The 72,089-nt window shown below is 47.1% G+C and overlaps 1 protein-coding gene and 1 pseudogene across 1 annotated transcript; one reads left to right on the top strand and one right to left on the bottom strand.

Annotated features, from left to right (window-relative positions):
- Positions 1 to 32,914: 32,914 nt before the first annotated feature.
- Positions 32,915 to 35,981, top strand: LOC146754496 (protein MANBAL-like). The gene is made up of 2 exons (XM_085527467.1): positions 32,915 to 33,084; positions 35,874 to 35,981. Exons 1-2 carry the CDS (start codon positions 32,935 to 32,937, stop codon positions 35,979 to 35,981), a joined length of 258 nt encoding a protein of 85 aa, XP_085383593.1. The 5' UTR covers positions 32,915 to 32,934.
- A 9,397-nt stretch (positions 35,982 to 45,378) lies between these two features.
- Positions 45,379 to 62,875, bottom strand: LOC146754495 (uncharacterized; annotated as a pseudogene).
- Between the last annotated feature and the right edge of the window lie 9,214 nt (positions 62,876 to 72,089).

Raw genomic sequence — 72,089 nt, 5'->3', positions numbered from 1 at the left:
TCCCCAGCCCCATAAGTGGGTCCCCAGCCCCATAAGTGTGACCTATAACGGCATCCCCAGCCCCAGAAGTGCCTCCCCAGCCCCATAAGTGTGACCCATGTGTGACCCCATAGGGGACAGTGGGGACCCCAGCCCCATAAGTGTGACCCATAAGTGGGTCCCCAGCCGCATAAGTGTGACCCCATAGGGGCCAATGGGGACCACAGCCCCATAAGTGGGAACACAGATCCATAATTGGGTCCCCATCCCCATAAGTGTGACCTATAACTACATCCCCAGCCCCATAAGTGTGACCCCAAGCCGCATAAGTGGGTCCCCAGCCCCATAAGTGTGACCCATAAGTGAGGCTCCAGCTCCATAAGTGTGACTCATAACTACATCCCCAGCCCCATAACTGAGTACCCAGCCCCATAAGTGGGTCCCCAGCCCCATAAGTGTGATCCATAAGTGTGATCCCATAGGGGCCAAATGGGACCCCAGCCCCATAAGTGGTTCCCCAGCCCCATAAGTGCCTCCCCAGCCCCATAACTGCGTCCCCAGCCCCATAAGTGTGACCCATAAGTGAGGCTCCAGCCACATAAGTGTGACCCATAACTACATCCCCAGCCCTATAACTGAGTTCCTAGCCCCATAAGTGTGACCCATAACTGTGTTCCCAGCCCCATAGGTGTGACCCATAAGTGCATCTCCAGCCCCATAATTGCGTCCCCAGCCCCCTAAGTGTGACCCCATAGGGGCCAATGGAGACCCCAGCCCCATAAGTGTTACCCATAACTGAGTCCCCAGCCCCATAAGTGCATCCCCAGCCCCATAAGTGTGACCCATAAGTGTGACCCCATAGGGGCCAATGGAGACCCCAGCCCCATAAGTGTGTCCCATAACTGTGTCCCCAGCCCCATAAGTGTGACCCATAAGTGAGACTCCAGCCCCATAAGTGTGAACCCAACCCCATAACTGTGTTCCGAAGTGCCTCCCCAGCCCCATAAGTGCGTCCCCAGCCCCATAACTGCATCCCCAGCCCCATAACTGCATCCCCAATCCCATAACTGCCTCTCCAGCCCCATAAGTGGGAACACAGACCCATAACTGAGTCCCCATCCCCATAACTGCATCCCCAGCCCCATAAGTGCATCCCCAGCCCCGTAAATGTGACCCAAAAAACCTGGAGATGCCCAATAACTATAACCCCAGCCCCATAAGTGCATCCCCAGCCCCATAACTGAGTCCCCAGCCCCATAAGTGTGACCCCAGACCCATAAGTGCGTCCTCAGCCCCATAACTACAACCCCAGCCCCATAAGTGTGACCCCAGCCCCATAACTGTAACCCCAGCCCCATAAGTGTGACCCATAACTACATCCCCAGCCCCATAAGTGGGAACACAGCCCCATAAGTGTGACCTATAACTGCATCCCCAGCCCCATAAGTGCCTCCTCAGCCCCATAAGTTTGACTCCAGCCCCATAAGTGTGACCCATAAGTGAGGCTCCAGCCCCATAAGTGTGACCCATAACTACATCCCCAGCCCCATAACTGAGTCCCCAGCCCCATAAGTGGGTCCCCATAAGTGTGACCCATAAGTGTGACCCCATAGGGGCCAATGGGGACCCCAGCCCCATAAGTGGGAACACAGATCCATAAGTGGGTCCCTAGCCCCATAAGTATGACCCAAAACCCACAACTATAGACTTTGAGAGGTCCCTAGCCCCATAAGTGCATCCCCAGACCCATAAGTGTGACCCATAGGGGCCAATGGAGACCCCAGCCCCATAAGTGAGTCCCATAACTGTGTCCCCAGCCCCATAAGTGTGTCCCCAGCCCCATAAGTGTGACCCATAAGTGAGGCTCCAGCCCCATAAGTGTGAACCCAACCCCATAACTGTGTTCCTAAGTGCCTCCCCAGCCCCATAAGTGGGACCCATAACAGAGTCCCCAGCCCCATAAGTGGGAACACAGCCCCATAACTGCATCCCCAGCCCCATAAGTGGGTCCCCAGCCCCATAACTGAGTCCCCAGCCCCATAACTGCATCCCCAGCCCCATAAGTGTGTCCTCAGCCCCATCACTACAACCCCAGCCCCATAACTGCATCCCCAGCCCCATAACTGTAACCCCAGCCCCATAAGTGTTACTCATAACTACATCCCCAGCCCCATAAGTGGGAACACAGCCCCATAACTGTGTCCCTAGCCCCATAAGTGCATCCCCAGCCCCATAAGTGAGACCCCAAACCCCATAACTGCATCTCCAGCCCCATAATTGTATCCCCAGCCCCACAACTGCGACCCCAATGGGGACCTTATGGGGGTCCCTGGTTGACATACCTGTACCCAGCCCCATAAGTGTGACCCATATGTGGTTCCTCAGCCCCATAAGTTCATCCCCAGACCCATAAGTGTGTCCCCAGCCCCATAAGTGTGACCCATAACTGTGTCCCCAGCCCCATAAGTGGTTCTCCAGCCCCATAAGTGGTTCCCCAGCCCCATAAGTGTGACCTCATAGGGGCCAGTGGGGACCCCAGCCCCATAAGTGGGAACACAGCCCCATAAGTGGGACCCATAAGTGGGACCCCATAGGGGCAAATGGGGACCCCAGCACCATAACTGTGACCGTGGCCCCATAACTGAGACCCTGAAGACTTCAAGATGTCCCCAGCCCCATAAGTGTGACCCATAAGTGTGGGGATACAAGAAAAGCTGTTCAGAGCAGCAGCTGTGGAGCAAGATAAACAGCATGAGAACCAAGGACACCTCTGCAAGGAGAAGAAGAGTCTCACAGCTCTGATTGGTTATGTGCCTGCATGGACAGTTGAAAAGTGTTTTGTAGAATGCTTTGTTGACATGTAAGATGTTTGGGAAAGTTGTAAGGGCGGATGGGAAAGTTAGAAAATAACAACTTGTGAAGGTATATAAGGGATGTGAGAACTTGTAATAAACGATTTGGATCGTTCACATCTGAGTCTGTGCCGAGACGCTGCAAATGGCGCCCACAACGTGGAGCAAATCAACCCGCGGCTGAGCGAGCCCGGTCCGGCAGCATCGCCCGACTGAACTTCGGAGAGACTATTTCGCGCGCACCCGCACCGTTCTGCAGGACAGAAGGTGAGCAGTCGGGAACTATGGGGAGCTCACTAACGAGGGAGCAGAAAGTAAATCTCGAAGTATTGCGGTCAGTGTTACCGTATCAGGATAAGACTGTGTCTACTTCAGCATTAGCTACTCTTCTTAAATGGATAAGCAAAAATGTCCCTGAATTTCCAAAAACTGAGTTCTCTCTCGATGGAGAACTTTGGGACAAAATCGGCTCAAAACTCTACAAGGCTTCTCTCGCTAAAGACAGAACGGCTGCTAAGCTGTTGCCCGTTTGGAGCCGGATAATGGAAGGGATTAAGCAATCACGACGGGAAAGAATTTATTCCGACCATTCCCTGCCGCCCTCCGTCCCAACCCCGCCGCTGCCTCTCGCTGCGGGAAGCGGCCCGTGCCCGGATCCAACTTGCGGCTCTGACCCCTCCCGATTCGGGGAGATGAAAAGCCGCAACCGCCCCCCCTCGCGCTCCTGCCGTTCGCTCCTCCCCCGACGTTCGCCGCGTTGCCGCCCTCTACGGCGCCCCCGCCCTTCGCTCCGCCTACGACGTTCGTCGCGCCGCTTCCGCCCCCCGCTCCGCCCACGTCGTGCGCTGCTGCGTCTGTGCAGCCCGCGTGTAACGTGGTTAAAGACACGGACGGATCGAAACCAGGGGATCGTTGTGACCCTGGTCCAGTAGATCCGGAAGGCGAATTGGGTGCATTGCCTCCTGATGATAATTTGAAGGGAGCAGGAACGACAAATTTCTCTACAGCGTACTGTGATGTCTTAGGGCAGTGCAGAAAAGAAGCAATATGGAAAATTGCATCTCACACTATCCAGCCACAAATCCTCAAAATAGTACCTCACATACGGACATTAAACAATCTGCAAAAGTTATTAGGAACCATCAATTGGTTGCGGCCACTTTTGGGAATTACTACTCAAGAGCTGCATCCTTTATTCAAACTACTGAAAGGAGACCCAGATCTAACTTCTAAAAGACAATTAACACCAGAAGCACAACAGTGCTTAGACTGTGTAATAACATCAGTGCAAAATCGATATAGCCATCGTGTTTGTTTATCACTTCCAGTACATCTCATAATAATATCCAACTTCTATCAGCCATATGGCTTGTTATGTCAATGGGATACCTCAAGAAAGGATCCTCTCGTTATCCTCGAATGGGTATTTTTACCTCATACATTTTCAAAAACTATTACATCACGAGTGGAAATGTTTGCTATGCTAATACAGCGAGGTCGACATCGTCTACAAATTCTACGAGCTCTTGACCCTGTATCATAGAATAGATACCTCTCTTACATCCAACTAATTGGGATTTTTGAAATATAACCATGCATCATTTTAGACAAAAGTGCACACTAATAGAACTAAACTTGATAGTTTATTTTGTTTTCCAAGCAGGTGTTCCACTTGGGCTCTATATCACGCACTGGCCATGCGGATATGGTGTACAACTGGAAGAAATCCTTCAGACCCTGAATGCAGGAGAGAATCTGTGATGGGTGAGAGAGGAAAGGTGCACCTTGAAGCAGGGGACGCCCTGCTGGCACTACCTGTCGCATCCACCACCAACATGGCTTGCTGTTTCTCAAGGGTCAAAAAGTAATAATGCCCCTAGCGATACTTTAGTACATTTGTCCTCTAAAATTGGTTCTATTTGACATGCTATTCCATTAAATTGTGCGATCATTAATCAATTATTAGCCCGGATAACTCAGTTGGTAGAGCATGGTTATGAACATCTTAAAAGCATTTACTGCACAAATTTTAGTGGTCATTAAAAATCAATATATCAGAGTATATCAAAATTGAAGACTTTTCCTGATCAGTTACAGATTAACACAACGGGACCCTCATGGATTTATTTTCAGGTTGCAGAAACTTAGGTTGCAGTACAAACATGTTTGTTCTTTTTAGTGGTTTTAACAGTAATGTTGTTATGTTGTATTTGACTTGTCTCTTTTTTCACTTTTAGAGTATTGTCAATCGAGGCCTTGATTGAGTTATAATGATTATGTTATTAATATAATTAGTGTTATTATTTTATAGTATGGTAGTAGCTTGTCAATAAACAAAAAAGGGGGAATTGTGGGGATACAAGAAAAGCTGTTCAGAGCAGCAGCTGTGGAGCAAGATAAACAGCATGAGGCCCCATCCATTCCTGCCCCACAACTTATGGGTCCCATAGGGTTCTGCTCTGGGTCCGTATGCTGTATTACCTGAGGCAGGAGGTGATCGGGGACCAGGCCGACAAGGTGCTGGCTGGAGCCATGGCCAGGTGAGTCCTCCTGCCCCATAACTAGGTCCTCCAGCCCCACAGCGAGGTCCTCCAGCCCCATAGATTCCCATATTAGGGTCCTGCAGCCCCATAGCGAGGTCCTCCAGCCCCATATTGTGGACCTCCAGCCCCATTGATTCACTCCCTTGCCCCTTATTAAGGTCATCCAGCCCCATAGATTCTCATATTAGGGTCCTCCATCCCCATATTGGGACCCCTGCCCCATATTGGGGTCCTCCAGCCCCATATTAAGGTCCTCCTGTCCCATAGCGAGGTCCTCCAGCCCCATAGATTGCCATATTAGTGTCCTCCAGCCCCATATTAAGGTCCTCCTGTCCCATAGCGAGGTCCTCCAGCCCCATAGATTGCCATATTAGTGTCCTCCAGCCCCATATTAAGGTCCTCCAGCTCCATAGATTCTCATATTAGGGTCCTCCAGCCCCACATTGAGACCTTTTAGCCCCATATTGGGGTTCTTCAGACTTATATTGGGGACCCCATACCCATATTGGAGTCCTCCTGCCCCATAGCGAGGTCCTCCAGCCCCATAGATCCTCATATTAGGGTCCTCCTGCCCCATATGAAGGTCCTCCAGCCCCATCGCGAGGTCCTCCAGCCCCATATTGGTGTCCCCAGCCCCATATTGGGGGTCTTCTAGACCCATTTAGACCCATTTTGGGGTCCTCCAGCCCCATATTAAGGTCCTCCAGCCCCATAGATTCCCACCCTCTGGTCCTCCAACCCCATATTAAGGTCCTCCAGCCCCATATTGGAGTCCTTTGGGGTCCTCCAGCCCCATAGATTCCCTCCCTCCGGTTTTCCAGCCCCACATTGGGGTCACTTGGGATCCCTCAGACCCAATATAGGGGTCTCTGATGTTCTCCAGCCCCATATGAAGGTCCTCCAGCCCCATAGATTGCCACTCTATGGTCTTCCAGCCCCATATTGAGGTCCTCCAGCCCCATAGATTCACTCCCTTGCCCCATATTAAGTTCCTCCTGCCCCATAGCGAGGTCCTCCAGCCCCATAGATTCCCACCCCCTGGTCCTCAAGCCCCATATCAAGGTCCTCCAGCCCCATAGTGAGGTCCTCCTGCCCTATATTAAGCTCCTCCAGCCCCATAGATTCCCACCCCAGCCTCATATTAAGCCCCTCCAGCCCCATATTAAGCCCCTCCAGTCCCATAGATGCCCCCCTGCCCCATATTAAGGTCCTCCAGCCCCACATTAAGCCCCTCCAGCCCCATAGATCCCCACTCCAGCCCCATAGATCCCCCCTGCCCCACACTGTGCCCCACACTGTGCCCCACAGCGCTGTGTCCATCTCGTTCCTGTTGCTGGATCAACTGGAGCCCCCCACGTCCTGGTGGGACACGGAGGCTGACAAGTCCCTCCTCATCGGGGTCTTCAAACACGGTATTTTTGGGCTGAAAAACGTCGATTTTGGGTCATCTTGGGGTCTTTAAATATGATATAAAATATGAGGTGGATTTTGGGCTGAAAAACGGGGGTTTTGGGGCTTTTTGTGGGCTTCAAATATGGTATTTAATATGGAGGGGGGCATGGATTTTGGGCTTAAGAACGGGGTTTTGGGGGCTTTTTTTGGGCTCAAAAATGGTGTTTTTGAGGACTTCAAACATGATATTTAATATGGGGGGGGGAGGGTGGATTTTGGGCTTAAAAATGGGGGTTTGGGGGCTTTTTGGGGCCTTCAAAAGGGGGTATTTAATATGAGGGGTGCAGTGGATTTGGGGCTTAAAAATGGGGTTTTTAGGGTCTTTAAAATGGGGTTTTTGGGGGATTTTTGTGGTCTTCAAATATGGTATTTAATATGGGGGAAGAGGTTGGATTTTGGGCTTAACTTATGGGCCAGACCCATAAGTGTGACCCATAAGTGGGGATCCAGACCCATAAGTGGGGGGACAGACCCATAAGTTGGGGGGCTGGACCCATAAATGGGGCCTAAGACCCCATAAGTTGGACCCCAAAACTTTGGAGATATCCCTAAACCCATAACAAGATCTTCAAACCTATAAGTGGGACCCCAGCCCCATAAGTGAAACCACAGACCCATAAGTGGAACCAGAGACCCATAAGTGTGACCCATAAGTGGGGGGCTGGACCCATAAGTGGGGGAACAGACCCATAAGTGGGGGGCCAGACCCATAAGTGGGACCCCAGACCCATAAGTGGGACCCCAGATCCATAAGAGTGACCCATAAGTGGGGGCCGGACCCATAAGTGGGAGTCCCAAACCAAAGGAGCTGGAGCAGGAGAGCAACATGGAGGGCAACGACGGGTATGTGAGGCCAGACCCATAAGTGGGACCCATAAGTTGGGGGGCTGGACCCATAAATGGGGCCTAAGACCCCATAAGTTGGACCCCAAAACTTTGGAGATATCCCTAAACCCATAACAAGATCTTCAAACCTATAAGTGGGACCCCAGCCCCATAAGTGAAACCACAGACCCATAAGTGGAACCAGAGACCCATAAGTGTGACCCATAAGTGGGGGGCTGGACCCATAAGTGGGGGAACAGACCCATAAGTGGGGGGCCAGACCCATAAGTGGGACCCCAGACCCATAAGTGGGACCCCAGATCCATAAGAGTGACCCATAAGTGGGGGCCGGACCCATAAGTGGGAGTCCCAACCCAAAGGAGCTGGAGCAGGAGAGCAACATGGAGGGCAACGACGGGTATGTGAGGCCAGACCCATAAGTGGGACCCATAAGTTGGGGGGCTGGACCCATAAGTGGGACCCATAAGTGGGGGGTCGGACCCATAAGTAGGACCCATAAGTGGGGGTCCAGACCCATAAGTGGGGGGCTGGACACATAAGTGGGGGGGGGGGGACCGGACCCATAAGTGGGGCCAGAGACCCATAAGTGGGATGGGTCAGTGGGGGGGGGCTTGGACCCATAAGTATGACCCATAAGTGGGGGGCTGCACCCATAAGTGGGACCCATAAGTGGTGGGAGATTGAACCCATAAGTGAGGCCCATAAGTTGGGGGGGGGATCGGACCCATAAGTGGGGGGCTGGACCCATAAGTGAGACTTGAGACCCATAAGTGGGACCCATAAGTGGGGGGACAGACCCATAAGTGGGACCACAGACCCATAAGTGGGGACCCAGACCCATAAGTGGGGACTCAGACCCATAAGTGTGGGGCTGGACTTATAAGTTGGGGGGCTGGACCCATAAGTGGGACGTAAAACCCCATAACTGTGTTCCTTAGTGTGACCCCAGCCCCATCAGTGGGGCTTCAGATCCATAACTGCATCTCCAGCCCCATAAGTGTGACCCCAATCCCATAATTGTGAACACAGACCCATATGTGGGACCCATAAGTGGGACTTAAAACCCCATAACTGTGTTCCTTAGTGTGACCCCAGCCCCATCAGTGGGGCTTCAGATCCATAACTGCATCTCCAGCCCCATAAGTGTGACCCCAATCCCATAATTGTGAACACAGACCCATATGTGGGACCCATAAGTGGGACCCCAGCTGCGCTCGTGCATCCGGTGCCGTCCTGCGGCACCCAGTCTTTGTTACAAGCATTGGAACGAGGCACAGGCTCTGTCAGTCTCATCTCCGTGTTGTTGTACCTCAGCGGTGTCTCCCGGTAATAGGAGATGAGGTCGTAAAGGCTGTCAAATATTTGGTTATTAATGAGAAAGTACTTATGTGGCTGCTGGCATCCTTCCACCATTGGATGCGACAGTGCTGCACCTCTCCATTGCTCCAGATGGACAGGACATAGTCTGTAGAGAGTGTTTTTTACAGCTAGTTAGCTGAGATGGGTCGTAAACACAGTGCAGCTAGACAAGCAGCCGTATCACCTGCAAGGGCAGTTAGAATAACAAGATGCCCTGGGATGGTGAGAAACTAGCCATGGTTTTGGGAACTCAGCAAGGGAGTAGCTTTCAGTTGATAACAACAAGCCGTTAAGATACTCGGGGATGGTATGTAATTGGGAACCAATGATGAGCTCCATTTTTGCAATATGTATGAGCTAATTATCCGTATTATAAATGTACACGCAGCCAAGGAATAAACAAGAATAGCTGATCATATGTCAATGACAGGTGTAGTCGTCTGCTTTTCTCCAACCGTTCTGCAACAATTGGTGACCCTCGACGTGGCCTACCAGGAAGGATCGCAGCGGTGAAGGTGTTCGGATCCTTAAGCAGCGGGGATAGCATGTGCCAGGAAAAGAAGGTGCAAGTGCTCTACGTGACCTTATAGAAGGGCCTAGCTGATACGAGCCGCCAACGTCCTTTAAGGCTGCAACAGCGTGCTGACAAACAGGTATGGGAAGGCAAGCGGTTTATGAATTATTTTCTTGCTTTTTTAAAAAAAAATGTCAGGTATTTTCTTGCTTTTTGAAAAGAAAGCGTCAGGTTAGGGGGATAGACTTGCAAAAGGAACTCCCCGAGTTATTAGCGTATGGGTATGCTAAAGGGTTATTTCAGAATCTGCATTTAGTGCATGATCTTGCTGAGTGGCGAAAATTTGGAGATGTAATTTTTCAGGGAATGATAGATGGGGAGAAAATGGCTAAGAAATGCGGGAAATGGTGGCGTATGGTTTATAATGATTTACTGCAATATCAGGCAGAAAAGGAAGTGGCAGAGCAAGCTAGTGCTGTGCAGGGGAGGAATAAGAATTATAATGAATGGTCAGATTGCCCGGTGCCCCGTGCTTTGTCCACCGTAAAGTTGCTGCCGGCCGCCGAGCCTACATTGCCAGTGGCTGCGGAGCCGAGTGCCCCGTCACCGCCTCCCGGCACGTCTGTATCAGACGAGCCGCCTGCATCGACCATGGCGCTACAGCCGGCCCCCTCGACCCCCCTTTGCAATGAGCCGCTCCCTGGGGCACAGAGTGCCCTGGCGGAGGCCATCGCGCGGGAGTGGGGGGGGGCTTGGGCTGCGCTGGCGTGGGCTTGTTTAGAGGCGGGAGACGGTGAGGTGTTGGAAGCGGTGCAAAAGGTGGTGCTGCCGGGGGGGCATTCGCCTGATCCTGCAGGCAGGACACAGGCTACTATCAGTGCCTTAGGTTGGAAGTTGTTGTCACAATTGCGGTCTACGGTCAGTCAGTTTGGAGTAAAAAGTGAGCCAGCGAGACAGATACTGGATTATATCTGGAATACTCAGGTTTTGTTGCCATCTGATTGTCGGGCTATAGCTAGGTTGATTTTTTCGCAGCACCAACAACTGCTATTTAATGCTTATTGGGAAGAGATGTGCCAACAGAGCGCTGCGATAGTTAGGCAGCCCAGAGATCCCTTGTATAATGTAACCGTTGAAGAACTTTTAGGGGTGGGTCCTTTCATCCGGACGGAGGCCCAGGCTTTATTAGGACCAGCTAAATGTAGGGAGTCAATGTATCTGGCCAGGCAGGCTATGGATAAGATCAAGGTGCCAGGTGGGCTACCGTCTTATATGGGAATCCAGCAGGGAAGAAATGAGGATTTTGGAGCATTTCTAGATAAGGTAGCTGGAGCCATAGAGAAGGCTCTATGGAGTACCAGAGTACATGAGGGAAATAATGCTAAAACATTGTGCACTTCAGAATTGTAATGCTACAGCTCGTGGCATTCTAAGTACTTTGAGGAGTAACTGGACAATAGAGGAGGCGTTAGACAGATTATCAAGTGTGCCCACAGGGGCTCAGGCTTTCATAGTTGAGGCTATTAAAGAGCTAGGGGCAGGATTAAAGGCACAGGCTGAGGCTTCTCAGAATCAAGTGTTAGCAGCTCTTGCACCCTTACAAGCGTCTGCGGTAACCAGTGCAGGCCCAAGCACCTCTTTTAAATGTTTCCGGTGCGGCGTTAAGGGACATTTGCGACGGAATTGCCAAGTCGCCGGTGTGTGGTGCCAGAACTGCCGCTCGGACAACCACAACACCGTCACCTGCCGTCGCCGGTCAAGAAACATCCAGCCCAGCGCAAGAAAGAACAGCGGCTGCGCTCCGATACAAGCAGCCGTTCCCAGCCAGCGGCCGCCTGCCCCCCGGACACGTCGCTCGCAGCGTTGTCGGTCTCTACGGCGCCCCCGCCGTCTGCTCCGCCCACGTCGTTCTCTGCGCCTCGCCATGCCGCCCCCCCCTTGTCGTGCGCGGCTCCGTCTGTGCAGCCCGCATGTAACGTGGTTAAAGACACGGATGGACCGAAACCAGGAGATCGTTGTGACCCCGGTCCTGTAGATCCAGAAAGAGAATCGGACGCATTTCCTCCTGATGATACTTTGAAGGGAGCAGGAATGACACATTTCCCTACAGCGTACTGTGATGTCTTAGAGCAATGCAGAAAAGAAACAATATTAAGGGGTGATGCTGACACGTTGCAAACTTTTCCTGCGTTGAATCAGGCCCCCCGTTGGGAATCCCTACCTTATGAGGCAGTGAAGGAGCTAAGGGAGTCAGTGAGAACATACAGAATTCAGTTAGCCTTTACATACAATCTTTTGGTTGCAAACAGTGACAGTTACGCTATGACCCCTCATGACTGGAAAATTGTGTTAAGAATGATCCTCTCTGCTATGCAGTACACCGTGTTTATGACTGAATACCGGCTACATAATTTGACTGATACCTCTTTGCCTCAAACTGGGACAAATCCATGTGGCACAGCACCTCTTCAACTGTGTCAGACAAATGTCACTCACGTTCCTGAATTTGGCTGTCTAAAATATGCACATATAACGATAGATACTCATTCTTCTTATGTATTTGCCACAGCACATACAGGTGAACGCAGTCATGACACCCGTAAACACTGGTTATCTGCTTATGCTGCTATGGGAATCCCACATACTACAAAAACAGATAATAGGCCTGCATATACTTCTAAGGCCACTCGAACTTTCCTCCAAGAAGGGAGTGTTAAACATACTACAGCCATTGCTCATTCTCCCACTGAACAAGCTGTCATTGATCACATTTATCAAACATTGAAATCTATTCTTATTATTAAACAAAAAAGGGGGAATATGGGAGACACACCACAAGAAATATTATGCAAGGTTTTGCTTGTTTTGCTTGTGCTCAATTTTTTGAATCGTGTTCATAGAGATACAGCTTATGTGGATCGTCATTTTGAGGCTTCCCCAGTGCTAAAGGAACAGCCTATGGTTAATGTTTGGAATATGGCCACAGGACTTTGGGACTGTCCCCTACCACTGACAACTTGGGGTCGTGAATATGCTCGTATTTCCACAGGGACTGGCCCTTCGTGGGTTCCAGCATGATATGTTCGGTCTCATCTGAAGGCAGAAAATAGCATCCAGCCTTTATAGTAATTGTAATGGTGTGTTTCTTACTTAGTGGTATTGCTTTGTAACTTGCTGTGTTATAGATGATATTAGTAATATTTTGACATAGTGTGTGATTTTCTGTTTTACCAATGCAGTCTCAAGAATTAGAGTTTAAGGCATTAGCTAGGATGTTGTGTGCTTCTTCTATTTTAGTAATAGATCAGATGTGTATTAAACAGGATTTGATCTAATCAATTCTAGAATCTACCGGAATAGCTCTTTCAAAGTTTTAGTACTGTTTGGTTATGATGTTATTAGCCTATTAATTAGCTTTTCTTAATTTGCAAAGACAAAACCTGGAAAGGAATCTCAGTCAAAGAGATGACCCTGTATCATAGAACGGATACCTCTTTTACATCCAATTAATTGGGATCTGAAAATATAACCATGCATCATTTTAGACAAAAGTGCACGCTAATAGAACTAAATTTGATAGTTTATTCTGTTTTCCAAGCAGGTGTTCCACTTGGGCTCTATATCACGCACTGGCCATGCGGATATGGTGTACAACTGGAAGAAATCCTTCAGACCCTGAATGCAGGAGAGAATCTGTGATGGGTGAGAGAGGAAAGGTGCACCTTGAAGCAGGGGACGCCCTGCTGGCACTACCTGTCGCATCCACCACCAACATGGCTTGCTGTTTCTCAAGGGTCAAAAAGTAATAATGCCCCTAGCAATACTTTAGTACATTTGTCCTCTAAAATTGGTTCTATTTGACATGCTATTCCATTAAATTGTGCGATCATTAATCAATTATTAGCCCGGATAACTCAGTTGGTAGAGCATGGTTATGAACATCTTAAAAGCATTTACTGCACAAATTTTAGTGGTCATTAAAAATCAATATATCAGAGTATATCAAAATTGAAGACTTTTCCTGATCAGTTACAGATTAACACAATGGGACCCTCATGGATTTATTTTCAGGTTGCAGAAACTTAGGTTGCAGTACAAACATGTTTGTTCTTTTTAGTAGGTTTAGCAATAATGTTGTTATGTTGTATTTGACTAGTTTTTTTTCTTTCATATTTAGAATATTGTCAATCGGGGCCTTGATTGAGTTATGATAGTTATGTTATTAATAGAAGTAGTGTTGTTATTCTATAGGCAGTATTGTAAGAAGAATTCTACGGAGCGTTAGTCATGGATCGAGATGCGAAGTTCACAGAACAGCAGCTACGAAGCAGGATTAAACTACATGAGAACTGTTTGAACAAATGAACTGAACTGCTTGTTAAATATGATTAGTCGGTCGGTAAACTGAGCCTTTTCAGCCTAAAGGAAAACGGGGGAAATGTAGAGAGTGTTTTTTACAGCTAGTTAGCTGAGATGGGTCGTAAACACAGTGCAGCTAGACAAGCAGCCGTATCACCTGCAAGGGCAGTTAGAATAACAAGATGCCCTGGGATGGTGAGAAACTAGCCATGGTTTTGGGAACTCAGCAAGGGAGTAGCTTTCAGTTGATAACAACAAGCCATTAAGATACTCGGGGATGGTATGTAATTGGGAACCAATGATGAGCTCCACTTTTGCAATATGTATGAGCTAATTATCCGTATTATAAATGTACACGCAGCCAAGGAATAAACAAGAATAGCTGATCGTATGTCAATGACAGGTGTGGTCGTCTGCTTTTCTCCCGCCGTTCTGCAACAATAGTCCCCAATGAATGTCCCGCTCTCCCTAACAAGGAATGAGCCATCGGGAGCCCTCATCACAGTGCAGTAAGGCGTCATCAGCTGCTCAGCAATGTGCCGCCCACTGCGCCCTGCTCCCATCCTGCCATGGAACCATTCCTGGGTCAGATGCAGATTGATGTTGGCGCTCATCTCCCTCTGCACAGGTCGTCTCCCCTGTCTGTTCCAGGCTGGAACGTCATAGAGTGGGTTCCACGCGTAGGTTATGGGGGCATCCATGATTTCAAAATCTGCGGTCTGCTCCTTCTGCTCCTCTTCCACGATTTGGCTATCCGCTGTATGCTCTTCTGTATTTGTCATTTGCTCCTTGCTCATACATGAACCCATGGTCTCTTGCCACTCACTCCAAGCCACCTCAGGTTTGGCGGGTCTTGCCAATGGTCTTTATAGTATCTGCTTACACTTATGCTAGGCGCACAAGCTAGACGTCCCGTGATCATGCCAAGATGGTCTGTCTGGCAGGAATTGATACAGTCTTTCGGTTTTTTTCCCTCCTTGTCTGCAGAACTGTTTGCACCTCTGAAGGTCTCCTGTTAGTCCGGGCAAGAATGTCTTCATTTTCTCCCAATAATATACACATTTAGGGAACTAGGGTAGGGGACTTGGACGGACTTGTTGATGGAGCTTGGAAATTGTATGGAGGGGGAATTGTAGTGGGGGAGTTATGAACGGTGCTAATTCCAGACATATGCTGAGTCCTCCCAGAGAGTGTTTGCTCAAAGAGGGCATTCATACAAGGATGGGATATCATTGAATCATAGAATCACCAAGGTTAGAAAAGACCTAAAAAATCATCCAGTCCACCTGTTCCTCATGGCTCTATTTTAGGGCCACTTCTCTTTCATGTTTTTGTGGATGACTTGCATGCAGGACTAGAAGATGTTCTGAGCAAGTTTGCTGATGATACCAGATGAGGAGGTGGTGTTGCCTCTACTGAGGGGCGAGAGGACTTTCAGAGAGATGTGGACAAGTCAGAGAACTGGGTACCAGTTGGTACTAAGCACCAAGTGCATAAAGTATAACAAAAACAAGTGCCTGATTGTGCACCTGGGTAGGGGCAACCCTGAACATACACACACTGACTGGATATGGAACACAGGAGAGCGGTCTGACTGAAAAGGATTGGGGGTCCTGGTCAACGTCAAATTGAACGTGAGTCAGCAGTGTGCCCAGGCAGCCAGGAAGGCCAACGGTCCCCTGGAGTGCATCAAGCAAGTATTGCCAATTGGGTGAGGGAAAGGATTGTCCCTGTGTGCTCTGCACTGCTGCAGCCTCACCTGGAGCTCTAGGTGCTCTTCTGGGCACTGCAGAACATAACGTGCATCAAACTATGGGAGAGTGTGCACAGGAGGGCACTGGAACTGAGAGATCTGAAGTTCAGAGTTTCACTGTGATTGACTGCTTGTTCAGACTGGGCCCTTCTCACATCCTACATCCTGCGATGAGACACAGGGCACATGTGGGATATGAACTTCACAGCATCCTTGCACCGCATGTAGAGCCTGGGATCTTCTGTCCCCTTGTCTTTCATTTAACATCATACAGACCTCCATCCCACTGCCCCAGGAAGGGTCCTGAGCCAACATGAGAGACAGGATCTCTCTACCACTGGTCTTGCAATCAGGGCTTGACCTGTCTGCTTTGTAAGGCAAAGGAGAGGTTTCTTAGCATGCCAGTGCCTTTCCCTGCCTATAGTCATGGCTTCCAATTATCTTCTCTAACAAGTCCCTAGGGAAGCTTGCTTGATAATGGCCCTCAGTGGGTCCATTAGTACTGCAAGATACTTCACTGTTACTTCTGACTTTGTCTTGCTGAGTACTTTGTGCAAACTTCTCTCTGCACTGGAGGTTGATGGACTCAGCATCAAATGCACCCTGGGGCCCATTATAACCGAAAGAGTCTCCTGTGCCTTATGCCATCTTGTTATCTTATTCAGGTTATCAGAACTTGTTCAGCAAAAAGGAGGGATATCTGGAGAGAGCTTAAAGAGAAAGAATCCATTATAAATTTACTGTTTATTTGTTTATAGTTGGGTTTAAAAAAGACATTAAAGCAGCACTGTGCAAATGATACCAATCCAGGATGTCTCAATGAGTTCTGTACTGTTACTGTGTTGACAAAGGTCCTTCTCAACCTCCCTACCCAATTTCTGCTCACAGTGGACCTATGGGACTTGCATCACTTTTCTTCACATCACTCTTCTCCTCTGCATTCATCCACTCAGTGTTAAAACTGCTTTGCACCAACTCCCACTGGCTTTCCTCAGAGAACCAGCTGCACATGGAAAAGGAAAGATTTCTCTTTTTTATCTGGCCAGCAAATGGAAGGAAAGGTGATACAATTGAATGAACAGTAAAACACAGTGATCAACTGCATGCCATGTTCAAGCTGCATCAAAATTTGTCTTTCCTATGGAATACTTTTAAAAGAAATTATTTAGACTGAGATAGGATAGGATAGATTGAATCACAGTGAAGTAGTTGACAACAGAGGCCATCAGACTCTGGGAGATGGAGCAAATTCCAGTAATCTCCCTGGGACATTTCAGCCAGGTAGTTGAGAGGTATCAACTTAAAATTGATCAGGACTTGTGAGTATTTCACACACTGAGACGGGTTAACACATTCTCATTGATTTCTATCTTTGTCTCCAACTCTGTTTTTCACTTTTACTGACATTAATGAACATCTTTCAGATTTCGTGCCTTAAAAAAAAAAAAAGAGAGACAGTGATTGAGAAAAAGAAAAAGTATAAGAAGAAAAAGAAAAAGAATAGATAGGAAGGGATAGATCAAATCACAGTGAAGGAGTTGACAACACATTCCATCAGACTTTGGGGAGATGGAACAAATTCCAGTAATCCCCCTGGAAGTCGGAAATCAGACAGATAATTGGGAGGTATCTGACTGAACAAAGAGCAAGGGATGGAGAAATCCGGAGGGCAGTGGGAGTAGTGTGTGCCCAAATGGCATCTGAAAACATGCCCTTAACCATGGCCATTTATTTAGGAGAGCTGAAGACACCTGGAGGATGAGACACATCAAATAGGCAGCAGGGAAGAGTAGTGCCGGGCACCGGGCTATAGTCACAGGGCATTGGCACTGGCACCGCTGTCTGTGTCTCTGAACCTGAAGGCATTTGTGTCCAGCAAACACAGTTCTGGAAAACATCGTAGTTTCAGAAAAAGAAAAAAAAAAAAAAGACATCAAATCACCTCAAAGATTCATATTTACAACTTAAAATGGAACAAGACTCATGAGAATTTCTCATGTTGAGAAGGGTTAAAACATTTTCATTGATTTCCATCTTTGTCTTCAATTCTTTGTTTCAGTTTTATTGACATTTATGATCAACTATTAAGCTTACAGCCTCAAAATAAATAAATAAATTAAAAGAGATCCATTTGCATCTTGTGCTTGGCCTGATGCCCCTTTGACCTTCACAGTTCCCACAAGTCCTTCCATGCCGGAGAGTATGAGATCCAGCAGAGAACCTCTCCTCTTTGGTTCCTCCACTGCTTGGTCAAGAAGCCGCCATCTGTGCTCTCCAGGGATCTGCTGGATTCCACATGCCCTGCTGTGCTGTCCCTGCCACAGATAATGGAGTGACAAAAGCCACCAAATGGGACAAGGGACAGACAACATCAGATTCCCATCTGTCTGCAGAGGGCACCTTCCATTTACTCTCCCTGATCAGGAAGACAGGAAAAGACACTGATGGTCTCCTCTGTTGGCCATTTCCATTAGCTCTGACTTGTCTGCTCTTCCATCCCCAGGCAGAGCTCAGTGCATTCACACAGAGGGCAGTCGCCCTTCTTTGTATCCTCTCCCATCCATCCTAAAGACTCGGTATCCCCCTTGTGCTACAGTGCAGTTGTGGAAGACATTAAACTGTGTCTCCATGGTCAAAACAGAAGCTCAGGCCTGCAGCTCTACCAAGATTTCTAGCTTATTGTGTGTTGGTGTTTGCATTAGTGCAAAACCACAGAAGTAAACATCTGTCATGGTTTTGTAATTCAGTTATTTTGCTATCAGTATTCCACATCATAACATCATGTAAAGTATGGATACTTCTATTGAATGTGCAGTCCACAGAAGAAGACTACATATCCCAGAGAACAACAGGGTTAATGATAAGTCACGGGACCAGGACGCTGTATAATCTCGTTCCCAGGCTGGAGTGCCCTCCTTCTTCTCTCGAACTTCTCGGAGAGTGGGAAGCGTTCCAGCCGTGTCGCCTAGAGTTCACAGTAGGCCTCTCGGTTTTCGGGGACTCTCTCTCTCTGTTTCGTTCAATTTGTTAGCCTCAATTATATTATATTGTGTTATCTTGTATTTCGGTATCATATTTAGTAAAATAAGTTTTTCCTCCTTAGATTGTCGCTGTTTTATCCCACTCCCTTTTTCCCCCTCCTTTCCGGGCCCCGGGAGGGGGGCCCACGGGGTGGCTTCCCCTGTCACGGGCATAGGTAAATCTAAGTAACCCGTGACAGATTTATTGGTGGAGAATGCAGGCATAGAGCTTTTTAGCTTTTAGAACGACTCTCTCTTTACTCTTAAAGAGCTTCGTTAGGGGAGTGTTATCTTTTCGTAGCTGCTCACTGAGAACGTGACCTTGAAATACCAGACAAATTGTCAACATTAAGGGCTGCTGTACATTCTCAGCACTGCTATCTAACTTTTGTGTAGAAAACAAAGGGATTTCTTTCTCCCTTAGAGCAAAGCTAGCTAGCTCTGACTTTTACAGAGCCTGCCAGCTATGAATCCACTCTTCATCCCAGTTGCTCTGTTTAAGGGATTGAAAGCAATTATGATCTTCTTAAAGTATTGGTCAACTATTAACACCATAATTTGGTGTTGTGGAATTGTGCAGGTATATAGCCTAATAAGGTGGATACTGATGGAGACACCTGCCTGGTACTTTTATGAGATGTGGTATGGTCAGAATTTTGGCACCTACATCCCAGATGGAATTGTGAATCTTACAAACACTTGCATCCCAGATGGAATTGTGAATCTTACAAGTACTTGCATCCCAGATGGAACAGGCAATTTTACAAACAGCACCATGTTTAATTCATTGTACAGGCTAAAAAAACCCTTTTTATTTAGGTTGTACTCTCAGATTTCCACACGCCTTTCAATAACTGAGATAGGGTTCATACTTGCATCCATGTTATCACTATTAATGAATGCATATATGTTCCTATGCATTCGTTCTATGCGGAAGTCTCCTCCAGAACCAGAGAATGATGACTGGCAGGGAATATGGAAGGGTTTAGGAAAAGTCTTAGAAGCATGGGGACCCGCAGTGTCATGGGATTTCACTCTTGAACACCTAAGGGACCCTAAGAAATTAAGTGAGTATTTGGGTCAGAGATCTAAGGAGGTAAACCTTATGTGGGGTTTGGCTTATGCATACCGTGCTTTGTATCATACTATTCTGGAGAGAGAGAGTTTCCGATCTGAGATTCAAGCCCAAGTTAATTCTGATCAGTCACAGGAGGCATCAGTAGCAATATCAGTTGCCCCTGTGGAAGGCAAGAAATGGAAACGGGTGTCCATGCGTCTAGAACGAAAAGAAGGAGAAGCACAGGGGGGGGCTGCAGAAGACCCAGGTGCCGGGCATGGAGCAGTACCGAAAAAAGCAAAGGCAAAAACCAAGAGGCATGAAGAAGAGACTGATGATGAGGAGGAAATCACCTATTGTCGACCTCTGAAGCTGACTGAAATCCAAGGCTCAAGAAAGGAGTTCACACGGCGTCAAGATGAAGGTATCCTTGCTTGGTTGCTTCGCTGCTGGGACAACGGGGCCAACAGCTTGTCTCTAGATGGTAATGAAGCTCGCCAACTAGGAAGCATTGCCCAAGATGCAGGTATGGACAGAGGGATTAGCAGATGTTCGGATGGAGCTGCCACTCTCTGGTTGCGGCTGTTAGAAGCCGTGAGAGAAAGGTACCCCTATAAGGATGCTTTGAAGCCTAAATTTGATAGTTGGAATACCGTCCAAAAAGGTATTCAGCGCCTGAGGGAATTGGCCATGGCGAAAATGTTGTACAGCCCTGATCCAAGCGAACTTGACCCTGAGAGAGTGAGGGCCGATCCTGACATGTGGCAGAAAATCACAAGTACAGCACCAGAGAGAATGGCACAGTCATTGGTAACAGGTTCTAAAGGGTTCGTGGACAGATGGCCCCGAGTTGTTGAGCTGATTATAATGCTTCAAACCACCGATCAGCAGCTCCCTCAACTGCATGCCGCAGTTTCTGCCATCTCACGGCTAGAAGACCGACTAGATGAAATGTGCAAGAAATTGTTTCCACCAACTAATCGTAATGATCCCGTAATAGTATCAGAAACAACTGATGAAGGTCAATCCTCGTACGGGCCACCAGGTCTAATGAAGGATCTGATCAAAGTATTCCAGTCGTACTCCTCACCTGCATCATCAAAAGTCTCAGCTGTTAAACGCACACGCTTCCCAGCTCGAGCAAAGAACAACAGTACGATTGCACCGCGTGTTTCCATGTGGCGCTACCTACGTGACCGTGGAGAAGACATGAGGAAGTGGCATGATCAGCCTACGTCTGCACTACGAGCACGGGTGAAAGAACTACTAGACATACCAACCACCAGTGGAGTTGCTCCAGTCATCACAGGTAACCAATAGAGGGGCCCTGCCCTCAGTCAGGGGAGGGAAAGGGATAATAGAGTTTATTGGACTGTGTGGATTCGATGGCCTGGCACATCAGAACCACAGGAATATAAGGCGCTGGTGGATACCGGTGCACAGTGCACCCTAATGCCCTCCAGTCATGAAGGGACAGAATCAATCCATATTTCTGGAGTGACTGGGGGCTCTCAAGAATTGACTGTGCTGGAGGCTGAAATAAGCCTCACTGGCAAAGACTGGCAAAAACATCCTATTGTGACTGGCCCAGGGGCTCCATGTATACTGGGTATTGATTACCTCAGAAGGGGGCATTTCAAGGATCCTAAGGGGTATCGATGGGCCTTTGGGATAGCTGCTGTAGACATGGACAACATTAAGCAGCTGTCTGTTTTGCCTGGCCTGTCAGAGGACCCGTCTGTTGTGGGGCTGCTACGAGTAAAAGAGCAGCAGGTACCGATAACTACAAAGACAGTGCAGAGACGGCAGTATCGCACCAACAGGGATTCCTTGCTCCCCATTCATGATTTGATTCGCCAGTTGGAGAATCAGAGAGTGATCAGTAAAACTCACTCACCTTTTAACAGTCCCATATGGCCAGTGCGTAAAGCCAGTGGAGAATGGAGGCTGACAGTAGACTACCGTGGCCTGAATGAGGTCACACCCCCATTGAGCGCTGCTGTGCCGGACATGTTGGAACTCCAGTACGAGCTGGAGTCAAAAGCAGCCAAATGGTATGCCACCATTGACATTGCCAATGCCTTCTTCTCTATTCCTTTGGCTGCAGAATGTAAGCCACAGTTTGCCTTCACCTGGAGGGGCATTCAGTATACTTGGAACCGTTTGCCCCAGGGGTGGAAACACAGCCCAACCATTTGCCATGGGTTGGTCCAAACTGTACTGGAACAAGGTGGTGCTCCTGAACACCTGCAGTACATTGATGACATCGTTGTGTGGGGTGATACAGCAGAAGAGGTTTTCACAAAAGGAGAGCAGATCATCCAAATTCTTCTACAAGCCGGCTTTGCTATTAAGCGAAGCAAAGTAAAAGGACCTGCCCAGGAAATTCAGTTCTTAGGTATAAAGTGGCAGGATGGACGTCGTCACATCCCAACAGATGTGATCGACAAAATCACTGCCATGTCTCCACCAACTAGCAAGAAAGAGACACAATCTTTCCTGGGTGCAGTAGGCTTTTGGAGGATGCACATTCCAAACTACAGCCTCATTGTAAGCCCCCTTTATCAGGTGACGCGGAAGAAGAACGATTTTGCATGGGGCCCTGAGCAGCAGCAGGCTTTTGAACAGATTAAACAAGAGATAGCCTGAGCTGTAGCTCTGGGGCCAGTACGGACTGGACAGGATGTAAAGAACATCCTCTATACTGCTGCTGGAGAGAAAGGCCCCACTTGGAGTTTGTGGCAAAGAGCCTCAGGAGAGACCCGAGGCCGACCCCTGGGATTCTGGAGTCGATCATATAAGGGGTCTGAAGAGTGCTACACTCCAACTGAGAAGGAGATCTTAGCCGCGTATAAGGGGGTTCGGGCTGCTTCCGAAGTAGCTGGGAGTGAAACGTAGCTCCTTTTGGCACCTCGAATGCCAGTGCTGAACTGGATGTTCAAAGGACAGGTTCCCTCCACTCATCATGCTACCGATGTCACCTGGAGCAAGTGGATTGCGCTGATTACACAGCGAGAGCGAATGGGAAACCTCAATCGTCCAGGAATCCTAGAGGTAATCATGGACTGGCCTGAAGATAAAAGGTTTGGAACATCACCAGCAGAAGAGGTATCACGAGCTAAAGAGGCCCCACCATACAACGAATTACCAGAAAATGAAAAGAAATATGCCCTATTCACAGACGGATCATGTCGCATTGTAGGGAAGCATCGCAAATGGAAAGCTGCTGTGTGGAGCCCCACACGACAGGTTGCAGAGGCCACCGAAGGTAAGGGAGAATCAAGTCACTTTGCAGAGGTAAAAGCTGTCCAGCTGGCCTTAGATGTTGCTGAACGGGAGAGGTGGCCAATGCTGTATCTTTATACTGACTCATGGATGGTGGCAAATGCCTTATGGGGGTGGTTACAGAGGTGGGAACAAAACAACTGGCAACGGAAGGGTAAATCTGTTTGGGCCGCTGAATTATGGAAGGACATTGCTGCCCGAACAAAGAATATGGTTGTAAAGGTGCGTCATGTGGATGCACATGTGCCCAAAAGTCGGGCTACTGAAGAACAACAAAACAACCATCAGGTAGATAAAGCTGCCAAAATTGAGGTGGCTCAAATTGACTTGGACTGGCAGAATAATGGTGAATTATTTCTAGCTCGATGGGCTCATGAGACCTCAGGTCATCAAGGAAGAGACACGACATATAAGTGGGCCAGAGACTGAGGGGTGGACTTAACCATGGACGCTATTGCGCAGATTATTCATGATTGTGAAACATGTGCCATAATTAAACAAGCCAAAAGGATGAAACCTTTCTGGGAGGAAGGGCGGTGGCAAAAGTATAAATATGGGGAGGCATGGCAGGTTGATTATATCACCTTGCCACGATCTCGCAGTGGTAAGTGTTATGTACTCACCATGGTAGAGGCAACCACTGGGTGGCTTAAAACATACGCAGTACCCCATGCTACTGCTCGAAACACCATATTAGGTCTTGAGAAACAAGTCCTGTGGCGACATGGCACCCCAGAAAGAATTGAATCTGATAATGGGACACATTTTAAAAATTCCCTTATAAATACTTGGGCCAAAGATCATGGCATTGAGTGGATTTATCATATTCCCTACCATGCACCAGCTTCTGGTAAAATTGAACGATATAATGGGTTGTTGAAAACTATGTTGAAAGCAATGGGTGGTGGAACATTTAAGCACTGGGAGAAGAATCTGGCAGAAGCCACTTGGTTGGTCAATACTAGAGGATCTGTCAATCGTGATGGTCCTAGTCAATCTAGCCCCCTACACACTGTAGAAGGAGATAAGGTCCCTGTTGTACATGTAAAGAACATGTTGGGAAAAGCTGTTTGGGTCCTTCCAGCTTCTGGAAAGGGCAAACCTATCCGTGGAACTGTCTTTGCCCAGGGACCTGGGTGCACTTGGTGGGTAATGCAGAAGGATGGGGATGTTCAATGTGTGCCACAAGGGAATTTGATGCTAGGGGAGTGCAGTCAATAATTTTATGTATTTATATATATATGTTTGCATGTGTAGTGTATTTTAGTTATTATAGTTGTACATTTAGTTATGTTACATGTAATTCTACTGTTTAGCTATCATAATTTTACATACGTGTATATATATGTATATATATATTTACCATGATGTAATAATGTAGAATAAGGGGTGGAATGTCATGGTTTTGTAATTCAGTTATTTTGCTATCAGTATTCCACATCATAACATCATGTAAAGTATGGATACTTCTATTGAATGTGCAGTCCACAGAAGAAGACTACATATCCCAGAGAACAACAGGGTTAATGATAAGTCACGGGACCAGGACGCTGTATAATCTCGTTCCCAGGCTGGAGTGCCCTCCTTCTTCTCTCGAACTTCTCGGAGAGTGGGAAGCGTTCCATCCGTGTCGCCTAGAGTTCACAGTAGGCCTCTCGGTTTTCGGGGACTCTCTCTCTCTGTATCGTTCAATTTGTTAGCCTCAATTATATTATATTGTGTTATCTTGTATTTCGGTATCATATTTAGTAAAATAAGTTTTTCCTCCTTAGATTGTCGCTGTTTTATCCCACTCCCTTTTTCCCCCTCCTTTCCGGGCCCCGGGAGGGGGGCCCACGGGGTGGCTTCCCCTGTCACGGGCATAGGTAAATCTAAGTAACCCGTGACAACATCCTAATTGAAAAGCATCACTGGACATAGCTGGACTAGATAGCTCACCTATGGTATCAGTGTGCAGAAGGTGGCACACAGACATTAGACCGATCATGGGTCTTGGAGGTGACGTAGCAGCACGGACACACCATGGGCATGTCTTTGCTGAAGGCCCTGTGCTGCTTTTGAAGCTGCATGTGAATTCACCAGACAGCCGGTACTATCCTCTCTCTGGCCCTCGGCTGATGCCCAGGAAGGAGGTGTCTATCTCAGGGACTTCCCACACGGTTTACAAGCACTGGCACACATCAGGAGCAGCCCAGGCATGGTGGGCATCACCCAGTGTCTGTGTGTAAGCAGCTGCGTCCCTGCTGAAGGGCCGAGGACTCAGAGCAGGAGCTTACATGCAGGCAACTCCTTGTGCACTTCTGAACTGAACCAGAGGAATCCCAGGTCCTGTGGTTCTGTTGGGAGCTGAATTCCATTTCAGCTCCAGGATTTCTGTCAAGGGATGAGACTCCTGCACTGCCTCAGCTGCATCACTGTCCTGCACAGGGAAAGTCCAAACCTCGCCTTCCTTGTCTGGGTGCCCTTATTGTTTCATCAAACGATCTCTGGTAGCACTCCCCATATGTTTCCAATCAGTCACTGACCACTGGACATGTGGTGGTTAATTGAGCGGATTTCAACACACAGTCATGATGCTGTTGTCTTTCAGGAGCTATTGGCCATGAGGACCCATGGACATGTCAGGGGAGATGAATGGGAAGGATAAAAATGACATAATCTGTTGCTGAGCTGGGCCGAGCTCCTGGGACACAGGGAGCTCATAAATGTGGGCAGAGCTGCAGAGAGACAGCTGTGCCCAGGAGCAGCTCTTGTGCACAGCACAACCTGCAGCTGACAGAAGGAGAGGAGAGAAACTGGAGAGAGCTTCCAGGATGTGTGTGGTGTGAGCGGGCTGCGTGCTCTCTGCAGGAGCATTGCTCACAGACCATGACAAGGTAAAGTCTCACTGCAGACCGTGAGCTGCTTTTCATAGAGGGTTAACTTAATTTGGGATATCCCATAGCAGATCTGGATGTAGGCACTGCATGTTTCTTTACTCTGGAAAAAGCCTCCTGCTCCACCTGAGGGCTTCCGTGCTGCAGCATCAGAGCACATCCCTGAGGGCTGCGTGTCCCAGCACGTGGTTTAAAGTTTATGGATTGAGACAAAGATAAAAAGAAAAGGATAATAATTATGACAAATGTATTTATACATATATAATATATTTAGTATATTTTCACACATATACAACATATGCAGTTGCAAACATATATGCACAGATACTAATACATATGCATATCTGTTTGCAAGTCCAGGACTAGTTGCAGGGGTTTTAACAGCCATAGGGTTCACTGTAGGAGCTGAAGTGGCTGTCGGGCTGTTGCAGGAGTTGAAGTGACCTCAGAGTTCATTGCCAGAGCTGGAATCACCACAGGACCTGTGACTAAGTTGGAGCAGCCACTGGGCTCATTGGAGGGGTTGGAGCCACTGCAGGACTGTACTTCCTCCCTTGGGAGGAATTTGTTGCATTTTCTTATTACCATACTTGGAACAGCTACAGGACCCGTAGCAGGAGTGACTGCAGAGCTCATTATGAGGGTGGAGTGACAGCGGGATCTTTCCCAGAGCTTGGAGCAACTGCAGGACGTGTAGCAAAACCTTGGAGCTGCTGCAAGGTCTGTGCCAGGAGTTGCAGAGGCTGCAGCACTGTCAGCATGTCCAGCTCTGTGGATCGGGCACACTGCAGTCATGTATGCCTCTTGGGGGTTACCAGTGCCACAGCAGACCTGCCCCCAATATTCTACCAGTTTCTCAGGATCCTGCAGTTGCTCAGAGATGAAGTTCCAAAGCCCTGGGGGTGCCCACCGCTCCAGGCAGCTGCCCAGACCATCCCACACCCCCTGCCATGCAGAGCCTTCTCATCATGGGGCAGATCTCTCAGTGATATTCCTGAATAATTGTTTAACCTCAATCATAGATTCATAGAATCACCAATGTTGGAAAAGGCCTAAAAGATCATCCAGTCCAACCGTTCACCTATTACCTATAGCTCCCACTAAACCTTGTCCCTCAACACAATATCCAGTACACCCCCGGGCTCACAGATGCGACAATGTAAATTGTGTAATTCCTAATCATATCGACAATATTACTTCCAAAACCCAAAGATGACCACAGAGCTGAATGTGCACAAAACTTCACTTTGTCAGCTGCCAATTTTATCGTGGTACAAACTGAGGTCAAACAGCATAGCAAATTAAATACCCTATTCCAGCATCCAAGCACCAAGTAAGGAGCTGTGCAGTGAAGCTTCATGAGAAGACTCAACAAGCTCCACAAATAGGGAAACAATTAGCATCATGGCCTGCACTTTTCCAACTCCCACAAAGCCCTGAGTTATCTCGCTCTGGACAGTTGTGCTGTTATCTCAACCCTTGGAGTCTCACATCAGGCACCGAAATGACAGTGGTTGTTGAACCCAACATGTGGCTCAGCAGCACACAGTGCTTGGTGCACTGCCCCATTCCCTGTGGGATGGGGAAGAGAATTGGCAAAAAAAAGTACAGCTTGGGGTTGTAACAAAGCAATTTACTAAGAGAGATAAAAGGAGAGGAGTAATAGTTATCACTATATATCTGTTGATATGGAATTTATGTAACAACTGATGCGCAAGCACTTGCTCAGCACCACCAGACTGATGCCCAGCTGGACCCTGGGAAGTGAAGAGACTGAGGTGAACTCCCACCTGTTTCAATACAATTTCTGCTTGCTGTCAGCTGATAGAGAACGCCCCTTTGGCCACTTTCAGTCAGCTGTCCTCACTCTGTTCCCTCCCAACTCCATGTGCCCTCCACTGACCATGCATGGCCTTGGCTCCGTACAACACTGCTTAGCAGCAGCTGTAAGCACCAGAGTGCTATCAGTGATTTACTCCTAGAACCAAAACACTGCACCATAGCAGGCAGTCTGAAGAAAACAATTCCATCTGAGCTGTAACTCAGATTCCTGCCTGTCCCCCTCCTCTTGTTCTTCTGGATCAGGAAGCAAGGAACAGAATATGCCACTCTCCTCTTTGAGCCCTTTCCATCAGTTCTCAGCTGGCTCCTCTGCCATCCCCAGGCAGAGCTCAGTGCACTCTCATGGACGGCAGCAGCTTTTCCTCATCTTCCTTGTCCATTTGTCATAAAGAGTCTCTATCCCATTTGCTACAGTCCAGAGGCAGGAACCATCCCACCATGTCTCTGTGAGACAAACAAGACCATAGGCATGTAAATGCACAGTGATTTCGAGCTCACTGAGTGAATGTTTGTGGTCTTCTCATTAGTGTAAAGACTCTTCAGAAAGCATCCCTTTCAAGAAGCATGATTAGATTTAGCTTGGCTTGGCCTCTCATCTACAACATGGTACTGGTGTTCAGAAGGTGGCACACAGGAACGAGACCCATTGTGGGGCTCACAGTTGTCCAGCAAGCACTGACACTACCAGGGCATGGCTTTCCTGAAGGTCCTCAGCTGCATTTACCAGATGCCTTAAGGTGTGCTGGAGACCCCACAGAAATGCCATTTAAATGAGAGCCCAAAACAAACAAAGGTGACATCAGTGGCAGAATGTGGGTTTATCACAGCTTTGGAATGCCTTAAGCTCTGGAATTTTCACTAGACGTATAGAGAAATATCTGTCTCTTCTTTTGGTGTACTCATCCATTTGGTCAGCTGAATAACGCTGCACTCTCAGGTGGCCATTACTCACAGAATCACAGACTCACAGAATCGTAGGGGTTGGAAGGGACCTCTGGAGATCATCGAGTCCAAACCCCCTGCCAAAGCAGGCTCCCTACACCATGTCACACAGGTAGGCGTCCAGGCGGGTCTTAAATATCTCCAGAGAAGGAGACTCCACCACCCCCCTGGGCAGCCGGTTGCAGTGCTCCATCACCTTCACTGTAAAGAAGTTCTTGCACACATTCGTGCGGAACTTCCTATGCTGAAGTTTCATCCCATTACCCCTAGTCCTATCCCCACGCACTACTGAAAAGAAACCAGCCTCGCCACTATGGCCCCCACACCACAGGTATTTATAAACCTGGATCAAGTCCCATCTCAGCCTACATTTTTAAGGCTAAACAGACCCAGTTCCCTAAGTCTCTCCTCATAGGGGAGATGCTCCAGGCCCTTCACCATCTTAGTGGCCCTCCACTGGACTCTTTCCAAGAGATCCCTGTCTTTTTTGTACTGGGGAGCCCAGAACTGGACACAGTATTCCAGCTGAGGCCTCACCAGGGCAGAGTAGAGGGGGGAGGATCACCTCCTTTGACCTGCTGGACACGCTCTTTTTAATGCACCCCAGTATGCCATTGGCTTTTTTGGCTACAAGGACACACTGCTGGCTCATGGTCAATCTGTCGTCCACCAGGACGCCCAGGTCCCTCTCAGCAGAGCTCCTCTCCAGCATCTCTTCCCCCAGACTGTACTGGTGAATGCAATTATTTCTACCCAGGTGCAAGACTCTACACTTGCTTTTGTTAAACCTCATCCAGTTTCTTACTGCCCAGCTCTCCAGCCTGTCCAGGTCTCGCTGAATGGCAGCACAGCCTTCAGGCGTGTCAGCCAATCCTCCCAACTTCGTGTCATCAGCAAACTTGCTGAGGGTGGTCACTATCCCCTCATCAAGGTTGTTGATGAAGATGTTGAGCAAGACCGGACCCAGTACAGACCCCTGCGGGACGCCACTAGTTACAGGCCTCCAGCCAGGTTACGCACCGCAAACGACAACCCTCTGTGCTGTCAGTCAGCCAATTCTCGACCCACTTCACCACCCACTCATCTAACCCATACTTCCTCAGCTTTGTTATAAGGATGTCATGGGGGACAGTATCAAAAGCCTTACTGAAATCAAGGTAGACTACATCTACCGCTCTCCCCCCGTCCACCCAGCTAGTGACATCTTCATAAAAGGCCACCAGGTTGGTCGAGCACGACCTACCCTTGGTGAACCCATGCTGAGTACTCCTGATAACCTCCTTATCTCCCAGTTGTCTGGAGATGGCATCCAGCACAAGCTGTTCCATCACCTTCCCTGGGACAGAGGTGAGGCTGACTGGCCTATAATTACCCGGGTCTTCCTTCTGGCCCTTTTTGAAGACTGGAGTGACATTGGCCGTCCTCCAGTCTTCAGGCACCTCCCCAGTTCTCCAAGACCTCTGATAGATTACAGAGAGCGGCTCAGCAACGACCTCCGCCAGCTCCCTCAGCACCTGCGGATGCACCCCATCAGGTCCCATGGATTGATGGACCTTAATGTTTCCTAGGCACTCACGGACCATCTCCTCCCCGACTAAAGGGAAATCTCCCATTCCCCAGACCTCCAGGGTCCGGGATTTCTGAGGGAGAGCCCTTTCACTAAAGACAGAAGCAAATGGTCCTGCGGGGTTAGGAAAGGGCACAACAGAGCAGTCAGTGAAGAGCACAAGGCAGTGAAGCGCAGCACGAACCATTGATTGCCTGCACAGATGATCTTCTGCAGCCACCTCCATTGATATCTGTGTCCTGAGTATGGATGGAAAGTGAAGGGAAAGGAGAAGTGGGGGATGGAGGGGCAGGAAGCGCTTCGTGCTGGCGGGAGCAGTTCCGGGCCATGGTGGCATGGCAGCGCCGGGAAGGTGATCGGGGCCGGGAGGAGCGGGCTGTGCGCTGCCAACGGGGTCAGGCCGCGGTGTGGGGCATGGAGGGATGTCGGGGGAGGAGCTGGCGGTGCTGCGGCACGCAGAGGCGATGCGTGTGGTGCCAGCGAGTGCGTGGAGCTGAACGAAGGTGTGTAACATGTCCTTGCTCTGGCTTTCAGTGAGCGGGACGAGTCGGGGCTTCAGTTCTGTGCTGGTGTTTGTTGCTGGGACTGGCTGCCTGAGCAGAATGGGGGCGGCGAGAGGGAGACTGGACAAGTGGCAGCATCAGGAGCACGGCCCAGTTCTGCTGTGCTGATGGTGCTGCACGTCTGTGGGTCCCCACTGAGGGTCGGTTAGGCAGAGTGGCCCCGTGTGTGTTCCAGCATGGTGTGCGGATGTGGAACGTAATCAGAGTGATTGGATGCAAATGGAGTTGGAGGTATTACAAGGAGAGGCCCTGGATTTGAACATGGAGAGCAGAGATGGTGTGTCCGAGCAGGCAGGAGTAGTCAGGTGCCCTTTGGAGCCTGCTGTTGTTGGCGCTGAGCTCAGGAGCCCAATCAGCGTGGTGCTGCGTGCTGCGTATGGCAGCGCCAAGAGATTCCCTTGTGGGAGAAGGGGGAGGATGAAGGAGGCCGAGGGCCCTTTGCTCAGGGCCGGCTCCTCTGTGCCCTCTTGCCGGCCGGAGAAAAGGGCTGCCCGCTGGGCACAGGCAGTGCCTTCTGGCTCCCGTGCCGTGCCCTGTCCTCCAGCCCCCTCTTCATGCCATGTGGAACGCCAGTGCCAGCAGTGCCAGCAGTGCGGCCGCCATGTTAGAACCCTGGCCATGTCACCTTGGTCACCTTGGTCACCGCTGCCCCACGCAACGCACTCGCCTCTGAGAGCTCCGGCCATTGACAGCAATGTGGGGAGCTAAGAGAGCGAGGCTGGAGGATTCCCAGGATTTAGGTGGGAAGATGGAGCCGGGGACAGCATGGTCGAAGAGAAGGAGGAGGGGGCCCGCCAGGACCATCAGACGGCAGACAGGCAAGCGAGCCCATTCCCATTGCGCCTGGACCAGCCGCGTGACCACCTCCGTGGAGCCCATGGAGGTGGATCCACCTCCTGATGAGCCCATGGAGGTGGATCTACCTCCAGATGAGCCCATGGAGGTGGATCCACCCGCGGCACAGCTGTCCTGGCACCATACCACCATGCCAGGCCCCACATCCTTACCATCTCAGCTCCGCCATCGCTGGTCTAGGCGCTGGGCTCCTTACCGTCCCGCCCCCGGCATTAGCTGGGTGGCTTCGTTTAACATCATCTTCTCCTTTGAGACCTCTGTGGGCCCCCGGATCCATCTTAACCCTATTTCTATTGTGGATTTCAGTGTTGCACTGTTAGTAGTAGATTATTGTTAGTGTTTTTTAATTAGGAGTAGGTTATTGTTCATGTTTTAGTGTTAGGTCTAGGTTTCTGTTCCTGTTTTAGAGTTAGGCATAGGTTACTGTTCCTACTTAGAGTTAGGTGGGGTCCTACCAGCAACTGGCAGCAAACAGCACTCACTCGGTAAGCACATGTCTGCTTTCTCACCCAATGACATGAGTGCTGCTCCATGAGTGCGGAGGTCTGTGACATCTCCGAGGGATGGGATTTGCATCTTGTGACTTTTCTGTTGCAGATTGTCGAGGAGCAGAGCGTGAGTGGCTGTGAAATGCAATTGGGCGTCATGGAAACAGCTGTGTCTGGAGCTTCCTGCGTGGCCATTGTAAGGTAGGTGTGCCTTACTGTAAGCATGCTCTGAAGCAGTGTTGGTTAAGCACAGCTCACTCCTCTGTCTTCAACAGATCAGCTTTCTGCACACTTTATTTCTGTGGCTGGCGTTGTAGAGCACAGCAGCAGCAAGACAGCAAACACGTCCACAACCAGGTACGTGAACATGGGAAACTTTAATTCTGTGAATAATACTGGTATTAATATTAATATGGCAGTGGTCACTCGTGTGATGGAGCTCAGGGATAGGTTTATTCTTGTCTGTTAAGCTCTTCCCTTATTTGACGTCCACCTGTCCTCTCTTGCTTCTCTTCCCCCCACCTGCAAGTGCAGCAGTACTGAAGGCTGAGGGCTCTTTTCCTTGGCAGGCGGGCAAAGGCAACTGAACTGCAAGTTTGATATCCCTCTTTGTTCTCGGGTCAGTAGGCCCTGGATATCTTCCCAGCACCTCTCTAAGTCAGCCTGGAAATGTTTGCTAGCAGGAAGTAACCCCATCACAGAACCTGAGACTAACGATGCCTTTTTCCCCCCTCACATCAGGCAGCCTCTGTGAGAGCAGTGGAGCAGCAGCTGTCTGCGCTATGGCTGCTGAACTGCATTTCTCACCACCTGAGATCCCTGAGCCCACACTATTGGAGAACGTGCTGTGCTACAGACTCTTGTTTGGAGCCCTTTTCCAGCTCCTGTGTGTGCTGGCCATCATCCTGCCAGTTTCCAAGTCCCCAAAGGCAGTAAGTAGCTCTGTGTGAGATTGATAGGAATGCTCAGGCAGTCAGCTGGGAGGGAACCGTCTGTAGTTGTTGCCCATGGCAGTGTGCCCCGGCACTGCTGAGAGTGCCGCACTTGGTTCTGTCCTTCCTTCCGCACGCCAGCAGCCTTGAGGTGCCAGCTCATCCTATCCTGCAGCTGCTGCTGCGCCCTGTGAGCTGCCAGGCAGAGGGTCCACCCTCCCAGCACGGACCGCCTTGCAAGAGAGGACTTTAGGCTCTGGTTTGCATGGGATTTTTGGGAACTAGACAGAGGTGGAGTTTCTAATGTGCCCTGAGGTCAGGAAGGCAATTTCCAGTGATGGCCCCCAAAGCTGCTCTGTTAGGTGACTTTTGCTCCCAAAGCAGCTGTCAGCCAGTGTTTAGAAAGCTCCCTGACTGTTTCCCAATTGCTTCTTGCAGGACTCGGAGGGTTTTGAGTCTCAGACTTGGGAGACAGTGAAGAAACCCAAGGCAAGTGCTGCTCAGCTGAGCAAGAAAGCCAAGATGAAAAGCAAAAAGAAACTATAAGGGCTTGAGCAGGAAGGCACAAAGGACAGCAGAATTGCCTGGAATGCTTCCTCAGAGGTGCACCAAAGGCAACGGACTGCGTGGCCTGTTTTTCAGACATGGCCGTGCTTTCCCTTTCGTGGACTGTGGAGAGGAACTAAGGAAGTTTTAGTCATTACCAGTATCCCTCCTACTTGATTTCATATTGAAATGTATTTTGGATACATTTAGCATCTCTCTATTGCAAATAAAAGCGAAACATACATTTGAATAGTGGTGCTGCCTCTTTCAATAGCTACTCAAAACATGCCTGGCTCGGGCTGGTAATTGCAGGGCCATGAAGTGGTCAGCTTCACGTCCTTCCTGGAAATGGAGCTGCTTGTCCCACGTTTCCATGTTGGTGTTCCCAACTGGTGGCCTTTCAGCCCAACTGGAACTGCTGGCGACGGACTGTGAGCATCCCCTGCTCTGTGAGGGCTGAGAGAAACGAAAGCAGCGTGGGAGGAAGAAAGGTGTCCCTGCGCCTTGAGCTTGTCTCTCTTCCCTGTTGGCTTTTCCGGCTTCTGATGCACTGTCTGTTGCTGTTTGCACTGGATGCCCAGCTGCAAGTAGGACTCGGAGGTTTTTGTGTTTACTGGCTGTTTCCAGTACTGGCTTCCAGACTTGCTCTTTGAGGTTGTACAGCTGAAGCTTTAGGTGAAGTTTTCATGTGAGACAGGAGACTATGATGCCACCTTCCCTTTAGTTAAAATTGGACCTCAGTGGTGTGGTCTACAGTGAGGCAGAGCCTGCAATTGCCGGTGCTGATTCTCTTTTACTCCTCTGTTCCTTTGCAGCCATCACTACCCATCATTTCCCTCAATGAATTTAGTTGAGATACTGTATATCTAGTGCTTGTTCTTTGAGAATGATGACCGCTTTGTTTGATGTGGGGTTTCTGGCCCTCATTCCTCCAATTAATGCGATAGAACTGACAAGCTTGTTTGTGTTCAGGTTGTTTGTATGCTCTGTTTCTTATTTTCTCCGTATATGCACTGTCCCCATGATTTCCTGTGCATGTGATTAATTCACATGACAATAAACAAAAGAGACACTCTCCATTTCTTAGGAATGATGCTTAGGTTCAGGTACAGATGAGCTTCTTTGTTTTAGAGGCTTCAGGCTTTGGAGACTACCTTGGTTCGAACAGCAGAAGGCATCAGTGTTCACTTCTGAGCAGCACCAATCTACAAACCTGAGTAATAGCTGCTTGTTGCTCTGTTTCTGCAGAGCCTTACAGCTCCCCGTGCACTGATTACAGCCTTTGGAAAGGCAGCCAACTCACTTTCCTTGGGAAGCCACACAGATGTGAACTGTAATAGCCCAGTGACTTTAGAGATGATTGAACAGGACTCTTTGATTAAAGGATACTGTCAGATGCATGTCTGCCCCTCTATTATCTGGTGCTCTGTGTTGGGAGCTTGAAGCTAGCACATCTTGCTCTGGCATTTTCTGTGCGACCTTTTCCAGTTGGCAAGCTCTGACTGCTAGAACCCAAGATTCTAAAGCAATATTTAGACTCAAATGCATTTAATGGAAGGGGGCAATCTGTGTGTGTGCGCTTTATCCAATGAGACTGGTGCTGTTCCCTTGTGTCTTTACCAGATAACTAGACTTTATTTCCCATGGCTGAAATACTACCTGTCATCTCCCCTGAAGGAAACAAGCTTTATACCTTAGGATTCCTTGTTAGTCCAGGTGAAGAGAGCTTTGCCTTCGGTGCCCTGCCTGGATTTTGGTCTTGGTGTAAAGGCTCTGAACATGACATTCTGACTGCTGTTTTGTGGCTTACCTTTTGTCTCGCACGTGATAAGGATGAAAATTTGGCAGAAATACCTTTTCAGTGGTTCAATACATGCTGGTGATTCTGTGATATCTTCTCCTTTTTCTGGTGTGAATAATTGTTGTTTAGTGTTGGTTTTTGTCCTGCTGTTAGAAGGGGGGCGTTTTTTTTCTACAAAGCCTGATTTAGGCACTTAAGCTTATAACGACCTCTGTGGTAACAGGCTGTGTGTGAATTCACACTCATCCAGAAATACATGCAGAGGAAGCAGGGATGGTGCTGCTCAAGTCTTACTAAATGTAGGCTCAGCCTGATATAAATGCATTCCAGCGGAGATACCCAGCACTTACCTATTTTTGCTTTCACATAAATGCCCGAAATGAACTGGGCATCAGCCCGTTGTTAGAAAGCTCCCTGACTGTTTCCAAATTGCTTCTTGCAGGACTCGGAGGGTTTTGAGTCTAAGACTTGGGAGACGGTGAAGAAACCCAAGGCAAGTGCTGCTCAGCTGAGCAAGAAAGCCAAGATGGAAAGCAAAAAGAAACTATAAGGGCTTGAGCAGGAAGGCACAAAGGACAGCAGAATCGCCTGGAATGCTTCCTCAGAGGTGCACCAAAGGCAACGGACTGCGTGGCCTGTTTTTCAGGCATGGCCGTGCTTTCCCTTTCATGGACTGTGGATTGGAACTAAGGAAGTTGGAAGGGAAGGGCTTCCAATGCATTAGCAGCAAAGAGGTCTTCACCTATTTGGGACTTGATATATGGCAAGAGCTGGAGACACTGCATTCCTTCAGGGTCTGTCTCTTCAGGGCCAGGGGCGGTCTAGTGTTAACCTGAAATATGGCTAGACGGGACTGGAGAGTGAGGTGGTGTCATAGCTAGAGTCTCTGTAAGGCATCTGGAGCTTCCTGATGCCAGCTCACTGCTTGGTTTGTTTGATCACAAATGAGTCAATGGGAGGAGAACCTGCTGTGTTAGGTGCCCCAGGGCTTACAGTGGCTTTGAAGAAAAGGGTTCTGTGGTGGGGCTGCAGGTCTGCCATCCTTTTGCATACACAGACTACCATCCTCAATTGACAAATGCGTTGTGTGCCCAGGTCCGGCAGCAGTACTGTGCTGTGTCTGTTCTCTACCAGAAGCCTAACAGCACATTTGCTGGAACCATCAGTGTGAGAAGGACCGCGTTTGCTTCTCTCCCTTGCTGTTGGTGGATGAGTCAGGTGGGCAGCATGAGGAGAACAGAACAAAGCATGTGAGACAAAAGCATTCCGAAGTTGCTTGGAGATCTCAGGACAAAGAAACATGACAAAAATATCTCACATGAAGAATAAAGACTAATACTGAGCTGTGAGTTTCCACAAATGGGGATGGTAGTTGTTTTATTTAATCCTGTCCTCCTGCAGGTTCACTAACGTTGGTTCTGTTGCTTTCTTCTGAGAGACGTACAAATACTGAAAGAGTAATGTGTACGTTACCCAAAGTACAGGAGTGCTTCCACTGCCAAGAGCAGTGAGCAATGAGCCCTGTGTGGTTGTTAACTCAGAGCAGCTTCTCCTCCTGTCTGAGCTGAGGCTGAATGACTTCTTGTTAAGTGGAATTCCTGGATATTCCTGGGGTTTCATCTTGTGTGGGGGAGGTGGGATTGTGCTATGTTTGCTGTTGGTTCCTAACAGCTCAATACCTGTTTTAAAACCTTGATTATTAGCTGAACTTATAGCATGCCTTGAGTAATTACTAGTATCTTACATATTTTATGTTCTGTGTACATATAATCTTTGTTTCAAATTAAAACAAAAGTAACTTTTAAAAGTCATGCTGCCTCTTTCTGTGTGTTTACTATGAAAGCTGCTGGAGCTCTGTAGAAACACAGGGACATCCCTGGCCTGTTCACGAGAGTGACCCGTTTAGGGGAGGCCTTTCAGCTCCTTCGATCTGTGTGAAGGTGGTTAGCTCATACTTTCAGGCATGCGTGTGTCCGTGCTTGACTTGGAAGCAGCAAAATGTCTGCCAGAACACCTCCACCTTCCTGGAAAGAGGAAATGGTGCAATGTCTTAATTAATTTGCCTCTCATGAGGGATGTTGGCTCTAAGAGCCCCCGTGGAGGTAGCAAAATAAAGGCAGTGTTTGTTAATAGGAGCAGGGGATTAGATGGGGATTCAGTCAATTGATAATGGGGATTTCTGTAGGCTCCCTGGCAAGTGTAGATGTAGCAGGGAGCTGCCTGGCAGTCACTTGGGCTGCAGGAGGAGCGGTGAGCTGGGTGAGCTCTGGCTGGTGTTACTTGGTTCCCTCCCCAGAAGAGGAAAGGAAAGAAAGACTGCGGTAAGTCCTCAAATTCCCAGGCATCTATCTCAAGCAGTTTTTCTGTTCCATTTTTGACTGTTCAAGCAGGTCTCCCTCTCTGACCACTCATCGTCCCGCTCACAGTGCATCCTTGTGCTCCTCCAGTGCAAGCTGCAAGATCCCTTGAGGCAGGCTCAAAAGCAGCTTGTGACCCAAGTTCCAGTTCACATAGTTCAATTAAAACCCTGTTAATCCTGCTCAGACCTAATTGACTTTCATTCTCATACATGTGCTTCTCTGCTTTAGAGATGCTCTCTGCTGATGTTCCCCACTGGCAGCAGCAGAAGAGCCAAGGCTGTCTGTGAAGAGAACCAATACTTCCTTCTTGCTGCTCTGAAAGTTTTGAAGCCAAGATTCTTTCCCAGACTGCTGTAAAGAACATGAAAAGAGCCCTTTGGTGCCTGGGTGCCAGGGAAGGTCAAGGCTCCATGTGGTGATACTTAAGGAGAAAGCAATGAGGCTGTAGGAGGGGAGGAGGTGGTCGCTGCCTCTGTTCATGGAGGTAGTTCTTCCAGGAAGGTGTTCTGTTGCTCACAGTGTGTTCCTGCAGGGATCAAGATGACTGTATTGATTTTGTTTGCTTCTGAATCTCATGAAGCATCGGACTGACTGCAGCGAGGAAGTGGGATGATGAATGGAGAGTGCTGGCGTTTGGATCCTGGCTGCTTGTTTGGTGATGAGGTTGGCTGCCAGGTTTGGTGCTCTAAAAGGATCTGACCCTCCTCATCCTCAGACCAGAAGGGATGATTTGTCTGGGGCCGTCCCATAAGAGATACGGTAGCAAACCAGTGTCGGCTTTGGTGTTTTTGAAACTGCCGGGGACTGCAGGGCAAAGGTCCTGCTCTTCTCCAGTACCTGTAGCTTGTGGCTTTGAGCAGTTCTTCTAAGTTTATGGAGTGGTTTTCTGGCTTTTGTTAAGTGGATCAGAGCAGTCGCTGGTCAAAACGTCCCTTGTTTGGGCTGGCAATTACAAGGTGATTATCCTGTTGGTTTCGCATCTCTTCCTTTAAATTCAACTGCTTTTCCCATCTTTCATTCTTGGTCTTCCCAACTTCACCGCCCACCCCAATCTGTCACCACACATCAGTGCTGTGCAGTCCCCACCTCTGATGATGTTCACTTCCTTCCCCTCAGCTTGTGGGGTTTCACACGGAGCCTGAAGGCCCTTGTGTGACTCTGGAGCTTTCTGCACCCTGTGTGAACAGCAGCTGGCTGCAGCCAAAGGCCCTCAGACTGCAGCTGAAGCAGAGCCCAGTTGATTCCTGCACGGCCTGGGTCCAACCCACCTGCCAAACACAGAACCATGCTGCTGTGTGAGAGCCTCCAGGCCGGAGAGAAGGATCCCAGCATTAGTCCCCCTGCTTGGCAAACCTAAACTAGCCCTAAGCTCATAACCATGAGTTCCTGATGCTGGCCACGCTAATTGCTTGCTGTCACACCCACACTCTTTGCAAGTCTGCCAAGCTCAGTGATTGTAAAATGATAGAATTCCTGAGCTGGATGGTCCCTGCGAGGACCACTGAGTCCAGCTCCTGGCTGCACGCTTCAGTGGCTCCAGGTGGGGATGGCAAAAAGCTGCTTGAGTGAAAAGATCAGAGCAAAGGGCTCTGCTGCGTCTGTCTGCGACTCAAACACCACCATTGTGTTATTCATAGTAATAATTCCTACAAATATAGTTGGAATTTGCAGCGAGCAAAGTGCAGCTCACCTCAGGAACAGAATCAAAGGCTGGCACAGTCTGGAGCACACACCCCTGCCTGTTTTGCTGTTGCCTGGGAAGACTGCAGCTTGATGACGTCCAACAGCAAGGCAGTTCTCCTTCAGCAGGTATCTTCTGAACTCACAAGCACCTCTGCACTACAGAGCGGCCCTGTGTTAAACAAGGATGTCCATCATTCACACTGATTTCAGATCTGACATTCCTCTCCTAGCACCCAGGACCAATGCTTAGTCACTTTTCCGTGAGGAGGAATGACTTAGCATTAGGTAGTAGATGAGAACAGGATTCTTTCCTATGTTGCTCCCTTCAAAGATCAATAACCACATGCCGCACGTAGGTAACAAGAGCCAAACAGGAGCCATTCCATCCCAGACTACACCTGCAGATGTCTCCACAAGGTCTGTGTGAAGAGTCTCACAGCTGAAGGCCCTGGGACTGCTCTTCCTCTTTCCAAACACATGGTAGCTGAGGAAAGCTCCCTATTAGCTGAAGAGACCAATTTCAGGACCTTTACTGACTGGAGGAGCCACTGTGGGACACAGGTGTCCTCTCCCACTCACCCTCTCTCCACAGCCGGCCATGGAGCAGCTCTTGAAAAGATGGCGGAGCTGTCTAAATCAAACCCTAGCACTGACTACATAAACAAATACATGGACTAGCTGCATGAAGAGCAAGCAGCAGACATTGCAACAGCAAGTCAAATGCAACCTCAAAGATTTACTAACAAAGAGTCAAAATGCTACATTTCCATGGGAAGCCTAGAACAGATTGACTCAGGTGTGACAGTGGCTCCCAAGGCGGTTCTGCTCCACACATTGCTGGTGCACTTGCTAAGACACCTCATCTTTGTCTTTGGACACTGGGAAAAGGGGAAAACATATTTTGCTACTGGTATGTCATTCTTGGGAATGGGAAAGAAAGTGAGTGTGGGACTTGGGTCACATCACTGCAGCCTATGGAGACCCTTTGGGTGTGTAGCTGCCCTGCAGCACAGCACTGCCACTCCGCTGCTCCAACAACACCTACAGCAGCTGGGCACATAGAGATGGCAGATTACAGGGAGTGCCATGCGGGTGCTGCAGGGCTTCATCCCCTAACCCTGCAGTGATATATCAGCAGTGCCCAGCTGGCTTTGCTGCACATTGTTATCACCCAAGAGTCTGAAGACTTGGGGGAAAAGCTCAGCAGCTGCGCAGCTGCCGAGGTTCCATGTCATGCCCTGGCCTGCACACAGCCCGGCTCTCCCCACTCTGCTCTCCCAGTGTTTCCCGCAGTCCCTGTGCTGTGACCAACACAAGTGGGGCTCGGGCCCAACGCCTGCTCACATCCCCAGCAGGCAGAAATATCACCCGACAGAATCCCAGCCTACCTGCAACCCCCAGCAGCAGTTCAATCCTTCATTTCTACACTTGTGCTTCATAACACCAAACCAATAACAACAGGACGAGCATCTATTTGAGTCATTTTATAAAAGTATTTGACTTACAGAGATATTGTTACAGTTACCTGAGTATTGGAAATTACAATACAAGGAAATTTCCACAATGAATTTCATACAGTATTTTACCATCCAGTGCTGCTGATCCCTGTTCATGTCCTTGTTCAATAGAGCATATATACACAAACAGTGATGCTGGAAGAAAATGAAGACACCACAAGAATCAGGGGCTGCAGATACCAACAGAACCGAGAGCTGAATTCACAGACAGAGCGCAGCATGTCAGAATGATGCAAACAAGACAATTTTAAAAGGCTTTTCTTTTTGAGGTTTTTTTTTTTTTCTTTTTCTGGAATAGAAACACATTAAAATATCAGCTCCCGCTGCTTGATCAGATGAAGACATGGCACATTTACTGTGCAGCTTCATATAGGAACACCTGAGCTACCTGGAGTAATAAGGCTTTGTTAATTAGTCCATCAGCAGCTCAGCATCTCATTCAGTTTTTCATGTCATTTTCATAAGGCAAAAATCGAAACAGAAGTTATTTTCATGCTTGAGAATTGGGATTAATTGGCAGCTACATACAAGTATGTATTTGTTATGCAGTATGAATTCACACAGACCAGGTTGCTCAAGCAGTGCTGGGAGCAGTAAAGTCATTCATCTCAGCTGGAAGTCCAGTATTACCTGGGGTAGCAGATGCTGTGGGGTTATCCACAGCATCCACGGGATGTTTCCAAAACATAAAGAACAGCAAAGTGCACCAATGGTTCATAGGAACAACGTTTTATTTCTACAGAACATGCTATAGAAAAAACAAAAGACTTGTTGGCTTACAAAGCAAAACGTGTAAGTAAACATTATTTCAGACTTCAAGAACGTTGCCAATTGAACACACTGGCAGGTTTACTTTCCTGCTTGGCCAAATGCAGCGTTTCACAGACTGCTTTTCCCATCTGACTCTTAGTTTGCAGTACATTAAAGTAAGTTCTGGTGCTTGGGATATCCAGCCCCCTTTCCCCATCCAATACAGCAGGAATGACACAAACACGCCACTTAAATTAAAGAAAGAAAACATGGAGGAAATGGAATCCGAGACTGCAAAAATATATACAAGCATTTGTCTTTTTCCTGAACTAAACATTTCAACCATAACAATATTCAACAGCCGTACCCTATAGAACTAGGGCTAAGGCTATTTCAATTAGAACTGCTTTGTGTTTTAAAAATATAGGGCTGAAAGCCTTTTGGGTGATATTTATACATCCACGGCATGTCTAGGTTCCCTATGTGAATCAGAAATCATTATGCAGAACATAAACTAGTTGTCTTAGCTTAATCTTGCATTATCCTGTTTAATTTCATCTCTCCTGTAAATATGTTAGATAACTAGGTTTCACTGTCAGAATTAACATAAACAGAATATTCATAAGGCTTTTTTCTTCTCCTTCTGAGCTGTATACGGTAAAATACCCATCCAGTGTTTTGGAATAGGCAGATCTTCCTCCTAGTAAAACTGTGAAGCAAGGATAGCTTTCACCGCCAGTGAGAAGGTTTCTGAAAGTGCTCAGTAGAAATCCAGAGTTTACGTGGATAAAACCTCAGGATAACATCCATTTACTTACACGCTACTATTGTTAAATAATCCAAGTCAAGTCTACTTTACTATGAAGTGCGCAACAAGCAGAAGAAGCGAAGAACATCACACTGAGTTCACATTCTTCAAGGTGCAAATCGCAGCTATTCCTGCCCAAAACCTTGTTTCTTCAGTTGCAAATAACAGCTTTTCCTTCAGCTGCTCATAATTCTTATAGGCTGGAAGGTCCAAGCGATTGAAACTGAAAACAAAGAGAAACCTTAAGTATTGAACAACAGTTTAAACCACCAAAAAATCCATTAGGAACACAGGCATATGAACTGTCCTGTTCAGAAGGAAGACTGCATTTGTACCCTCTAAAACACCTGTATCTTGACATGCATTTGTCTATGAAAGTGAGAGTTAAAGCACAACAAGCACCTGAGCAGTGATAACTTTCCAGAACTGGCAATGTATTTAGTAACAAGTCTCAGCTAATCTCTCTTCTGTATCTGAAACTTAAAATCTGAGCATCTTCACAAAGCACCAGCATAACTGAGAAACTGAGCAGAAGCTACATTTTCTCCAGTCAAGAGGAAGCATGAGCGTGGCTATTTATTTTCATTGCCAAGATCGAGCGTGGTGATAATGAAAGATCAATCCCAAACTCTTTAAAAAAAGGACAACCTTAAGTACTAAAAGTAGCTTTATGTTTTTAGTGGTGTGCAAATCCACGGCGTTTACAATGGAATCAGCTCCACAACAAAACTGCTTTTCAGAAGTTCAACTATTAGTCAGCAGAGCTTACTGCCATAACCCAGTGTTTTGCTTTCACACAGTCTCAGACACTTCCATAACACACCCACTTCCTAAAATCTCAAAGTAGATTTCCATCCATAAGAACAGAACCACAGCAGAGTTTGATCCTTCGTACTTACCAGGTGTGAATTCCAGGTAACCAGTTTTCCTTTCCAACTTTCTCAATGCAAAATTTTTGGGGTCTGTTGCTCCCTGTACAAAAATCAAACAATGAATTCTTAGGTCGAACTGCCCATGTATACCAGTAGGTAATACATGACAAAAGCGCGTGAAAACAAGACTATAACTACTTGCAGAGCACAAAGACATTTGTCTCTCACTACATCCCTCTGAAGAAATCCACGTAGTGAAATGCATAAATATGAAGCGGTTTTCAAAGAAACTCAACCACTGAATCACATCGTTGGTTTGGTACTGGAAAGAATCTCTGGAGTTTACCTAGTCCTTCCACTCTGAGCAAGCAGGGATACCCAGAGCAGGCTGCCCTGCCAGGACCACGTCCAAACCATGGATCAAGTCACTGATGCAAGGCGTGTTCACATTCCCTCCATTCATTTTTCTGTCACAGCTCTACCAATATGCAAGACTCAGAAAAGATTCCACATAGATTCATTAAAAATACACTTAAAAACACAGTTTGGTCCTTATTAAGAAAAAAGGAAATAACATGAGCATAAAATGCATTAAAGAGGGCTCGTTACCCGTGAGGTCAGCAAATCCTCCCACTGGTAATCTGCACATTCCAGTAACGAACTGTAGAAGTCTCATTCTCTTCTTGTTATCTATTTCTTTCACAAACTGAAAGATAATAATTAACACTGATGTAAAGTTTAATATTTATGTGATCACTTCCCCATCACCCCTAGGACAGCTGGATTAGCAGTTATCATTTACATTTACATGCTACTTATCTGTTGAGTAATTCTGACTGTTGCTCACTAAGCTGTAGCTGTGTTCTTGTGAGGAAAAAAGAAGTCTACAAACCTGCCAGATCCACAGTATCTTTCTGCTGGTTCTGGTATCATGCTGGTAGATGGTATTGCCTCTGCCAGTCATTCAGATCAATTTCTTGCATTCCACATGGGAGCACCTTTAGGGAAGAAAAAGGATCATGAACATGGAAACTACAAGCTACTACTTTGCTTCTACAGCAAGACTATTGTACTTAAATACTACTGTACTTCAAAGACCCGCAATCACAGTACGCTTGGTTTTAATATTAAACTCTTAAACTTCCACAGCAAATAACATCCGTTCACAAAGAAAATGTAGAGTGGCAACAAAGGAGATACCCCAGTCGTGAAAATGAATGTATTTAGACATATAAACCTTACTTTCTCATTGCCTAACTGTACCATTCTGTGCTAGAAATACGATGTTCTGCTGCAGAATATAATTTGCAGAGACCAAAAGCAGCTAAAACCTGCTCCACTCTGTAATTTGACCATCTGCTGATATTTGGTTCTTATCTCCCTTGCTTTCCAATTGCTCACTCTTTAGACACACGCAAATCACATGGTCAAGGATTACAAAAACACTGTTAGCCAAAAAAAATTATGCTGGCAGAATCTTAACCTTAGAAACGTGTAATTTGGTTGCAAAGAAGAAAGTGAAGATGAACACAGTAACCAAATACTAACTGATACATAAGGCTTCTCTCACACATCCTGAAAACAGAACCACCAGCCTCAATGAACTCTGCTCTTCAGACACTGACTGAAATTCAAGTATTACATGTAGCCGCCTGAATCTGGCAATAGTCAAAGAATCCTCTACCTCCAGCTCCTTAGCATCAAAGGACCGCTGTGGCAGAATTTCACTGAAGCCTTCAAAAAAAGCTTGTGTCTGTTCCTCTACGCCTCAGGAAAGTCTCCATTCTGCTACCAGCCTGGAAAAGATACAGAAGGATCATTTAAAATGGGCTACGCTAACCCAAGTTCATCTTTGTTAGTTTGTTTTGAAACGAAGCGTAAGCTGTGTTAAGAAAAATGCTGGAAAGTTCTGGGGATAGAGCACTGTATAACTGTACTCTAATTTTATTTACAACCTTCAATCTGTGCAAACAATTTTAAGTTAAAACGCTATGTTTCCAACCACTCAACTATGGAAACCTTTCCAGATGACTCGTGACAAAAGCAACTGCTTCAGCGCACACTTACAGTAAGGCACACCTACCTTGTGCTGGCCACGCAGGAAGCACGTGACGCAGCTCCAGACTGCTTTCCTGAGGCCCAGCTTCATTTCACGGCCACTCACTCTCTGCTGCTGGACATTCTGCAACGGAAAAGCCACCAGATGCAAATCCCATCCCTCGCAGATTGCATAAGACCTCCGCTCTCATGGCAGTCGCACTCACGGCTCCGGGGGAGAAAGCAGACGTGTGCTTACCGAGCGAGAGCTGTTTGCTGCCAGCTGCTGGTAGGAACCCACGCCTAACCCTACAGTACCAACAGTAACCTATGCCTAACTCTACTATGGGAACAATCAACTACTCCTAACACTACAGCACGAACAGGAACCTACTCCTAACAGGAAAACACCAACAATACCTACTCCTAACACTAAAACATGAACAATAACCTACGCCTAACTCAAGAACATGAACAACTTACCTACACCTAACTCTAAAACTAAACTAAACACTAAAACCAACAAGAATAACTGGAACGGGGACAAAGAGAGTAAAGATGGGACTGGGTGCCCACAGAACGTGGCTGCAGAAGAGGCCCAAAGGAGGAGCAGATGTTACAAAAATGCCACCCAGCTAATGCCGGGGGCGGGGGCCGCACAGTGGGTAAGGAGCTCAGCGCCTGGACCAGCCACGGTGGAGCTGCAATGGTGCCAACGCAGGGCCTGGCACGGTGGTGTGGTGCCAGGCCAGCTATGCTGCGGGTGGATCCACCTCCATGGGCTACTCTGCAGGTGGATCCACCTCCATTGGCTCATCCAGAGACGGATCCACCTCCATTGGCTCCACATGGGTGGTGGTCACCAGGCTGGTGCAGGCACGATGAAAAATGGCTCTCTTACCCCTCCTCTGCCTGATGGTCAAGGCGGGCCCCCTCCTTCTCTTCGGTTCTGGGGCCTCCAGCTCCATCCTCCCGCCTGAAACAGGGAAAACTTCCACCCTCGCCCTCTTCGCTGCTGACATGGCTGTCACATGTCACAGCTGTCAGATGTGAGTGCATTGTGCGCGGCAGCGGTGACCAAGGTGACGTGGAGAGGGTTCTAAAATGGCGGCTGAACTGCTGGCACTGGCGTTCCACATAGGATGAGGAGGGGGCTAGAGGGCAGGGCACGGCACGGGAGCTAAAAGGCGCTCCCTGTGCCCAGCAGGCAGCCCTTCTCTCCAGCCAGCAAAAGGGCACAGAAGAGCCGGCCCTGAGAAAAGGGCCGTCGGCTTCCTTCACCCTCCCCCTCCTTCCACAAGGGAATCCCCCCTTGGGGCTGGGGCACGCAGCACACAGCAGCACACTCAGGGATCTCCTGAAGTCAGTACCAACAACAGCAGGCTCCAAAGGGGACCTGACTACGCCTGCCTGCTGCTACACAGAATCCTGGCTTCCATTTCAGCACCCAGCGCCTCTTCCTGCAGGTCACCTCTGGGCATTCAAACATCACCTACAATAAATACGACCAACTGAGTTCTGAACAAAAGCTTCAGAGTCTCTGAGGGAAGACCTCATTCCCTATGAGCTTCCTCCACAAGGCTGCTTGTTACTTGCCTGGCTTAGAAAGCCCTTGCATTCAACAACCCCAAAATCACACCCCCACTGCTCACCAGAGCATCTCAGGCAGCCTTGCTGGCAAAGACGGGCTAGGGAAGTATTGCAGGACTCAACTTCCATCTCCTCCTGCCACGAAGCAGGCAGCCGGCAGCCGGGAGCAGGGAGGCAGCATCTGGGACACAGAGCTATCAGCAGAACAGCTGTGGGAGGCTCACACCGAGCCCAGCAACACTTCAGCTGCACCGAGGAGACCGGCACGCACTGGTGCTGTGGCTCCGTGCCCAGGGGCGCAGCTGCCGCAGGGCCAGCCTACATCAGCCCCGGCAGCTTCTGCCAGCTCCCACACAGCTTCTCCCCTTTGCACTTTCTCGTGCCAGGGAAAACCAGGCCAACAGGCAGAGACCTGGTGCGGGACGCAGACTGCCCACCAAGGCCACCCAGTCCAACTGCTGGCCCCGCACAGGAACACCCAAATGCAAACCCCAGCTCCCAGAGCATTGTTCAAATTCTCCTGCAGCTCCGGCAGCTCGCTGCTGGCATCACCGCCCTGGGCAGTGCTTCCACTGCCCTTGCTCCTGCCACAAGACACCAACGTCTGCTTCTAATGCGGCTCCATGATGGGACCCTGTTTGCAATAGAAAAACACACGGAGGCTGCCAGCCACTGCAACACGCGCTGTGAAACCCCTGGCACTGCTGAGTCCGAAGAGCAGATGAGAGAAGCATCTGCCTGCGATGGACGGGCTGCGGAGGGATTGAATCCTGCCTTCGAATCGGGACACCGCAGAGCCTCCCTGGGGACCCAAAGACTTACGGCAGCGCCAACACAGCAGGCAGAAACGCGACATGCTCCTGACTGCCCGCACTGTTAAAAGCTCCCTCTCCCTCCCTCCGCCCTATGACGGCAGCCCTTCAAAGCAACCAACACAACCACGCCAAACCGCAGCCCGGACTCGTCCCGCTCACTGCAATCCAGACCCACTCCATCCGTACAAAACTTCATCCACGCCGTTTCTTAACCGGGCCTCGGCACCACCCGGATCTTACAGCCAGCGAGCGGCCGGCAAACAAACGGCCGTCTTCCTCTTCCTGCCGCACAGCCCAGCATGGTCGGAGCCGCACCACACGATCCGGGCTGGGGCCGGCTCAGGCTCTGCCTCCAGGCTTTTGGGGCCGGCCGGGTGACTCCGCAGCACAGCGAGACCGTGGAGCTGCCCGGGAGCTGCCTCTGGGTGCCGGCAGCGCTGCGAGCTCCTCCCCTGACAGCCCCTCCATGCCCGCCATGGCCCGGAAGTGCTCTCCGCCGCCTGCAGGAAGCACTTCCTGTCACATGGCTCAGACCGGGCTGGGGCCTGTTGGGGAGGGGCAGTGAGGGGCCCAAAACTGGACACAGCGCTCGAGGTGCTGCCTCACCAGAGCTGAGTACAGGGGGACAATCACCTCTCTGTTCCTCCTGGCAACACCTTTCCTGATGCAAGCCAGGATGCCGTTGGCCTTCTTGGCCACCTGGGCACACTGTCGGCTCGTGTTCAGCCGAGCATCAATCAGTACCCCCAGGTCCATTACCTCTACGCAGTCTTCCAGCCACTCCGCCCCAAGCCTATAGCACCACCTGGGGTTGTTGTGGCCAAAGTGTAGGACCCGGCATTTGGTCTTGTTGAACTGACTTGCGGAATCAAACTCTATAATCCAGAAATGGGTTATAAAGCAGGTATGTTTATTCCAGAGTTGCACAGCACTGGGTGCAAGGGGGATAGCTCCTCCAAACTTGCACACCGACTTGTAAAACCGTGATACAGATATAGGTACACCTCATGCATAGTCATTGATTTCCCGTAATTCTGATACATATTCTTTATCATGCAGACCCCCTCTTGTTATCGCCCATCTTGTCAGGGAGATGCAACTCCTCTTTTGATATTTACAACACCTAATCCCCTCCTTGCCAGGTGTCTCAGGGAGTTCTCACTCCTTATCTGCATCCTTCCTGCTCTCCCAGACCCATTGTCTCCATTCCTTGTTATTCTAACTAACTAAATCATTTTCTGTAAACTACCTTTAACTATCCCCCTTGTAGCCCCCCCTTTATTCTGAATTCCAGCAGAGCATCTGTTTTCTGCTTCACTGTTCATTCCCCCCTTTTCTTTAATCTAGCAGGATTTCTCTCCTGCTAGATCATTCTTTTTCTGGTGTGTGGCTAGCTGTTCTGCTATTCTCTTAATTGCACTTTTGTATATTTCATATGTAGTTAACCCAATCTACGTTCTTGTTGATTGTCACCCACCAAAACAGTGACTCAAATTTTGCAGGATTTTGATTTCTTGCCTTAAATTTATCAGGGACTCCTCTAGGTACCTTGATTGAATCTATATATATTGCATCATCAAATGATATCCCTAAACCCCTTTTGGTTCTTCCAGAATTTTTGGATATGCCTTTTTCAAATGCCAGGGTGAATGGTATAACTAATTGAACAAGTGCACAGGTGCCTCCCCAGTTAGATGGTAGGGTGGACCATAAAATCTTTCCCCCACAGTACCACCAGAGATCTTCCCTGGAGACTCCCAGTCTTGAATAATTTCCTACTGAATCCTCCATAACATTCAAGACCTCACTGCACAAGGAAAAGTTTCCCATAGGCCTGGTAGCCTTCACACCCTACCATGAGAGGCAAGCTGTATGGTTACCTACCGCTGTAGAGATTGCAGGAGGGATCTTGACATCTGTATCAGGCACTGGAGGAGACAAGAGGGAGAGAGATCTGCAGTCTCTATTTCCCCAGGCAGTTTTCTCTTGGTACAGGGCAATCATGCATCGTATTCCCTTTGGGTCCTTGGTGATCCCAGCAGAATGGGTACCACCTGAGCTATGGGCCATCCGGATGCACAAGCACAGCAATTGCTATGGTTGAGACTCTGGACAATATACTTAATCCATTCTACCCAGGCATTACTGTCCCCATATCCTGTTTTGATTTCAAATGTTTATCTAAGATCTTTTATCTCCTCAGCTGTCACAATTGCAGGGTTTTCAAGATGATTTTCTAACCCCTTTTTAAGCTCTTCCCTATCCTGGACATTCTGGGTATTTTCAAGGAGTGTACCTGTCCAGTCTCAATTGGCAGTTGTCCACCATACATCATTCCATCACTTGGTCCCTCCCCTGCATTATTGTCAAATTTCACCTTTTCTAGATAATCATCAGGATAACAAATGGGTACAGCAGTAAAAACTTTTTGTTACAGCAAGGAAAACTTTTGTGAGCATTAGTTCTATATAGGTTATAATACTCTCCTACTTAAATACTTAAATACACAATTTATTTACCTATTCGAGGAAAAGTTAAAGGTTATTTAAAATAATAATAATAAAAATATGCATATAAAAGCTTTTCATTATTTCCTTCTAATTCTTATCTTTTAAAGGTTTTTCTGTCTCAACAGTTTCCACACCTCAGGGCTAGTGGATGCCTTTACCAGTGTGTCATAAGTCCATCCTTTCTCGGCTGTCCTCACAGCTGTTTCGGTTGTTAGGAGTACTTGGAATGGTCCTTCCCAGTCAGGTTGCAGCTTTGTCTCCTTCCCAGTCTGTATCAGGATCCAGTCCCTGGCTTGAAATGGGTGAACTGGAAGTTTCAAAGATGATGTTTGTGTTCTGCATCTTCTAAGGGTTTGTCCTTCAGGTCTGACTGACATGTCCCCCTTGTGCCTCCAATACAGTAAACACTGTATGAGATATTAAAACTGGTATCCTTTGGCCCAGTGTAGATTTACAGGCTTCTTGAATATTGAGCACTAGTGCAGTCACCACCCTCAGGCACCCTGGCCATCCCTTACTCTCCTCCTTGGCAATTTGCGGCTCATGGGTTTGGCAGATGGCTTCCCCCCTGGCAGTCCTTAAGGTTCACTTGCTGTTGAGTTATATGTGCTTTCTGTAAACCAAGAAATTCAGCAAACTCACAGACCATTGCACAGTTCTCTTTTGTCGCTGTGGCACTGACGTGCTGCAGTAAAGTTCCACCTTGGGATGGAGGATCCCAGGTCTCAGGCTCAGAGCTGACCAGTTCTCAAAAATCATTAATCTGTTCTCAGAACCCCGGGTAACGCTGTCCTGGTTAACTGAGTGTCTCTTCTCCCCATATTGGCCAAAGCAGGCAGAAGAAACATCCTTCAAATCCAGAAGGTAAACTACTCCACCTATTCATTCCTTAATTGGGTTAATAAAGTGCATGGATTTGCCACCACTGAGTGTATGCATTCAACAATTCTATTACTTGCCTTCAAGCGTTGTACCAAACTACAGCACTTGCTATCAAAATTTTTGCAAAATTGGAGTCCAAACTCCAGAAAGTCTTCTATCCTTCTACAGTTACATATCCTTATAGGGTACCACTTTATCCTGACTGGGCAATCTCTTGCTTTAACTTCTATTCAGGGCTTCACGTGTGGCCCTGATGCCCACACCCCTAAGTGCATCATGTTTGATATTGCTGTGACTCCTGGGGTACGACATTGTTTTTCCTTGTTTGTGTTAAAGTCAGACTTACAGTTTTTAATCAGTCAATATTGTTGGACCCTTAGCTCCAGTTTTACTAAATTTCTTGCCAGAGTAACCTGGCAGGTACAAGAATTTCTGCATTCCTACTTAGCTTATATTTAATTAATCCAAAAAACGTAAACCTTTTCTTGTTGGGCAGTAGCTTCTATTACTGTTACAAAACCATGTATGAGTAGTAAGAAGCACCCATATCCACCAGAAAATAAACCTCTTTATCTTGCTTCCCTAGATGCAGTTTCCCATTGTAGTTTGCACACTGCTTTCCTTCCAGTGGGGCGAAGCCCTCCCTGAGTTATTCAAGCCCCCACTCCCCCCACCTCTTCCTGAGGGGATCTCTGGGTCCTACGGCCCTATTCTGGCACCACAACAGTAACAGTTGTTATTATCGCCAATTCCCTTACTATCTGTGTGTCAATTAGTTTTGTTTTGTTTTCATATCGTTCACCTCTTTTCAGTCCTGTGTCATGGTTTTGTAATTTTGTAATTTTGCTATCAGTATTCCACATCATAACATCATGTAAAGTATGGATACTTCTATTGAATGTGCAGTCCACAGAAGAAGACTACATATCCCAGAGAACAACAGGGTTAATGATAAGTCACGGGACCAGGACTCTATATAATCTCGTTCCCAGGCTGGAGTGCCCTCCTTCTTCTCTCGAAGAACTTCTCGAAGAGTGGGAAGCGTTCCAGCCGTGTCGCCTAGAGTTCACAGTAGGCCTCTCGGTTTTCGGGGACTCTCTCTCTCTCTGTTTCGTTCGATTTGTTAGCCTCAATTATATTATATTGTGTATATATATCGGTATCATATTTAGTAAAATAAGTTTTTCCTCCTTAGATTGTTGCTGTTTTATCCCACTCCTTTTTTTCCCCTCCTTTCCGGGCCCCGGCGGGGGGGGGGCCCACGGGGTGGCTTCCCCTGTCACGGGCATAGGTAAATCTAAGTAACCCGTGACAGATTTTTGGTGGAGAATGCGGGCATAGAGCTTTTTAGCTTTTAGAACGACTCTCTCTTTGCTCTTAAAGAGCTATGTTAGCTTCGTTACGGGAGTGTTATCTTTTCGTAGCTGCTCACTGAGAACGTGACCTTGAAATACCAGACAAATTGTCAACATTAAGGGCTGCTGCACATTCTCAGCATTGCTATCTAACTTTTGTGTAGAAAACAAAGGGATTTCTTTCTCCCTTAGAGCAAAGCTAGCTAGCTCTGACTTTTACAGAGCCTGCCAGCTATGAATCCACTCTTCATCCCAGTTGCTCTGTTTAAGGGATTGAAAGCAATTATGATCTTCTTAAAGTATTGGTCAACTATTAACACCATAATTTGGTGTTGTGGAATTGTGCAGGTATATAGCCTAATAAGGTGGATACTGATGGAGACACCTGCCTGGTACTTTTACGAGATGTGGTATGGTCAGAATTTTGGCACCTACACCCCAGATGGAATTGTGAATCTTACAAACACTTGCATCCCAGATGGAATTGCGAATCTTACAAGTACTTGCATCCCAGATGGAACAGGCAATTTTACAAACAGCACCATGTTTAATTCATTGTACAGGCTAAAAAAACCCTTTTTATTTAGGTTGTACTCTCAGGTTTCCACACGCCTTTCAATAACTGAGATAGGGTTCATACTTGCATCCATGTTATCACTATTAATGAATGCATATATGTTCCTATGCATTCGTTCTATGCGGAAGTCTCCTCCAGAACCAGAGAATGATGACTGGCAGGGAATATGGAAAGGCTTAGGAAAAGTCTTAGAAGCATGGGGACCCGCAGTGTCATGGGATTTCACTCTTGAACACCTAAGGGACCCTAAGAAATTAAGTGAGTATTTGGGTCAGAGATCTAAGGAGGTAAACCTTATGTGGGGTTTGGCTTATGCATACCGTGCTTTGTATCATACTATTCTGGAGAGAGAGAGTTTCCGATCTGAGATTCAAGCCCAAGTTAATTCTGATCAGTCACAGGAGGCATCAGTAGCAATATCAATTGCCCCTGTGGAAGGCAAGAAATGGAAACGGGTGTCCATGCGTCTAGAACGAAAAGAAGGAGAAGCACAGGGGGGGGCTGCAGAAGACCCAGGTGCCGGGCATGGAGCAGTACCAAAAAAAGCAAAGGCAAAAACCAAGAGGCATGAAGAAGAGACTGATGATGAGGAGGAAATCACCTATTGTCGACCTCTGAAGCTGACTGAAATCCAAGGCTCAAGAAAGGAGTTCACACGGCGTCAAGATGAAGGTATCCTTGCTTGGTTGCTTCGCTGCTGGGACAACGGGGCCAACAGCTTGTCTCTAGATGGTAATGAAGCTCGCCAACTAGGAAGCATTGCCCAAGATGCAGGTATCGACAGAGGGATTAGCAGATGTTCGGATGGAGCTGCCACTCTCTGGTTGCGGCTGTTAGAAGCTGTGAGAGAAAGGTACCCCTATAAGGATGCTTTGAAGCCTAAATTTGATAGTTGGAATACCGTCCAAAAAGGTATTCAGCGCTTGAGGGAATTGGCCATGGCAAAAATGTTGTACAGCCCTGATCCAAGCGAACTTGACCCTGAGAGAGTGAGGGCCGATCCTGACATGTGGCAGAAAATCACAAGTACAGCACCAGAGAGAATTGCACAGTCATTGGTATCAGGATCTAAAGGATTCGTGGACAGATGGCCCCGAGTTGTTGAGCTGATTATAATGCTTCAAACCACTGATCAGCAGCTCCCCCAACTGCATGCCGCAGTTTCTGCCATCTCACGGCTAGAAAACCGAGTAGATGAAATGTGCAAGAAATTGTTTCCATCAACTAATTGTAATGATCCCGTAATAGTATCAGAAACAACTGATGAAGGTCAATCCTCGTACGGGCCACCAGGTCTAATGAAGGATCTGATCAAAGTATTCCAGTCGTACTCCTAACCTGCATCATCAAAAGTCTCAGCTGTTAAACGCACACGCTTCCCAGCTCGAGCAAAGAACAACAGTACGATTGCACCGCGTGTTTCCATGTGGCGCTACCTACGTGACCGTGGAGAAGACATGAGGAAGTGGCATGATCAGCCTACGTCTGCACTACGAGCACGGGTGAAAGAACTACTAGACATACCAACCACCAGTGGAGTTGCTCCAGTCATCACAGGTAACCAATAGAGGGGCCCTGCCCTCAGTCAGGGGAGGGAAAGGGATAATAGAGTTTATTGGACTGTGTGGATTCGATGGCCTGGCACATCAGAACCACAGAAATATAAGGCGCTGGTGGATACCGGTGCACAGTGCACCCTAATGCCCTCCAGTCATGAAGGGACAGAATCAATCCATATTTCTGGAGTGACTGGGGGCTCTCAAGAATTGACTGTGCTGGAGGCTGAAATAAGCCTCACTGGCAAAGACTGGCAAAAACATCCTATTGTGACTGGCCCAGGGGCTCCATGTATACTGGGTATTGATTACCTCAGAAGGGGGCATTTCAAGGATCCTAAGGGGTATCGATGGGCCTTTGGGATAGCTGCTGTAGATATGGACAACATTAAGCAGCTGTCTGTTTTGCCTGGCCTGTCAGAGGACCCGTCTGTTGTGGGGCTGCTACGAGTAAAAGAGCAGCAGGTACCGATTGCTACAAAGACAGTGCACAGACGGCAGTATCGCACAAACAGGGATTCCTTGCTCCCCATTCATGATTTGATTCGCCAGTTGGAGAATCAGGGAGTGATCAGTAAAACTCACTCACCTTTTAACAGTCCCATATGGCCAGTGCGTAAAGCCAGTGGAGAATGGAGGCTGACAGTAGACTACCGTGGCCTGAATGAGGTCACACCCCCATTGAGCGCTGCTGTGCTGGACATGTTGGAACTCCAGTACGAGCTGGAGTCAAAAGCAGCCAAATGGTATGCCACCATTGACATTGCCAATGCCTTCTTCTCTATTCCTTTGGCTGCAGAATGTAAGCCACAGTTTGCCTTCACCTGGAGGGGCATTCAGTATACATGGAACCGTTTGCCCCAGGGGTGGAAACACAGCCCAACCATTTGCCATGGGTTGGTCCAAACTGTACTGGAACAGGGTGGTGCTCCTGAACACCTGCAGTACATTGATGACATTGTTGTGTGGGGTGATACAGCAGAAGAGGTTTTCACAAAAGGAGAGCAGATCATCCAAATTCTTCTACAAGCTGGCTTTGCTATTAAGCGAAGCAAAGTAAAAGGACCTGCCCAGGAAATTCAGTTCTTAGGTATAAAGTGGCAGGATGGACGTCGTCACATCCCAACAGATGTGATCGACAAAATCACTGCCATGTCTCCACCAACTAGCAAGAAAGAGACACAATCTTTCCTGGGTGCAGTGGGCTTTTGGAGGATGCACATTCCAAACTACAGCCTCATTGTAAGCCCCCTTTATCAGGTGACGCGGAAGAAGAACGATTTTGCATGGGGCCCTGAGCAGCAGCAGGCTTTTGAACAGATTAAACAAGGGATAGCCCGAGCTGTAGCTCTGGGGCCAGTACGGACTGGACAGGATGTAAAGAACATCCTCTATACTGCTGCTGGAGAGAAAGGCCCCACTTGGAGTTTGTGGCAAAGAGCCTCAGGAGAGACCCGAGGCCGACCCCTGGGATTCTGGAGTCGATCATATAAGGGGTCTGAAGAGTGCTACACTCCAACTGAGAAGGAGATCTTAGCCGCGTATGAGGGGGTTCGGGCTGCTTCCGAAGTAGTTGGGACTGAAACACAGCTCCTTTTGGCACCTCGACTGCCAGTGCTGAACTGGATGTTCAAAGGACAGGTTCCCTCCACTCATCATGCTACCGATGTTACCTGGAGCAAGTGGATTACGCTGATTACACAGCGAGCGCGAATGGGAAACCTCAATCGTCCAGGAATCCTAGAGGTAATCATGGACTGGCCTGAAGATAAAAGGTTTGGAACATCACCAGAAGAAGAGGTATCACGTGCTAAAGAGGCCCCACCATACAACGAATTACCAGAAAATGAAAAGAAATATGCCCTATTCACAGATGGATCATGTCGCATTGTAGGGAAGCATCGCAAATGGAAAGCTGCTGTGTGGAGCCCCACACGACAGGTTGCAGAGGCCACCGAAGGTAAGGGAGAATCAAGTCAGTTTGCAGAGGTAAAAGCTGTCCAGCTGGCCTTAGATGTTGCTGAACGGGAGAGGTGGCCAATGCTGTATCTTTATACTGACTCATGGATGGTGGCAAATGCCTTATGGGGGTGGTTACAGAGGTGGGAACAAAACAACTGGCAACGGAAGGGTAAATCTGTTTGGGCCGCTGAATTATGGAAGGACATTGCTGCCCGAACAAAGAATATGGTTGTAAAGGTGCGTCATGTGGATGCACATGTGCCCAAAAGTCGGGCTACTGAAGAACAACAAAACAACCATCAGGTAGATAAAGCTACCAAAATTGAGGTGGCTCAAATTGACTTGGACTGGCAGAATAAGGGTGAATTATTTCTAGCTCGATGGGCTCATGAGACCTCAGGTCATCAAGGAAGAGACGCGACATATAAGTGGGCCAGAGACCGAGGGGTGGACTTAACCATGGACGCTATTGCGCAGATTATTCATGATTGTGAAACATGTGCCATAATTAAACAAGCCAAAAGGATGAAACCTCTCTGGGAGGAAGGGCGGTGGCAAAAGTATAAATATGGGGAGGCGTGGCAGGTTGATTATATCACCTTGCCACGATCTCGCAGTGGTAAGTGTTATGTACTCACCATGGTAGAGGCAACCACTGGGTGGCTTGAAACATACGCAGTACCCCATGCAACTGCTCGAAACACCATATTAGGTCTTGAGAAACAAGTCCTGTGGCGACATGGCACCCCAGAAAGAATTGAATCCGATAATGGGACACATTTTAAAAATTCCCTTATAAATACTTGGGCCAAAGATCATGGCATTGAGTGGATTTATCATATTCCCTACCATGCACCAGCTTCTGGTAAAATTGAACGATATAATGGGTTGTTGAAAACTATGTTGAAAGCAATGGGTGGTGGAACATTTAAGCACTGGGAGAAGAATCTGGCAGAAGCCACTTGGTTGGTCAATACTAGAGGATCTGTCAATCGTGATGGTCCTAGTCAATCTAGCCCCCTACACACTGTAGAAGGAGATAAGGTCCCTGTTATACATGTAAAGAACATGTTGGGAAAAGCTGTTTGGGTCCTTCCTGCTTCTGGAAAGGGCAAACCTATCCGTGGAACTGTCTTTGCCCAGGGACCTGGGTGCACTTGGTGGGTAATGCAGAGAGATGGGGATGTTCAATGTGTGCCACAAGGGAATTTAATGCTGGGGGAGTGCAGTCAATAATTTTATGTATTTATATATATATGTTTGCATGTGTAGTGTATTTTAGTTATTATAGTTGTACATTTAGTTATGTTACATGTAATTCTACTGTTTAGCTATCATAATTTTACATACGTGTATATATATGTATATATATATTTACCATGATGTAATAATGTAGAATAAGGGGTGGAATGTCATGGTTTTGTAATTTTGTAATTTTGCTATCAGTATTCCACATCATAACATCATGTAAAGTATGGATACTTCTATTGAATGTGCAGTCCACAGAAGAAGACTACATATCCCAGAGAACAACAGGGTTAATGATAAGTCACGGGACCAGGACTCTATATAATCTCGTTCCCAGGCTGTTGTGCCCTCCTTCTTCTCTCGAACTTCTCGGAGAGTGGGAAGCGTTTCAGCCGTGTCGCCTAGAGTTCACAGTAGGCCTCTCGGTTTTCGGGGACTCTCTCTCTCTGTTTCGTTCGATTTGTTAGCCTCAATTATATTATATTGTGTATATATATCGGTATCATATTTAGTAAAATAAGTTTTTCCTCCTTAGATTGTTGCTGTTTTATCCCACTCCTTTTTTTCCCCTCCTTTCCGGGCCCCGGGGGGGGGGGGGGCCCACGGGGTGGCTTCCCCTGTCACGGGCATAGGTAAATCTAAGTAACCCGTGACATCCTGATATCCCTGTTACACCTTTGCCTTCTTCAGCCTATGTCTGTTCCAAACTTTCTCACTTTCCAAACTCTCATCATTACATTAACTACTAACATCCTATTTCAGTTTCATCTCCTTCTCTCCAGAGGTGTCCAGTGCTAACACTGGAATTTCAGGTTTCCCAGACCTCTACACATGAAGGCTATTCTCACTTCCAGTGCCCTGTCCTCTACACCTTCCCTTTCCACCTCCCCCTCTGTGGTTTACAGCAGCGGTCTCTGGCTGTCTCTTGTGGGGGGGGGGGGGGAATAGTGCAGGGGGTTTGCTCTCATACCAGCGCAGAAACTCACTTTCTCTTTAACCCTTTTTCCTTTGTAAACTATTTGTACCCTCCATTACACTTCGACATACCCTCAATTATATCATTAACAATTACACTTTCTTATACCATCAAAGCAGCTTGTCCCATTCCCTTCAGGACCCACAGATCAAACAGTACAGTTCTTCAGTTTCCAAAAACACCCTTAGTACCATATAACTTTCCCTTAGTAATCCATAGCATTCAGTTCCTTGGGCTGTTCCACCCTTAATTTTATGACCTTATTTCACATTTTTCCTGATTCCCAATTTCATCTTTATCTCCTAGTTTTAATTCAGTATTCTCAAAAAGTGGTACTGTCATCCAGGTTCTTATTATCTTTAAGGCCTCATTTCTTATTTTGAGTCTTGACACCTTATGGGCCAGCAATGAATAAGCTTCCCCCATGTCAACTATACCACAACTTATTCCCCCTCAGGTCCCACTGTTATATTTACCAGGGACTCCTGGTGGGTCCAAAATTTTGAAAGCCACTCTTATGTAATTAATCCTCAATTAAAGAATTTATTTTCTTCTTAAAATTTCTAATTTCTCCACTAGTGAGTGGGGAGTTTACATAGCGTATTTGTCCTTGTCCCAGTGGAGCCTCCCATAAAGGGTGCACTGAGGTGCCGGTACAACTGGTGTTTGGGAAAAGTTCTTTTGATATCCCTTTCACATTGTTTTAATTCTCTCCCGAGCCCAGCATGCCCCCCTTTTCTGTGAAATGTCCCTGTGTGCTTTACCATTTCCTCTTACTGGGGCAGTGCCTGTCTCCCTTTGTGCTACACTGGGGTTATATGGGGGGGGGGGGGAGATTCTCAGGAGGGTCCCATTGATTAGTTCCTTTTTCTAATTCCTCTCCTTCCTGGTCCGGGCCTTTTCTTTTTACTAATAACAGGCTGATTTCTTGTATCCAACAAGCAGCATATTCTGATTCCTCCTTTGAAAAGGGTTTTGTTCTTTACATATAAATTCGAGATCTGACAAACCCAACCTTCATCAGATCCATATTTTGGTCAAATATTGATTTTCCCTGTAGTGGCTCTCTAGGCCATATCTAACACAATATTTAAACATCTCTTCCCTATTCTTTTCCTGGTTTTGGGATCATTTTAACCCGTCCTCCAACTTATACACTAACCACCAATGATTACATTATTTGATGAGGGTGTTCTTGCTTAAGAGTCCCTCCCGGTTCCCCAGCAATATCCCTCCAATATGCCAATATACATCCTAAGAGATTTTCTTAGGTATCTCTTTCCCTTGTGTTCGTACACACACAAGGAGGGGGGGGGAACAATGGTTCAAAAACAAATTTCGTAAAGTTAACATGTTAAAGCAGAGGTAACACAACCCTATTGTTTCTCTAATCTGGATCATTGTCACATTTAAACCGCGGTATTTTCTACAACAAAAGCAACAGGGTCTCGATACTAATTGTGGTTTGCCTTCTGTGGGCTTTTTCCCCCACCCGACTCCATATGCACTTCACTATTATGTGAGTTACAATTGCCACAATACTAACAACAATTAATAAGACAAAAACATCGTAACAAATACAAAAATATCGCAACATATAGAACACAGAGGCCTTTCGCTTCGTCCGTCCCCGGCTGTTTCCCTCGCGGGAGGACGGAACCGCGGGTCGGGACTCCTCACTCGCCCCACAGCTGTGCTGCGTCTCACTCACAACCACACTCACACAAGACCGGTCTTTACACAGTTCAAGGTACAACATTTCTCAGAAAATATCAAAGTTGTTGGTTCAACACTTACAGTAACAAGTGCTAATAAGAGATGTCAATAATGGCCAAATACAACAATTCCTGCTAATACAGCTAGGAAAACCCAGGTTACTTCGTCACCAACCAACCCCTTAAGGGGGAGCAAAAATAGCTCTCCTCGTTCACGCATGGTAATCCCGGTGGGACTCGAACCCACAGCTGAAACTGCCTTAGTGGGACCCAAACCCAGAATTAGAACAGCTCAGACCGCTTCAGTGGGACTTAAACCCACAATTGAAACGGCTCAGAGACCGCTTCAGTGGGACTCGAACCCACGATGTACACGGCCTCTGATCGTGATTACACAACCAACCACCTGGGCCCTTTACCAAAGGGGAGAGCTTGACAGCTCACACCTCCCGCGTAGGACGTCTCCTCACGACTTACGGATTCCCCTTTACCCATTAAACATACCTTATCCGCCAATAGAGGGTCCTTGTCTGATCCCGCAGTGATCGGATGAGGGAAGGGAGTCCTTCTGAGAAATCTCGGGGCGCGCCAAATGTGTCCCCCCTCTCAGCCGGTCCTGCAGCCAAACAGAGAGGGTCCCTTCGTGGTCGCCAAAATGACTTGCGGAATCAAACTCTATAATCCAGAGATGGGTTATAAAGCAGGTATGTTTATTCCAGCGTTGCACAGCGCTGGGTGCAAGGGGGATAGCTCCTCCAAACTTGCACACCGACTTGTAAAACCGTGATACAGATATAGGTACACCTCATGCATAGTCATTGATTTCCCGTAATTCTGATACATATTCTTTATCATGCAGACCCCCTCTTGTTATCGCCCATCTTGTCAGGGAGATGCAACTCCTCTTTTGATATTTACAACACCTAATCCCCTCCTTGCCAGGTGTCTCAGGGAGTTCTCACTCCTTATCTGCATCCTTCCTGCTCTCCCAGACCCATTGTCTCCATTCCTTGTTATTCTAACTAACTAAATCATTTTCTGTAAACTACCTTTAACTATCCCCCTTGTAGCCCCCCTTTATTCTGAATTCCAGCAGAGCATCTGTTTTCTGCTTCACTGTTCAGAACCTCATCCCATTGGCTTCAGCCCAGCTCTCCAGCCTGTCCAGATCCCATCTGCAGGGCCTCGCTACCCCCAGGCAGATCCACACTCCCAGCCAATTTGGTGTCATCCGCGAACTTACTGAGGGTGCATTCAATGCCCTCATCCAGGTCATCAGTAAAGATGTTGAAGAGGACAGGCCCCAGCATTGACCCCTGGGGAACACCACTCGTGACCAGTCGCCAGCTGAATTGAACTCCATTCACCACAACTTTCTGAGCCTGGCCCTCCAGCCAGCTCCTTACCCAGCCAAGAGTGTACCTATCCAAGCTATGAGCTGCCAGCTTCTGCAGGAGAATACTGTGGGAGACAGTGTCAAAGGCTTTGCTGAAGTTTAGGTAGACCACATCAACAGCCATTCCCTCATCCACCAGATGGGTCACTAGATCATAGAAGGAGATCAGATTGGTCAAACAGGACCTGCCCTTCACGAACCCATGCTGGCTAGGCCTGATACCCCAGCCATCCTGCACATGCCACATGATCTCCCTCAAGACAATCTGCTCCATAACCTTCCCTGGAACCGAGGACAGGCTAACAGGCCTGTAGTTCCCCAGATCCTCCTTACAACCTTCTTTGTAAATGGGAGTCACGTTGGTGAGCCTCCAGTCTTCTGGGAACTCACCAGTCAACAAAGAGCGCTGATAGATGATAGAAAGCAGCTCGGCTGTCACCTCCGCCAGTTCCCTCAGCATTCTCGGGTGGATCTCATCCAGCCTAATGGAATTGTGGCAGTCCAGTTGGAGCAGTAGGTCTCTGACTGTTTCTTCCAGAATCACAGGGAGGTTAGTTTGCTCCCCAGCCGAGGCTACCAGGTCAGAGAGAGGAGTACCCTGAGGATAACTGGTCTGACTTTTAAAGACAGACATAAAGAAGGCTTTCAGAACCTCCGTCTTTTCCTTATCCTCAGTGGTCACATTCCCAGCCTCATCCAGCAAAAAGTGGATATTCTCCTTTGTCCTCCTCTTACTGTTAATGTATTTATAAAATATTTGCTTATTCCTTTTCACCCCAGCGGCCAGGTTAAATTCTAGCAGGGCTTTTGCCTTTCTGATTTCAACTCTACACATCCTAACAACTTCCTTGTATTCATTCTCAGTTGCCCATCCCTCCTTCCACAGGCTGTAGATTCTCTTTTCCTCCTGGAGCCTCAAGAATAGCTCCCTGTTCATTCATGCCAGTCTTCTTCCCCGCCAACTCATTTTGCGGCTCAGGGGACAGCCTGCTCCTGTGCCCTCAAGACTTCATTCTTTTAGAGCAACCAGCTCTCTTCACAGAATCACAGAATTATCAAGGTTGGAAAAGACCTAGAAGATCATCTAGTCCAACCATTACCAATACTTCCCGGCTAAATCATATTCATCAACACAACATCCAGACGTTTCTTGAACACCCCCATGGTCGGTGACTCCACCACCTCCCTGGGCAGTGCATTCCAATGCCTGACTACCCTTTCCGAGAAGTAATACTTCCTAATGTTCATCCTGAATCCCCCCTGGAGCAGATTAAAACCATTCCCTCTAGTTCTATCACCAATTACACGAGAGAAGAGGCCAACCCCCAGCTCACTACAACCTCCCTTCAGGAAGTTATATAGAGCTAGAAGATCTCCCCAGAGCCTCCTCTTCTCCAGGCTGAACAATCCCAGCTCCCTCAGCCTCACCTCATAAGGCCTGTGTTCCAGACCCCTCACCAGCTTCGTAGCCTTCTTCTGAACACGTTCCAGAGCCTCAATGCCTTTCTTGCAGTGAGGGGTGAAGGCTTTACGATCGTTAATGACTTTACGATCTTGCCTCCCGAAGAAGCACGCAGCTATTGTAGAATCTAAGACTACACGTTCTTCATGCTCTGCTTTGCGTAAGTGACCAATTACCAGGTCAAGACTAATAAATACACACAGACACTAATTTCATGAACAGTGAAAAATGGCTTCTTTTATTGCTTTTGTGGTGTTTGTTTATATACAGGCTCTACTTCGTCTACACCCCCTTAAGCTATGCATAATAATAGCCCATCACAGAGCAGGGGAGGTCCTGTCATGTCACAGCCCAAGTGTTCATTCATGCCTACTACAACAAACTCAAATTCTAACCCTACTATCTTATATCAAAAGTGTTAGTCATCATTTGATTTAAGCTTTGCTGTAGACAGCCTAAGAAGCAAGGTGCACAGATTGAGAAGCATACAAAGACAAGCAGCTCAAGTGAAAATGCATGTGGAAACACTCCATAACTGGACTTCGTCATCACAGCCCTTTGTAAATCCTTTATACTCTATCCTTTATACGTCGTGTTCTATGAGCTACAGTACGGTTTTGTGTTAACTGCATCCAAGAGGTGTGATTTAAAGCAAGCACTGTTAATTTCCCTAAATAACAGGGTAAAAACGTATGACATTAATAGAGAACACACAGCAGGAACCAATGGCAGAAAATGAAGACATTCTTGCTCGGACTAGCAAAAGACCTTCAAAGGTACAAACAGTTCAGCAGACAAGGAGGGAGAAAAACAAAAGATTATAACTATTCCTGCCAGACAGACTGTCATGGTTTAATAATTTTGTAATTTTGCTATCAGTATTCCACATCATAACATCATATAAAGCATGAATAATTTTACTGAATCTGCAACTTACAGAAGAAGACTACATCTCCCAGAGAACAACACGATAAGTCACGGGACCTGGACTCTATATTAACTCGGTCGCAGAATAGACTGACGTCTTTCGAGTTCTGGCGTTCAGGGGAGTGTGTGGGAGCCTTCAGCCGTCTCGCCTAGATTTCACAGTAGGCCTCTCGGTTACGGGACTCATTCTCTCTCCTATTTTGCTTGATTCGTTAGCTCAATTTTCAATTATATTGTATTATATTGTGTTATCCTGTATTTCGATATAGTATTTAGTAAATAAGTGTGCCTCCTTAGATCGTTGCCGCTGTTTTCTTTTCCTAATTAATTTTTTTTTCTTTCTTTTCGGCATAGGGCCCCTGCGGGGCCCATGGCCCCTGTCACGGATGCAGGTGGATTTCTCGTTAAAACCGTGACAGATGGGGACTCAACCACCTCCCTGGGGAGCCTATTCCAGTGCTTAATAACCCTTTCTGTAAAGAAGCTTTTCCTGATATCCAACCTAAACTTACCCTGGTGCTCCTTGAGGCCATTTTCTCTCGTCCCGTCACCCACCAGTGAGAAGAGATCAACCCTGCTCTCGCTGGAAGCACCTTTCAGATATTGGCAGAGAGCAATAAGGTCTCCCCTCAGACTCCTTTTCCCCAGAATAAACAGCCCTAGTTCCTTCAGTTGCTCCTTGTGGGGCATATTCTCCAAGCCCTTCACAAGCCTTGTTCAAGTCATTAATCTCTGGACAACTACATGCCTGGTAGCTCGAATGACTATCTACACAGTGAGTGCATGTACAGCAAATGGAAACTGGTTTCGAGGGGGAGGGGTGAGATCTTTGTGCTGTGTTTTTAGGGGAGTACAACACAATCCATGTGGTAAGCTTCCTGCAGTTCAATGTGCCATCTCCTAATAGGATGCAAAACACCTTCCTGGAGAGATCAGGATGATTTGAGATGAGCTCATGTGCTGCATGGTTTTTTTCTAATGAATCCCTCTTTAACATAAATTTATGCCAGAAGACAAAGTAACAGAAGCAATTTCCTTAAATATTGAGCATTCATACGTAAATTGCAGCCTAGTGGAATCTTTTCCTGTCCAAACAGAATTCTTTATCTATTTCTGTTACATAAGAAAAGCAAATAATTTCTTATCAGTCGACTTTGAAATACAGATAAGTGTTCACTTGAAGTGTTATGAAGTGTCAGCTTTTCTAGAGCATTTATTTTTCATGCTCTTAATTTCTCATTTCATTATCTCACCTTATTCTCTTGCCATGTCAGTGTTTTCATTCGATGGCTTCCATGTGACAAGAGCTCTTGCTGTGTGAGCGATACAAACGCAGCTTTAAAAGTGGTACAACTTGCTATTAAGGCAGCTCCCCTCCTCGGGAATTTCTTAAAGCTGCAGTGAGACCAGGCATACAAGAGAAACTTTGATATGCACAGCAGGCTAAGCCCTCCTGCAGTCCCAGCTATGGAGTGCTCTGCAAAATCTGTCTCTTTTTGTTCCTGATTTGCAGAGGTTTGATCTGCTTTTACACTAGCAAGAGGGAAGTGGCACCTCACACTTATATTTCTGAATATTCTTGCTGCATTCAGTGGGATGTAAGCAATAAATAAATAAACAAAAATATTATTGCTTTGGTTCTCAAAAAAAAAAAAGAACTGCCCAGATTAATTTTGCCCACCTTAACCCTAATAGAGAGAGGAAGGTACAGCTGGTGCAGTTTGGCGGAAGTGACCATCTGCAATCCCAGGCCTAAGAAATACATCACAAAGAAGACATCAAGATTTGTAGTTGCTTTCAGGAGTCTCAGAATCGTGTCTGATGCGGTCAGAGATGGTGGGGATTTTTTCCCCAGGTACCAGTAGACTGGAAAAGGGGCAATTGTGTAGAGTGTATGACATGTATGGGTCTGATATCTCTGTGTCAAAGGGAGAGAGAATAAGAATGTTTGGCTTTATAACACATGTATCACAGAATCACTGGATCATGGAATCATTAAGGTTGGAAAGACCACTAAGATCATCTAGTCCAACCATCAGCCCATCACCACCATTCCCACAAAACCATGCCTGCCTGCGCCTCATCTGCGTGTTTCTGAACACCTCCAGATATGGTGTCTCCGTGGGCAGCTTATTCCAATACCTCAACACTCTTTCTGAGAATAATTTTTTCCTGATGTCCAACCTGACCATCACTGACACAGTTTGAGGCCATGACTTCTCATCCTATCACTGTTACCTGGGAGAAGAGGTAGATCCCCATCTTGCTACAACCTCTTTTCAGGAAGTTGTAGGGAGCAATTAGATCTCCTATGTGGCTCTTCTTCCTCAGACTAAACATTCATAGTTCCCTCAGCCACTCCTCATAAGACATGCTCCAGATCCTTCACTGCTTTGTTGCCTTTCACTGGACAAGATTTAGGGCCTCAATATCTTTCTTACAGTGAGGGGTCCAAAACAGAAAACTGATAAACAGACCGGTATTGTGATCAATAGAACTTGAGGAAGAAATTCATCTTTCATGAGGAGCTCCTCTTTGCACAACACCAGGAACTAAGACAAGTGTTTGATTATTTCCTGCTATGAGGCAAAGATGTATCAGCAGATACAGCTGTAATCTATCTCTCTCCTGCCCACTTTATTCCCCCCCTTCAATTCTTTTTGGAAAGGAAATGCTGCAAATCATGTCTTATTTGAGAAATCACCGTGCACACAATGAAGTGAGAAAGCACTATGTACACAATGAAGTGAGAAAGCACTGTGCACATGAACAAGGCAAGATCCTGGATCAAGCTTTCAGTGGAAGGGAAATGCCTGATTGAATGTATTCAGTAGGAATGGGGCAGCCCTCACCCACACTACTGTCCTTTTGTAGTAATAAGAACACGAGCTTGTAGCTCTTCAGATAGTAGGATTTCTTAAGAGGAAGCTTTAATTAGAAGTAATGGGAAATTGCACCACTGCAATGAGCAGAGTCATCTGTATACTCTCCAGCTGTATTTATGTTGTGGGCTGACTCACAACTCAAAGTAATTCAGCTTAGAGATTTTCTGTCTTATCAAGCAGTCTAAGGAAGGAAAAGACCAAATTCAGAATGCAGAGGAAGAGGTTGAAATATTTCTTCCTCTTCTGCAGAGGCATTCTTATTGAAAATATCTTAGAGCAATAACAGAATGGACAAAGGCTCAGTGATGGGTTTGAAGGCAACACTTCACATGTACTTTCAGAAGTAGTTACAGTGTTTGATTGCTCCAAGTTGAAGGTCAAGGTTGCTAACATGTTTGACTGTAAGCAAAGATACCTCAGACTGGATGCCATCTAGAGGGACCATGACAGTTCTGAGCAGTGGGCCCAGGTGAACCTCATGAGGGTCAACAAATCCAAATGTAACATCTTGCACCTGGATCAAGGCAACCCCCATTACCAGTACAAACTGGTGGAGGAAAGGATTGAGCAAAGTCCTGACAAAAAATACCTGGGGTTACTGTTGGTGGGAAGCTGAACATGAGCCAGCAGTGTGCTCTCACAGCACAGAAAGTTAACCATATCCTGGGCTGCATCAAAAGAAGCATGGCCAACAGGAGAACACGTTATCAAGGGGCATTGTCACAATAATGTCTTGATCAAACTAAATGCATCACTGGGTATATACACAAAATCAGATTCTAATATTCCAGACTCCTGGGGTATGTTATGGTAGATCAGGAATAGTTTTACCTCTCTCTGCATTATTAAGAGATTAATATATTTTCATCAACTCATGCATTTTTTTCCTTCTGTGCAGAAGCAGAGATGTCTCAGTAGGGAGCATGAACTTGCAGATTTCCATTAGGATATTTAGCAACACAGTCAGTAAGGGAACTTCTTAAAGGCACAGATGATTTGCAGTTGCCCATCCCTCAGTGAGCTTATTCTTCTAACTAGCCAAGAATGCCTTCAGCAAAGGAGTCATTGTATGAACAGGGCATCCTGGGATCCCACCTTTACTCAATAAGAGCAAGTCAAGTGCATTAGTAAACAACCCAGAAAACGTTTACTTTTAGCTGGGGAAAATGCCATGAGCCCCGAAGCCAGTCCAGTTCTCATAAGGTCTTCCATAAAATTAAAGTCATACCTACTGCAAGATGAAAAGTATTCAACCAATATGAACCACACAAAAGCAGAGCAGGATGTAGCAGTTTTGCACAGGGCCACACATTCTTTCTCTGCTCTAGGTTCCACCTCCACGATTAGTCAGTTCTGCTCTGATGGATAAACGTGATTTCTTGATTTTTTTCTTCCAGACAGTTATATTTTAATGAAATATGGTAATAGGAAAGTTTCTTTGTTTCATAGATTTGTCTTCTGGAAAGGAAGCCTAGGGAGACACACAGATTGATCATTGGTTTAATGGTATGGGCACTGGCTGAAATGAGAACCTGTCCTTCCCTATCTTTAAATCTTAACAGGAGGCAGGAACTTGCATTTTCTTATCAACTCTCCTTTTCCTCCAGGATATCAAATGGTGTTTTACTTTTAATATGGAAAAGAATCAATATTTGATGTCTTCCACTTTTGATAGAAGGGATTTCTGCATTTCAAGACAGCACCTTGGCTTGTAGAGAATGCAGGAGACAAGTTCCGTGTAGCCTTCATGAAATGTCCTTGCACAATCAATCTAATGGCCAACTTTGATAACTCTGTGAATCCTGCTCTTCTCCAAGTGGATTGTACTGGAAATAAAAATAAAAAGAGTAAGAACCACACTGCTGACTGGACAAGCTTGTGAGAGCTTCTGACATCCACAGATCTTATCCACATCCCTTCACTACAGAGTCACCCTCAGTCTCACAGTGGTTGATCCTCAACTTCAGGAAATCTCTCCCTCCTTCCACAGGTCTACTTTTCTTGTCTAGACAGAAACATCTGAAGTCAAGATGTCATTTCTCTCATTACCCCTGAAGGCAGGAAATTACTTCTTGTGATGGTGCATATGGTAAAACGTCATTTCTCTCATTCAGTACTTTGCATTTACTTTACCTTTCTGTGGCTTTATATACTGCTATGGCCAATATTTAATGAAGTCTGGCACAGAGGCAGACCAATTTTCTTTCTGCTTCTATCATTTATAATTCAAACTGAGTTTGTTTTGTTTTATTTCTCAACTCCAAGGAATCTCTACAATATTTCGTTGTTTCCAATGCTCTCATCCCCAAAGGCTCTCTATCTCCAACCACTCAAATGTTAATTTTATTAGACTATGCTGTACATGGAATTACTCTCTTATAATCCATTTGCTACTTGTTTATCTCATGTATGATTAGTGTTTCTCTCCTGATTCTTATATAACACTCACTAAGTATAAGCATAATCTGGGTATTGGGGTGAATGGCTACCCTCAGATTCCCCAAGGGATTAGAATACCATGATTGCTTTGTGATACAAATAGAGAAATGAGACCTGAAGGTTTTTTTGCCATTTTGCCAGCAAATCTGATTCCAGATAGATCAAGAGGCTTATGATGTGTTTGCTGCATATGTGACCACGATGAGAAAAGAACCAACATTTCCTGGGGCTAAGTCCTGTGTTAATCCACAAGAACACTCATTTTTCATCTCCATGATTTAATGTGAAGTAAAATGTGACATGATGGCTCTGTGGAAGAAGAAAACAAACAGTGTGCTGGTATAACACTCATGAGCATTAGAACTGATGGACTTTGAGGCTAACTGGAAATGGTTTTGGTTGCTTATGAGAAATCTGATAGAAAACTGTGCTTAGAATTCCACAGGAAATACAGAGGAAAAGACCTTTAGGAATAATTGTGCTATGTTGAAGATATGAGTATGTTTGTATGTATGAGATGATATGTTGAATGTATAGCTAAGTCTTCCTTAGTTTCTATTATGTTTTTTTCTAGTAGTATTTTGATTTTTTTCTTTAAAAGTTATAAAAAACACAAACGTTTGAATGCCTTAACTCTTCCCCACCATGTCTGACACAAACACACTGCAAAGCTGTCGATTCCTCAGTTCTGTTCAGACTCAAATCAGAAGGAATCCTTAAACTCTCACAAGTGGATATAGCTTTTATGAGCTATCAGTGCAAGCAGTCAGGAGGCTGCCCTGATTGGAATGAGGGCAAAAGACTTCTCAGCATGTGATGTTAGCAAGGTGTTGTGGCATCTGAAGCAAAAGGATCATCCCTTGCACACCTCTGGTCTCTCTCTCCCCACTTCTGACTTTTACTAGCTTTCTGAATTCACCATCATAGAATTGTAGAACCTTAGAATCATTTGAGTTGAAAGGGACCCTTAGAGGTCACCTAGTCTGTCAAATAAGACACTTTCCGTTTGAATGGGCAGGGTCTTCCATAGTGATGACACTATTTGTCTTAGCCCAAAGTCAAAGTTCACTATTGCTTCCACACTGTTTTCCCAGATAACCCCATACATGATTTTGGCCATGCTGTTTTGGTATTTTGAGTCTTCACAGCTCCCTCTGGTAGCAAAACTCCAGAAGTTCATTGACAGACTATTTAAATATAATAATATTATAGTAGAATAGGATTGATTGGAAGAGACCTTTAATCTTACTTTGGAAGAGACCTTTAATATCATTGAACTCTGCAACTTTATTGTCTTTCTTCACAGAACAGCTTCTTCTTTCCACTGGAAGTACAAATTGTTCTTCTCTTAATCTTTTTTAGCTCTGAGTTCTTTTCTCTCACTCTAACTGGTTCACACTTCTGCGTGACAAATGCATGTTTTCCAGCAAAATGTTCAGGCGATTTGACATTACTGAGAAATAGGGAACATGCAGCTTCCCTTGCTTGTTTATTGCAGTGACTAATAGCCCCTACTGTTAAAAACATGTTGGCTATTAGTGCTAGCCTGGCTGTCACTGCATTCTGCTCCTTCTTGCAATGTGTTTCCCTGCTAGGCTAAAGCGTCCTTTAGTACCCAGTACTTTCTCTTTGCTAAAATATTTCATATACTTAAAATATTTCTATTTTTTCTTTTATAAAATAAACAAATAAACAAATAAACAACAACAACAACAGCAACAAAGCATTAAGTTCTTTAAGTTAAGTCTTTAAATCACTGCAAATTACATCTGTGAATCACTTCCGGAGATGTGTCTTCATTGGTACAGCTTTGGGTTGGCAAATATTATCAGCTGCTAGTCATAAGCACCATGTATGTGCAGTCATTAGCACTCTTTTCCTGTTAGCTCAGTAGCCCTGAAAACAGTGAATGAACAGCTCATCCACCGTGCCATGTAGGTGCTTTCTTGTGCCTTTTCCTGTCAGGTTGTGCTCCCCATTCCTAAATGTTTAGCTGTGCCTTTAGCAATCATAAATGTTAGTCTGCAGACAGAAATATATTAAAGAAGCTCTAGGCAACTCGAAAATTTTAGTCCAGCCAATCTATTCTTTTCTTAAATCAGCTTTGTCTAAGAGGAAAACAATTAAATTACAACTTTGAGCAAGTGCTCTCTTGGGAGGCTGGAGAGATGTTAGAAGCTGCTTTTCTGCTTTATGGCTGAGCTCTCTAACAGCAGATATATAGGAGTGCCTTCTAGACAAGCCTGATCCTTTTTGTAGTTTATTCACTGATTACCAGGGATGGGGTGGGTGTCCCACAACATAAAAGAACAAAAGTTTTGTTCTTCAAATCCCAC

This window comes from Coturnix japonica, chromosome W (assembly GCF_054131305.1).
Source record: "Coturnix japonica strain WE chromosome W, WE-NBRP24, whole genome shotgun sequence".
NCBI lineage: Eukaryota > Metazoa > Chordata > Aves > Galliformes > Phasianidae > Coturnix > Coturnix japonica.
This window is presented reverse-complemented; position numbering and strand designations above follow the sequence as displayed.

Coding starts and splice junctions, on each gene's coding strand:
- LOC146754496 (XM_085527467.1), top strand. CDS start 32,935: ATGGCTGCTGAACTGCATTTCTCACCACCTGAGATCCCTGAGCCCACA. Junction 33,085..35,873: donor TTTCCAAGTCCCCAAAGGCA/GTAAGTAGCTCT, acceptor TGCTTCTTGCAG/GACTCGGAGGGTTTTGAGTC.